Consider the following 72089-nt stretch of genomic DNA (forward strand, 5'->3'; position numbering starts at 1 on the left):
GTTATCCTTCCTGGATTGGCGTTTTCCTTCTAGTGTTTTCCGTAGGGCTAGATTTGTGGATAGATACTGTTCAAATTTAGATTTGTCTCAAAATATCTTGTTTTTTCTGTCTATAGTGAGATGTGAGAGTTTTGCTGGGTATAGTAGTCTAGGTTGGCACTTATGGTTTTTTAAAGGTTTCAAGATATCTGTCCAGGCTCTTCAAGCTTGTATGGTTTCTGATGAGAAGTCAGGTGTAATTCTGATAGGATTGCCTTTGTATGTTACCTGGCCCTTTTCTCTTGCTACTTTTAATAGTCTTTCTTTCTTCTGTAGATTTTGTGTTTTGATTATTATGTGACAGGGGAATTTTCTTTTCTGGTCCAGTCTAATTGGTGTTCTATCAGATTCTTGAATGTTTATGGGCATCTCTTTCTTTACACTGGAAAATTTTTCTTCAATGATTTTGTCAAGAATGTTTTCTAGGGCTTGGAGCTAGGACTCTTCACATTCTTCTATACCTATTATTCTTAGGTTAGGTCTTTTCATGGAATCCCAGATTTCCTGGATGTTTTATGTCAGGGATTTTTAGATTTAAATTTTTCTTTGACTGATGTATTAATTTCTTCTATTATATGTTCTACACCTGAGATTCTCTCTTCTATCTCTGGTATTCTGTTGGTGATGCTTGCATCTGTTAGTCCTGTTCTTTTCTCTAGGTTTTCTATCTCCAGAACTTCCTAAGGTTTATGTTTTCTTTATTGCTTCTATTTCTACTTCCAGGTCTTGCACGGTTTTATTTATTTACTTCATCTGTTTAATTTTAATTTCCTATATGTCTTTCCTATTCACTTTAAAGATAGATATCTATCTGTTTCATTGTATTTTCCTATATTTCTTTATGGCATTTATTCATTTCCTCAGTAATTTCCTCTATCATCTTTATAAGACTTGATTTAAGGTTATTTTCTTGTGTTTTGGTTATGTTAGGATTCCAGGGCTTGCTATAGTGGGGTAGCTGTTATTTGGAGGTGTCTTATTGCCCTAACTTTTGATGATTATGTCCTTTCAAGGGCCTTTAGCAATCTGGATGGTTTTGGTCTCTGGATGTTTTTGTTGTAGCAGGTATTGGGCGGGGCTGAATCTTGAAGGTCCTGGTGTGGCAGGCCTTTGATGGGTATCCTTAGGCTGTATGTTTTCAGATCTTCAGGTCTGTATGATTTAGGAGCCTTCAGTCTGATGAAGGTGGGTGGAGAGGTGAAGGAGAATGGAGGGCCCCCTAGGATAACAGGCTGCTCATGGTAGCTTGGCTTGGCCCACAGAGCTCAAAGAGCATGGAAGATAGGTGGGGGAAGGGAAGCTTACCTACCGATTCAGTATTATGATGAAGGTGAAAGAAAGGTGGTAGGAGAATGGAGGTCCTACTGGAATAGCAGGCTGCTCAGGACACCTTGGATTGGCCCAGATGGTTTGGAGAGCAGGGTAGATGGGTCAGTGAAGGGAAGCTTGGCTGTATGGTTCAGGATCTGCAGGTTTGATGGAGGTAGGTAGAGAGGTGACAGAATTTATTTTTTTAAACATTTTTTTCTTTTTAAGTGTGTATATGAGGGCTGGAGAGATGGCTCAGTGACTAAGAGCACCAGTTGTTCTTGCAGAGAACCCAGGTTCAACGAACAATGGCTAAGGTTCATCCTCAACTCTAGTTCCAGAAGATCCAGCACCCTCTTCTGGTGCACATACACACATGTACATAAAATTCTCATACACATGAAATAAAATAAATATTTAAGAGATTTTAAAAATGTTAATGTGTGTGAGTATGCACGAGTTACCTGAGTTACAGGGGGTTGTGAGCTCCCCTTTGAGCTGGGGACTGAATTCCACAACTTCTGCAAAGCAGAAAACACTCTTGACTTCTGAGCCATCTTTCCAGGCCTAATCCTATTTGTAACCTTTTGATAATTTAGGATAAGGAAGAGAGTTGGCATTATTTTATACTTTACTCATTCAGGAATCTTTTTTCCAATGAAGCTAGTGTGTAAGTTGTTGGGAGTATATCCTATCTGTTAATGGGTCATATTTGTTTTGTGATGAGAAAAATCTGAGAAAAGTCATGTAAATTGCTCCAACCAGCAGGCAGTGGGAGTTGGCCTTAAAGTCTTATATTTCCACAATACAGTGAAGTAATGTTGTCCAGGTATTTTTCTTTTGGATTCACAGTGCACTGAAGAGCTGTGTCCACATATTCTATCTCTGTGTTGACATAAATTACTTCTTCAGGGAAGTGTATGCATATCCTAATTTGAAACAAATAGGATTCATGCACTATTCATGCACTTGGAGATATAAGTATCTGCAAACTAAATTGCCAAAAGAGAAAAGATGAGGCACGAGAGACCAAAGTGAACACTGGGGCATAGTCATCTGCCTGATGGCATGGATTGTGTATGCCTTGTCAAACCCTACATGTTTCCTGATAAACTCATTTTATAGATATCTTTTAACCATTTAGAAAACTACCTAGCTACCCTAAAATGGTATCTTTTAAATTATACTCCTGAGAAGTCTACCACTTCAGAAGGTCAAATAGTTTGCCCCTCAGAACACACATTATCTGCTAGGTGCCAGCACACTAAAAAAATATTCATCACAAGTAAAAAGCATGGCTCTAGGATGGAGCTGCCTGTTTTTGGATCTCAAAGGCGCTTGTTAGCTGTTTAGTTTCAGTAAATTAACCAACATTTTCTAAAATGTGGGAACGATAAAGACAAAAAAGTAAACAAAACCAAAAAACAATGCCTACTTCATAGTATTTTGTGAAGTTAATAAAGTAATCCACATAAAGCATTTAGTGAGTGAATTATAAGCTGCTTTTCTGGTTAGTTCTGTGCTAACTTGACCAAAGCTAGAGTCATTTGGGAAGAATGATTCTCAATTGAGAAAACACCCCTACCAGAATGGCCCGTGGGAAAGCCTGTGGCGTTTCCGTGATTGATGTGGGAGGGTCTAGCACTGTGGTCAGTGCTTCCTCTGGGTTGGTGGTCCCAGACTCTACAAGAAAGCAGGCTGAGCAATTATAAGCAGCAAACCAGTAAACAATATTCCTCCATGGCCTCTGCATCAGGTCCTGCCTCCAGGTTCCCACTCAGTTTGAGTTCCTGCCTTTGTTTCCTTCAATGAACAAACCCTTTCCTACCCAACTCTCTTTCAGTCATGGTATTTTACCACAGCAAAAACAAAAAAAAAACAAAAAACAAAAAACAAAAAAAAAACAAAACAAAAAAAAAAAAAACCTTAACTAAGACGGCTACTCTTTTGGAAGCTTTGTGAAGACATGCAAACGTTATCTATGTACCAGAATTCAACTATAATCTACCTTATTCCTTCCCAGCCTCTGGGATTTCCTCTCCTCTAGGATCTTCCAGATTCTTAGCCCAGGTACCACTGGCTACTGATCTCATACTCACAAATCCTCTCATGGTGTCATTCCACACACCCTAGGAATTTCTAGAACTTTGCTTCAGGCATTCCTACTTTTGGTTCTGGTCTTGTTTTTCAACTGAGTTATTGGGGTATAATTTTAATTCCATAAAATTTACCCATTTTAAGACTTCAATAATTTCCTTAGTAAATTTGTTAGGTTACAAAACTATGATCTCTGCCTAACTTTAGAACATTTTTTATGACTTTGTTGTGGCCCATTGTACTCATTTGTATTTAGTTGATGTTCTGAAATGACAGGAAAATACCAATTCATTTTTTGTCTCTGTCTTCCTGGATAGTTACAAAATTACAACCAAATGATAATATATAGCCTTTGGTTTCTAGTTTCTCTTAGGCAGTCTGTTTTCAAATTTAATCCTTGCTGTAGTATATACTTTACCCTCTTTTCTGCATAATAGTCTAGTGTTTGAACATCACACATTTTGTTTATTAATTTATCAGTTAAAGGGTCTTTGGCTATTTTAACTTTTGTCTATTATGAATATAACAAAATAATGCTTATACATCCATTGATCGTTGTATAAATTTATATGTTCAATTATATAGTTGAATTTCTGTGTCTTGGTAGTTCTTTAACCTATTAGGCATCACTGACTTATCTTACGAACTAGTTGTACAATTTCATAGTCTTGCTAGCCATATATACATATTCCAATTATTCCTCCACTTTGTCACCTACAATGTGTATCATTTTTTAGAAACCACAACAGTAAAGCCCATAACTATTTTACTTGGTCTGATGCAGCATCTTCCTCAAGTTCTGTTTTGTGGCTATCTACCAGCTAATAATGTCAGACACCTTGCTATGTGCTGGTGACCACTTTTATTCTGCTATTTGAAGAAATGGGTGAATCCTTGCCATGTTAAACAAATTACGGCTTGTCTTTTTATCGTTGATTTGTAAAGGTCTTTATATATTTGCAACACAGAATTTGTATTAGATGTAACACTTGTAAAATGCCCCCTGTTCTGTTGGCTATCCACTCACAGTGTTCTTTAAAGGGTAAGTGTTCATTTTTACAAAGAATAATTTACTGTTCTATGACATTGGGGGATCACATCTAAGAAACCATTGTCCAATTTAGGGTTAAAAAATCTGTATATATTTCTCTTCTGGGAGTCATACAGTCTTAGCTACAACATGCAGGCATTTGATGCACATTCTAGTCTGTTTTATTGGTTGTATAGAGCAAGGGTCCAATTTTATTCCTTTGCAGGTGGATTCACAATTATCTCATCCCAAGTGATTAAATGTATATTTAATCTTTTACATTTTCTTGGCACCTTTATCTAAACCTGGTTTTCTTTAAATTTACATATTTCTGTTTGAATCAAATCTATTTAAAATTAGTGCCCATCATTTTGCAGGTGGCTCTCCAAATGTCCTAGTATCATTTGTTGAAAACCAATCTACTCCTTCCCACCTGATTGCTTTAGGACTTCTGGCAGCAAGCAACTATTCCTATTGACTGATAAGAGCTCAGACTGCAGATCTCCCACTTCAGCCAAACCCTAGTCTCTCTTCTTGTAAGCCAGTTGTGTGCTTAAATCTGCTTCCTGGAGACGAAGCACCTTCTTCTCACATTGGTAACTCCTGTCACATATGTTTTTAAATTCAATTTAAATAGACATAAAGTTAAGCTAATGCTAGACTATTGGCAGACAGCCCCTGAGAAGAATAAGAGATGAATATGAATTTATTTTTAGCATATCACAAGATAAGGTGACTTCACAGTTGACAACTCTACAGTTTCACTAAAGGCAGGAAGAGGGCTGATGAGACAACGCATGGCAAAACGGAAGGTTCGAGGCAGTACTGGGAGAAGTACTCACACCAAACTCACAGGCTACATCAAAAAGTTGATTTCCTGCCACACAGTAAACCTCCTTATCATTCCCTAGGCACTGGGCTAACTTAAAGGCCGAGGAAAAGGAAATCATTGTTGACAGAGTTCTGCACACATCCAATAGTAGGCAGGTCCTGGGAAAGGGGACTCAGCATTTTACCCTTTCTGATGGGACATACACTGCCCTCAGGAGGCAAGGTAGAGGTCTAGCTGCTGGCAGTAGCTGGTCTAGCTGCTTGAACCACTGATGGCTGTCCCTATGGACCTCTGCCCGAGTTTATGTGAGAGGCCTGAGGAAGGTCAGGGAGCTGTGGCCAGCTTCTCCAAAATGGAGACAACTGGGAGAAACAGCCAGATGGGAGATGGACTAGGCCTGTTGGTCTTACCTGTCTGCATTTCTTGTCATTTTATCTAATTGTGTGGGACATATACTAAACGCTATAAGGTTAGAAGTGGAAATATGTCAGTTCATTAATAACAATCAGAAAGTAAACAAGGTAAATAAACAAGTGGTTCACTGTATGTTCTAAGGACAAGATCATGGCTGGCTAAGTGACTAAGAGAACACAGTAGAGCAGAACACCTGGGTGTGGGTCACCAAGTGCTTGCTGATCAGCTCTGTCAGCTTGTTAAGACTGAACCAGTAGAGCCTCCGTAGTTCATATAAGGTTAATAGATACAGGTCTTAATTGGGGTTGCTGTGAAGAGACACTATGACCAGAACAACTCTTCTAAAGGAAAACATTAATCTGGGCTGGTTTACAGGTTCAGAAATTCAGTCATTTTCATCCTGTACAGGCAGACATGGTGCTGGAAAAGGAACAGAGAGTTCTGCATCCAGGTAACCAGGAAGCAGGAAGACAGTGAAATGTTGGGCCTCGCATGAGCATTTGAAACCTTGAAGCCCAACACTAGTGACACACTTCCTCCAAGAAGGTTATACCTACTCTATCAAGACCACACCTCCTCATAGTGCCAGTCTCTGTGGGCCTATGGGTACCATTTTTATTCAAACCATCACAATTCACCTCAAAGAATTGTAGCGGATCTGGTGTGTAAAGTACTTAGGGGTAACTATAGCTTGCTAGGTACTGTAAGCATTCACTCTTTATTATATATAATACTTTGTTTTGCGATGTATTTCAATTCTAACTAAAACACTAGGAAGTGTTTTATACCTTAAAACTGACCATTCTTCTCACTTTCTGAGAAGTATGTGTGAATTAATGTTATTCAATAACAGCCACTAAGAACTCTAATCTGATATTTGATGGTTGCATATTAAACACGCTAATTATGTGATATTTTGACTCACAGGAAAGCTAGTACTTCTGAAAAGATAAATAAAAGGAAACAAAACCCTCCAAAATTAAAACTAAACGACATATTATTTTAGTAATATAGGTATATTGGACTGAATGGGAGACCAGTATCCCCCAACTCCCCGCTTCCATGCATGTATTTAAATGCTTAGCCACTAGGGAGTAAGACTCTTTGGGGAGCATTAAGAATCCATTGTTGGAATGGATATAATGCTGTTGGAGTAAGTATGGACTTAGTAGAGGAGGCAAGTCACTATGAGATAGCCTTGAAGTTTCAAATGCCCATCCAGGTCTAGTCTGCCTCTCCGTCTCTGTCTCTGTCTCTGTCTCTGTCTCTCTGTCTCTCTCTCCCTCTCTCTCTCTCTCTGTCTGGGGATGGATGTAGTTCTCACCTACTTCTTCAGCATCATGCCCACCTGATGTCAGGCTTCCTGCCACGAAGGTAATAGACTAATCCTCTAAAACTGTTAAGCAAGTTCTCAATGAAATGCTTTCTTTTCTAAGAGTTTTCACAATTGGTCATGTTGTCTCTTTAGCCAAGACAATGGCTGATTTGGTGATATAGGGAATACACAATCAATACAATTTATTTTTGAGATTTTTCTATATAAATAACTTTGTTTTTTAATGAAAAACATTTATAGTAAGAAAAATAGAACAAAGCCACATTGATATTATTTTCATAATAGTAAGCTACTAAAGAACTAAGTACAAGAAGTGTGAAATCTTTTAAACATGATTGATGACTGTCATAAAGAGAGATTTTATAATGTGATAATTAAACCTGTGAGTTTAATTCGTATATGTGTATAAGAAATATTTGTATAAATGGTGGTCAACTTCCCCCCTAGATTTTTAATCTAGATGTTTTTATACTTTTATATTCTAGATGCACCAGAATCTACCAACAATCAAGGACTCCATAGCTCTTATCTTTGTGTTTATTAAGACTTTTGGACAAACTGAAATGCAAAGAAATAAACAGATACCTTCCCATGATGTGCCCAAGGTTGAGGTCAAGATAATGCAAAAGATCGTATAATGTGGAGTTTGTAGTTCAAAAAACTCTAGATGTTTACCTTTGTGGTTCATGAGAGGATCTTGTTATACCTAAGTATCATAGCTGAAAATGAGGCCTTCAACTCTCTTTCTTGACTTGCAGCATAATCTTCTAGTTTTGCATTTATACTTATGTCTTGTTTTTCATCCTTATTTTTCTTTTGAAATTTTAATTTTTAATTTTATTTTGTGTTAGGAGTTGATCTGGTGCTCTGTATACAAATGCTAAATCCTGTACTCCAAGATCTGGTTTCTCCCAAGTAAAATACTTCTCATGTATACTAGCCTTTGTTGTGTAAACCTTGCCCCCCAACTTAAACTTATTTGGTTAATAAAAGCTAGAGCCTGTGATTGGACAGTATCTTAACAAGAGAAAGGCAGGACTTGAGGATTGAGTGAAGGGTGGCAGGAGAGACAGAGAGGAGACAAAGAGTGGAGGAGGCCACCATGAGGCCAGATGGATCATGAGCATGTGGCTAGAAGTGGACCCTGAGGACAGGATGGTGAAACAGGAATAACCCAGATGAGACTCAAACAGCAAGTTACAACGGGAGGTACAATGGAATAGCTCACAACCTTCCCATTCTAGGTTTACCTCTTGTAGATAAAATACCAGAATTTTGTGTTGTTTTTCTTTTAATGTGGGGTAGCTAGAATAATTAATTCATTTACAGTTTTGTGTGTATGGGGGTCTTGTCTTTCTGTTTGTTTGGGTACCATGTATGTGCCCGGTGCCTGAGGAGACCAGAAAAGATTATCGGATCTCCTGGAACTGGAGTTACAGATGATCGTAAGCTGCCATGTGGGTGCTAGGAATCAAACTCAGGCCTCTGGAAGAGCAGCAAATGCTCTAGACTACTAAGCCATCTCTCCAGCCCTTACCTTTACTTCTTATCCTGTTTAAATATCCAAAATTGTGTCTTTGATGATGCTTCCTAAGACAATTTTGTGCTTGCTTCCTTCTCCGTGCCTCACCATCTCCTTGTTTATTTCTATGGGATCAGCTTCTGTTCACCACGATCCACAAGCTGGCTCTACAAGTCTTCCTCCAGGTGTCCTGTCAGTTTTATGACTTGTTTGTACCTAATGTATGGGATGCTACACCATTCATCACGGTTGCCAAGCAATGGCATGACATGAACCCATACAGGAGCTCCTTGGTTCCTAAACACGCTCATTCAGGAACGCTATCCTCTGCACTTCTATCTTCCTTGCTGGCCTGAAGCAGATCAGCAGCATGCTTAGATAGCTGCTGACTGCCACAAGAGCTCCTGTCCTTCAGGTTGATAGGCTTGTCAGCTGGGTCTGTTTGTGACATTGTGATTCTGCTTGAATAGCTCCTGTGTCCCACAGAGCACGCTCCCAGGCATGCAGTCACTTGAAATCAGATAGACAATCTAGGAAGTACTTCACTCCATATCATCTAGGTGTCAACAAGGCCCACAGGGGTCTTGACATCCTTCTAACAGCTCTCCACAGTCAAGTTCCCAGGAAATAAAAGCTAGAAGCTGTTCTTGGCGTGCAGCTTCATTCTCATCAGTCAGTGCTTTGGGCAAATAGGTGTATTGAGCTCCACGTTATCCTCCCCATACACATGCATGCACATGCACATGCGCAGGCACATGGACAGACATGTACACACATGCACATGCACGGGCACATGGACGGGCATGTACACACATGCACACACACATATAGGCATGCATACACATACACACATGCACACACACATGCATTCACATACATACAGACACACACACGTACATGTACATGTACAGACATACACACACACATGCACAGGTGGGCACACACACAACTGCACACACACACATGCTCACACACTTTCCCTTGTGTCTCCTTTTGCTCACAATATACTTCTTCTATAGCGAGCCTCCTCCTCTTCCCTCAACTGTTCTTTTTTCCTTCAGTATGGTAAGTCTTCAAAACTGAGCTTGTCTCTCCACCTTCTGTGGACCTTGTCTCTAACTGACCAAGCCCTGTGGGATTTATCTTTCTCTGCCCTGTTAGCACTTTATTTCCCCTACTAATTTGACCACGGTCACTTTCCTTCCCAAGAATTCCAACATTCTGCACTTAGAAAGGACCTTAGATAGTCTGGTTTTCTGTTCTTCCCTATTAGTAATTAATCAAGGCCCCCCAGACACTTGAGCTCTTCCTGAGGACTAACATACCTTCTTTCCCTTCCTGTAAATCCTGGGAGGATTGGAACTTTGCTCTTCTTACCATTGAAGATTATGATGCTGGCCTGCAGCTATTTAGTGCAGGGAAATGGAAATTTTAATTCAAATCTTATTGAAATAAAAAGATATTTCATTGCCAAGGGCTAGATCACCAATAGCTACCAAAAGGGATTTCCACTTTGTATAAAGTCATACTAGAGTGGCTAAGGTAAGAGCTGAGTCAGAAATATCATCCGTGCTCCTGATAGCCAAGATGTTATACACAGTAGGAAAAGACTCAAATTATACTTTGAAGAGGACACTAGGAAGTACATACAAGTTCATATGTAAGGTTAAAGATGTGGAGGCGTACGCGTGTACATGTGTGCGTGTGTATGTGTGTGTAGAGCTATGTGTTTACAAACATGTACACATACATAATCTTCAAATATGTATTACCATATGAATATCAATGTATATATATGTATCTACATGTATGTGACTGTCCTTGTACTCTGTGATGAGTCGCTTGAAGGTCATGGTTGTAACACATTGCAGTAAGAATTTCGAGCTGTGCCTTATTCACGGTATGCGCACAGTAAAAGTTCATGTGGCTCTCAGGACCTTTCCTCCAGGAACTTTGCTGGCACGCAGCACAGAAGTAGAGTGGTTGTTTAGCATTTGTGATGCTCTGGGTCTCACCCCAGCACTGCAAAAGTAAATAAACAAATGCAAGAATGAAGGGGTGAGCTAGCTGCAGACTCTGCTGGTTCCCAGGGACTCTTCTTGCTCTCTCAGTGGTTGAGCTGCTGTTGTCACACCCCTTCCTCTCCGCCCCTGCTATTTGGATGCCACACTCAAGCATCAGATGGTCCAGGATCTCTGACCCCATAGCAGTGACATGCCATGATTCCTTAGTGTTCCCAAGGCGATTGAGTCCCTTGGCTCGCACATCAAGGTCTCATTGCAGCCTTGGTGGACCTCCGGGTGTGCGGTCTGGGGGGCCAGAGAACAGAGCTTTTCCACTTAGCTGGCTCTCTGGGAAGGCCTGCACTGGATTTAAAACTATTACAGGAGACAAGTTATCTGCAGCTTAACATTTTTAAGGGCCAATTTCAATTGCTAGGACAGAGTTATCCAGAAAGAACAGTGCAGATGTCAGCATAGCCTGAAATCATCAATACCTCCCCTCTCTCTCCCTCCACACCACCCCTGTTCCCCCAAGATCTTTCACTGTTTCCTCCATCTCCTCAGTCTTCACTGCTTGTCCCAAGCATACAGTCCTGGAGGCCTAAGCCAAGCTGGCTGAGAAGCATGTCCCTGCTTTGATTCGAACCTCCATTTTCCCCCTAGGCTAACTCCTGAGTCAGATATAAAGCAAGCTCCTGCTACTCTGGGTACAGTAGAAAGGCCAGCTGTCTTGAGACCCTCAGGAGAATGGGAAAGTGAAAGATTATCACTGATACCTCTTGGAATGGATGCAGATGTGCAAGGAGACCTTCCTGGGCTGAAATACCAAAGTGGGTACAGGTGGCTCCTTAACGGAAGTCTGATAGGCACAAGAAAGCACTTGAATGATTACTTCGACTGCAATGTGCTGGGCTATTTTCAGATCCCAGAAAGTGAAGTAACTCTGGCACCATGTTGACTGGCCACAGGCACAGAGGTGAGGGAAAATGCCGAATGGGAGGCTGTTGGGAATTCCCAATCCTTGGTTTTTGTTAGCTGGGGCCATGACATCTTTTAAAACTCCTCCATTTTGGCTTAACTCTGACAATTCCTCTAAATACAGTAATTTGGAATCCAGAAGTAAAATAGCTTGTTTTTCTCATTTCTTGCCTTCTCTGCCCTATATAATAGCTTCCAGGAAAGATGTTCTTGGATCATCTGGTATTCCTAACTGACCATGCACAGGTTACTCCTAGCAATAACCAACTGCAAACCAAACGTGAAACTTTTCAACCCCTGGCCCTTTCTGCCCCATAACTGTGCCGACTGCAAGCTCTAATTTTTATGATAACCCCCATCGTGGTGTGTTCTCTCCCAAAGAAAGGTCTGACCTGTATTAAGTGACTCATTTCCTTTTCTGTCCTTCATATTTGTAAGCCATTCAGTTTCTATGAGACCTTCACACTCCCTCCCTTCTCCAACCTTAGGGCTAGGTAAGCTAAAAGAAGATTACATTTTTTTTCAGGCCACGTTCTGTTTGGAGTACAAATGAAGGTGGGCTAGACAATGAGCCATAGTACCTATCTTTTTTGTCCTGTCACCACAGAGCTGGGGCTACATATATTGTTTTCCTACCAGATGGTTCTGGAGAGGAAGCGTAGGTCCTGTGCTTGCATGAGAGGCTCTTTATTCTCTGAGCCACCTCACCAGCTCCAGAAGGATCCATTTCCATACATTAAGACTTAAAGAAAAAGGTTGACCAGAAGGGATTGTGTCTGAGCTAAAACCTATGGACAAATGGTATGTGAATGTATTATTATGCTGTGTCTTTGCCTTGGGGTGGGCTGGTTTTGAGCCCGTTTCAATGAATAAAAATGCTCAAAATGTAATCAACAATCTTTCTTTTGCACACATGTTAGATTTCCCGTCCTCAGTCATTGCCACGGCTGAGGGTCCTCAGAGATTACCAATCCTATGCATCTCCTCCCAAACCTCTTAATTGTAGACACTTTCCACAAGTAAAAATAAACTTAGTGTTCAAGTTAAGGTTTTTTTGTTTCCCTAACAGAGTCCACTTTCTTGGTTTATAGAAATGCTGGCTTTGTGGGGGACCAAATGGTGTTACATTAGTCATGCCATCGTTTTTTTAACTGCTAAAAACAAAACAAAAACTCCCTCCACCTGTAAAAATAGAATGAATATTTTCTGTATATTTTAATATCATGTCTTAGGAAAAGGAATCCAGCAACCAAAGGGATGGACACCCCTTCGTCCTTTGGTTGAAAATGACGCTATGACTCCCCTCTGGAAGAGCCCGGGATGTAGTAAGACAGATGGAGATCTACAAGGAAACTTTGAAGAAATTTGCTTCCTATGCTCCCCATAAAGAGCAGTGAACCCCAAGGAGAAATTCAGCAGAGATTCAAAACTCTTTTCAGTCTCAGGTTTTAAATGTCCCAGGAAGGATCCTGCAGGATGAAGTAGCTAGGACTTGTTCACACCACTGTTCTTTCATGTATTATGGGATGGACTCCTTGTTTTCTATCTCGCCCATTACAATGAAGAAGTTGTACTCATGTCCAAAGTACTGACAAGACTTTTTTTGACAAGACATGACATTTTACTTTGCTGGGTGTTAATTCTTTATGTGCCGAGCAGATGCATCTATGGTAATGATAAGGGTAACAATAATGCTTCTCTGTTTATGTTGTTTCATTTATTATGATATGGTAAGAGGAAATTGAGAGTTGACTTTTCTCAAGAGTGGCATTCTTCCCTGGTTTTAAGCTCTGAGAGACAAGTAAAATCCACACACCAGTTAGATGCTAATGAGGCCCCAGTAATCTCTCTTTAGAAAAGTATCTGGTTGTGGCAAACATAATTTTGGCAAATTGTGGAAAGTGCTGAGGCAGAGGTTCATAGTGTCGACAGATCGTAACTCTTCCTATGATGCCGAGTATGCAGAAAAGCCACTGGCATTCATTCCGAAGCATGATGTAGCTCAGCAGAAGCAGCCATGCAGCCTGGGTTCACTCTTGGGAAAACTCATGGCCCAGCCAGGAGAACCACACCAAGTTCAAACAAAACTTCAAGGCCGATTCCTTTTGGAAACATGCATAAGTTTTTCATGTTGACATTGTAGTTCAAATAATCAAACAAGAATAAGACGTGTTCTTAGTTTTAAGAAATTACCATTATTTAGCACTTAAGAAGCTGCATCAGGAGGATTCTAAGTTTGAGGCCAGCTTGGGCTACTTAGACTGAGACCCATTACCAAAACAAACAAACAAACAAACAAACAAACAAATGCCACATTATTTCATAGTTTGTGTATAGTAACGTATGAGAAGTGTAATAATTTTTTTTATCACTGTAGTGAGAGAGTCAAGTTTTCCTAGGGGTAATCTATGGTATATACTGTTGAAAAATGGCAGTTTCTTTCCTCAAGGGATGGTTCTTCCTGATTAAAGTGACAGCTCCACATTCATGAGCTAAGGTGGACTCGGAACATGGGAGAGAGTGTGTGCAACTGTCATTGCAGTTGTGGTTTACCAGATCCAGAATCTGCCTTGTAATATACATTAAACTTGTTTTAGGTGGTGCCTTAATTAGGGTACTATTGCAGTGATTAAACACCATGACAAAAAGGAACTCAGGGAAGAAATAACTTATAATATGGCGTCCACCATGCAGAGAAGGCAGGACAGGATCTCAAGGTAGGAACCTGGAGCCAGGAACTGGCACAGAGACCAAGACAGAGTGCTACTTTCTGAGTTGCTCCCCCTAGCTTGCTCAGTTTGCTTCCTTATCCCACCCAGGACCACCTGCCTATGGGTGAACTGGCCACCATAGGCCAAGCCATGTCATATCAACCATTGACTGAGAAAATGCCTCATGGACTTGCCTGCAAGCTAATTCCATAGCAGCATTTTCTTGATTAAGATTCCTTTTTCCCAAAGTCAAAATATCACTATTTGCAAATGATAGGATAGTATATTTAAGTGATCCCAAAAGTTTCACCAGAGAACTACTAAGCCTGATAAACACCTTCAGCAAAGTGGCTGGGTATAAAATTAACTCAAATAAATCAGTAGCCTTCCTCTACACAAAAGAGAAACAAGTTGAGAAAGAAATTAGGGAAACCACACCCTTCATAATAGTCCCAAATAATATAAAACACCTCGGTGTGACTTTAACCAAGCAAGTGAAAGATCAGTATGATAAGAGCTTCAAGCCTCTGAAGAAAGAAATTGAAGAAGACCTCAGAAGATGGAAAGATCTTCCATGCTCATGGATTGGCAGGATTAACATAGTAAAAATGGCCATTTTACCAAAAGCTATCTACAGATTCAACGCAATCCCCATCAAAATTCCAATCCAATTCTTCAGAGAATTAGACAGAACAATTTGCAAATTCATCTGGAATAACAAAAAACCCAGGATAGCTAAAACTATCCTCAACAATAAAAAGACTTCCGGGGGAATCACTATCCCTGAACTCAAGCAGTATTACAGAGCAATAGTGATATAAGTGTATGGTATTGGTACAGAGACAGACAGATAGACCAGTGGAATAGAATTGAAGACCCAGAAATGAAACCACACACGTATGGTCACTTGATTTTTGACAAAGGAGTCAAAACCATCCAATGGAAAAAGGATAGCATTTTCAGCAAATGGCGCTGGTTCAACTGGAGGTCAGCATGTAGAAGAATGCAGATTGATCCATTCTTATCACCTTGTCCAAGTGGATCAGGGACCTCCACATCAAACCAGATACACTCAAACTAATAGAAGAAAAAGTTGGGAAGAATCTTGAACACATGGGCACTGGAGAAAATTTCCTGAACAAAACACCAATGGCTTATGCTCTAAGATCAAGAATCAACAAATGGGATCTCAAAGAATGCAAAGCTTCTGTAAGGCAAAGGACACTGTCGTTAGGACAAAATGGCAACCAACAGATTGGGAAAAGATCTTTACTAATTCTACAACTGATAGAGGGCTTATATCCAAAATATAAAAAGAATTCACAAAGTTAGACTGCAGGAAGACAAATAACCCTATTAAAAATGGGGTTCAGAACTAAACAAAGAATTCACAGCTGAGGAATGCCGAATGGCTGAGAAGCACCTAAAGAAATGTTCATCTTTAGTCATAAGGGAAATGCAAATCAAAACAACCCTGAGATTCCACCTCACACCAGTCAGAATGGCTAACATCAAAAACTCCGGTGACAGCTGATGCTGGTGAGGATGTGGAGAAAGAGGAACACTCCTCCATTGTTGGTGGGATTACAGACTGGTACAACCATTCTGGAAATCAGTCTGGAGGTTCCTCAGAAAATTGAACATTGAACTACCTGAGGACCCAGCTATACCTTTCTTGGGCATATACCCAAAAGATGCCCCCACATAAAACAAAGGTACATGCTCCACTATGTTCATAGCAGCCTTATTTATAATATACAGAAGCTGGAAAGAACCCAGATGCCCTTCAACAGAGGAATGGATACAGAAAATGTGGTACATCTACACAATGGAATATTACTCAGCTATCAAAAATAATGACTTTATGAAATTCATAGGCAAATGGTTGGAACTGGAAAATATCATCCTGAGTGAGGTAACCAAATCACAGAAAAACACACATGGTATGCACTCGTTGATAAGTGGATATTAGCCCAAATGCTCGAATTACCTAAGATGCACAGAACACATGAAACTCAAGAAGGATGACGAAAATGCAGATGCTTCACTCCTTTAAAAGGGGAACAAGAATACCTTTAGGAGGAGATAGGGAGGCAAAGTTTAGCACAGAGACTGAAGGAACGCCCATTCAGAGCCTGCCCCACATGTGGCCCATACATATACAGCCACCAAACTAGATAAGATGGATGAAGCAAAGAGGTGCAGGCTGACAGGAACTGGATGTATATCTCTCCTGAGAGACACAGCCATAATATGGCAAATACATAGGCGAATGCCAGCAGCAAACCACTGAACTGAGAATGGGACCCCCGTTGAAGGAATCAGAGAAAGGACTGAAAGAGCTGAAGGGGCTCAAGACCCCATATGAACAACAATGCCAACCAACTAGAGCTTCCAGGGACTAAGCCACTACCCAAAGACTATACATGGACTGACCCTGGACTCTGACCTCATAGGTAGCATTGAATATCCTAGTAAGATCACCAGTGGAAGGGGAAGCCCTTGGCCCTGCCAAGGTTGGACCCCAGTGAATGGGATTGTTGATGGGAGGGTAGCAATGGGGGGAGGATGGGGAGGGGAACACCCAATAGAAGGGGAGGGGAAGGGCTTAGGGGGACGTTGGCCTGGAAACAGGGAAAGGGAATAACCAAATGTAAATAAGAAATATCCAATTTAATAAAGACGGAGGGGAAAAAAGACAAAAAAAAAAAAAAAGATTCCTTCTTCCCAGATGACCCTACCTTTTACTTGCCCTAAAAACTAGAGGACAGATAGCTGAACACTTGCATTATTCCTTGGAAGACTGACAAGCTTTCTCTGAAGATTTATTGGATCAAAATAGTTTGATTATACTCTGTCCTTCATTTTCTAATTACAAATAGACTTGATTTATTTTAGTTTTTAAGACTTTTGCCACCTGGTAACCTTGAATTGAAGCTAGGATATTCATTCATCTTGACAGAGGCATTCCACAGACAATGTGTTTGGAAGAGCTATGATTTCAACTGATGTTATAATTATGTTATCTATACAAAAACTTTTCAGTTAATCTTCCAGCAACATTGATCATAGTGCTACAAAAATTAAGACTGCTTTGAAGGGGGAAGAAGTTTCAGTGATTTTTTTTTTTTGCAGCCTTCATCTGATGATGGCTGAGAGTCCAAGGCTTTTTAATTCTTTTTATAAACACTTTTCTGTACCCAGAATAATCTACCTTATAACAAAGATTTTATAGTCATCATGACTGATAATGAGTTAGCAATCATTTCTCCCTTGAATGATAACTTTAATAGGAACATTGTTACAACTCACCACAGATGGATGGAGTTAAGTCATGGGTGCTACTTGCACTGAATCTTGTTTCACACGGTAGGAAGTTCTTTATTTCAATCAAGTTCAGAACCACAGCCTGCTGTTGAGGTCCTCCAAGGTTACTGTCCGTGCCCACCTCTCACAGTCAGCATTATACTGGCCATGATCCAACTGAAAACAGAAACCACAACAAGGATTTAAACAAAGAAAATCCCTGTCTTAGCCTCTCTTCCTGTACTGTGATTAGACATTCTAAGGGAGAAAGAGCTTATTCTCTGAGTTCAAAGTGCAGTCCATAATGGCAGGGGATCAAGGCAGTAGGAGCTTGAAGCAGTTAGTCACATCATGTCTGTAGTCAGAAGAACAGAGAAGTGGATGCATGTTTCCTAGTGTTTGGCTTCATCTCTCCACTTTGTTCAGAGATCTTTGTCCACGAAATGCTGTTACCTACCACTGAGATGTGTCTTCTCGCTTTGATGGATATTCCCCTGCAGGTATGCTCAGAAACCTTTCTTTCAGGTAGTTCTAAAGTCCTTCAAGTTGACAATCAACTCTAAGCATCACAATCTTATGTAAATCACGTATCAGTAGGTATAAGAATTCCCTGGGCAGGTGATCCTACACTGTGTGTGAAAGCCAGCTGAGTATGAGCTCAATGAGCCAGAGGCAATGCTTCCTGTGGTTTCTGCCTTGAGGTGCTCTGTGAGGTTCTGTCTGACTTCCCTAAATGATGCGCTGTAACCTAGAAGCTGAAACAAAGCCTTTTCTCCCTAAGTTGCTTTTGGTCACAGCATTTTATCACAATAAAAAGACACCTGGGGAAAGGCTGCGATGTGTTGATTCCAGTGGCAAAGGAAGATCTCTGGTCTGTTCAGGATGCTATGACACAAGGCCACAGACTAAGCTGCTTATAAACAACACACGGTTATTTCTCATAGCTCTAGAGGTTGGAAGTCCAAGATGAAGGCATCTGCACAGTCAGTATCTGGTGGAAGTCTGTTTCCTGTTACATAAATCATGTTTTCCTACAGTGACCTCACACAGAAAGGGGACAAGGCAGTTCCTAAGGTGGTTTCTTTTATAAATACATTAACTTCATCCTGAAGGCTCTGCTCTTGTGACCTGCTCATCCCCAAAGTTCCCATCGAGAAAAACTATCCTAGTCATAACTTGGATTTGATGTGTTGTTTTAATTCCATTTCTGATGCTATGATATAGAGTCCAACAGAAAGCGACTTAGACGAGAAAGGGATTTATTTTAGTTTACAGTCTCAGATAATAGTTTATCATTGTGGAGAAACCAAGGCAAGAAATTCAAACAGATTACATCTACAATAAAAAGCAGAGAAAAATGAATGTGTACAAATTCACTCACTCATGTGCTTGAGTCAACTCCATTTCTCCATTCCTGAATAGTTTATGATTTCCCTGCTCAGGGAATGGTGCCACCCACAGTGAACTCTGTCTCCCAACATCAATTAACCTAATTAATCCTTACCTCCAAGACATGCCCAAAGGCCAAGCCAACGTAGACAACTCCTCATTGAGACTCTCTTTCCAGTGATTCTACATTAAGTCATGTCAGCAATTTAAGCTAACCATCACACGTGTATTACAGGAAGACACAAATGTTCAGACTATAGCAGAAATTATTTGTAAAGAGTTAAAGAAAACAGTTTTGTAGATGTTTAATGTTACAACTAAGAACCAATATTTTTTCTCTTTAATTGATTGAATTTTTATCAAACCTACATAAAAATATCCTTCTCAGAGGTGTAGAGATGAATGTATTCTACGTTGAGTTAAAAAGTTCAACATTGAACTTACTATTACTAGGTTTTGTGGTGTTGATATGGACACATTTGGTAGAGTAGAACACATCATAGGTAAAATTATGATTGTATTCATTCAAGAAATACAGAGAAAATTATTCTTGCAATTGGGTGGCATACACATATAAACATACTATATTGAGTGAACTGTCACAGCTTGAAACAACAGCTGCAGCCAGCATCAGAATTTAGAAACATTTTAATTAACACAGCTGACTATGAATGCCTATTGATTAAACTTACATTGAACACAGAAACAAAACTAAATAAGTCCAAGACAACGCACATTTTGCAAGGTGGTGTGTACTTCTTTTGTTCTTTTTTAACTGGATTTTAGAAGTGTTTCAGCATTCAGGAGAATTGCATCGTAAATCAGCCCGCTAGTCCCTTGTTGGCACTGAAAGATTCTTCAATTAAAAAATGATTAGTTGAAAATCTTCTATCAAGACACTCATGTGTTGGAAGCCAGAAGATTTCAGGTTTTGCAATAAGTACAAAGGCAAGATGATTCCAACCAAGTCAGGGAGATGAGAGAATTAAGTGACGAAGACCTCAGACAGCTCAAAGTCCAGTTTTGAAATCCTGCAAATTACTTGTAGGAACAATCTTTTGATCAAGCTCCGTTTTTGTAATTGGATTATATCATGTACTGGAATGGAATGAAAGTCCTATGACTTCGTACATCTATTTGGCAACACAATAGAATTATGAGCCCAGAGTTTATTTTTATGAGTTTTTGCCTTGTAAAATATTTGGTGGCAAAGAGAATCTCGAAATTGAGGTAAAAAGCCATTATCTGTCCAGTGCCTGACCTCGTATGTGAACACACTTCCTAAGGGCTAGAACTGATTGTCTCAATCACTTCAGACATTTCTTTTGGGTTGATTCGATTCATAAGCACCCAGTGTCAATGTATTTTCTCAAATATAATGTTATACATTACAGGACAGAGGAAACACACATCCATTTCTAACATTATTAGAAACATTAATTTGAAGATTATTTGAAGATTAAAGAGATAACATCAAAAAAAGTAAGACTTTCCTTGAAAATATATATTATGTATGTAACAGATCATTTTCAGCAAACATGGGATGTTGCATATTATTTTTGGTGTTAAGATATTAAGATATTATAATTTTTATATTTTTCTTTAACCTATAAAACTATGATTTATTTTATAGATGAAGTGATTTTTGCAAAGAATTTCTGCTAAGAAATATTTATAAGTCAACCAGTTTAAAGCACATGCCAATTTGTTGAAGGTTTCTTTTCCTTTTATATTTTTCCCTTTTTGTCAGTTAAGACTGGCCTTGAACCCAGGTACAAGTCACAGACATTTTATTTCTATTGAATCGTTTGAATCCATTTTATAAAGTCATACAGGAAGTCAGTCTAAAAGGTAGAATGTCACCAAGGCTGCTCTTGAAATTCTGACTTCCTTTCTTCCTCCTTCCAGGTGCTGAAATTGAAGGAGCAGTTTAATGACTTCTTGAGATATATAATTTTAATCAATCTTAATATCCTCCTTTGCTCTCAAAACTGTCCTGACTTGGAATCTTAGAGTGCTAGGTTGTAGTTATAAAATTCTACCATATACTAGGCTGTTATACTAGATTCTAATTTTCTCCCTGCTCTGGAAAAGGTAAAAGTCCAGCATTGGAGCAACCCCGGTCTGCTTCTCATGCCGACTCCACTCCTGGCTTCCTCCTATCACCAATGCTTTGGCAGGCCACCCCAAGTCTTGAGATGGCAGAGACAGAGTCCAACATTCCTGGTGTGGCTGATTGAGGCATGAATGCCACTTCTACAGGTTCATCCCCATGATCCAGTGTCATCCATACCATCTCTGATAGGCCTCAACAAATACCATCAATAGGGTCACCACTTCAAAAGACAAAACTCAGTTCATTAAACTTTTACTTAAACCTGTAGCCCTATATCTAGGAGTCATATCGTAGAATAAGAAGTAACAATGGTGTTTCATACACACAGTCCTTATGTGTCCGTAACCACCCAACAGCCAGGTTCTCAGACACAGGTGAACGTGCACCTTTCCTATAATGTCTGTGGTCTAAAACAAGCCTCTTCATGCCCTTCTCCTTGTCTTTGAAAGCCTCTCAGTTAGCTGAGCACTCTCTCAGCTGCTCACTTTTAAAGACACAACTCCTGCTTTGCATCTTGCTAGGGTGCATGGGCTTCTGTAAGGCTGCTCTGAAGGCCTTTTGCAGGGTCCCCTCACTTTACCATTGTTAGGAACTCTCACACTTAAGTGGCTCAGAACTGCTGGTTACAAGAGGCTAGGGATGCCACCCAATGGCTTTCTATGGTCTGAAATTAACCTGAAAATAATTTGAGGCTTCTCTGTTCCTTCCCAGTCCTCCCTGCCCTTGCCTAGTAAAATGAGCAGTGGACGCCTTTCCGTGGGTTCATCACCATCTAAGGACCAGTCTCCCCCTCTCTTGATCCTGCCTCCCAGAGTAACGTCCTCCTTTTGGTGAAGAGCTAGCTCTAAGCACTGCCACGTTATTTACACGGACACAGTTTAAAATGTGCTTCTCATTTTTGACAACATGTTTTTGGACCCCTCTACCAAACAACTCACACTTACACTCAGATGCCTTGGGTTTCCAGATTCTTGTGGCTAATACAAGTTTTAAGATAATAATTCGGATGACTTCACTGCTTACTGCATCTACTCTCATCTAAATAACAGAGCCAGGGTCTCCATGAAGCAAGGCAAGGACGAGAGCCTAGGGAGGGGACAAACCTTAGTTATTACCTCAAAATGTCCTGCCAAAAATGCAGGAATTTGAAGGATTAAAAAAAGTTTTAAAATTATTTATTAGATCCCCTGTTTTATAGACGCTTGTGAGACCCAACTAGAGCAAATGCTTGCTTTTAGGATGACCTGCAGCACTGGGGCCACATTGACATTCACCTCCTTCAAGCCAGAATGCTTTCCAGTGATTGACAGCTGCCAACTCCATCAGTTTTCCCGAATTACCCTCAAAATGCATCTTTAGGAATTGGAGACAGTGTTCTGCATAGAGTAGAATATTCTGCATGACACGATTCTCCCATGAAATTTTGTGCATTCGTGAGTGTGTGTATGTGTTGTATAAAGGGTAGCTTCAAGTTTTCTTCAAGTACCATTCACTCCTCCCCCTCCTCCTCCTCCCCCTCCTCCTCCTCCCCCTCCTCCTCCTCCCCCTCTTCCTCTTCCCCCTCTTCCTCCTCCCCTCTTCCTCCTCCCCCTCTTCCTCCTCCTCCTTCTCCTCTTCCTCCTCCTCTTCTTCTTCAGATAGAGTCTCCCACCTCCCCCAGAATTTGCCAAGTAAGGTGAGCTGGGTGGCCACTGAGCCACAACATACATTCAGTGCCTGACTTTCCCCAGTTGTTTCTGAGAACTGAACATGGGTTCTACTGCTTGTGTGGCAAGCACTTTCTAAACCAAGCCTTTCTCTAGACCTTTGCACTAAAAGTTTGCCTACTCTGCCCTCCTGTGGGTATGGGTGTGGATGTGGGTGTGGGTTTGGGTGTGGGTGTGGGTGTGGGTATGGGTGTGGACTTGTGGATGTGAGTGTGGCCTTACCCCCCAAGCACGGGCGATTATCCTGGGCTTTCTGACCATCCAGGGCATTTCTTCTGAATTGTGTATTTTGTTTGTGAACGTGTATCCAATCTCCAGAGCCTTGGAGTGTCATAGGATGGAGTTGATTTAATAATTCATACAGTGGACAGGAAGGAAAGTGACTTATGCTTTAAAAAGTGAAAGTCTGAGTCAGTCTTCTCCTTTGGAGCAAGATATAGAACTCTTAGCTCCTCCAGCACCATGCCTGCCTGGATGCGGCTATGCTCCTGCCATGATGATAATGGACTAAACCTCTGAACCTGTAAGCCAGCCCCAATTAAATGTTGTCCTTTATAAGAGTTTTTAAAAAAAAGTGAAAGTCTTTCTAATTTGCGTATAATCTAAACCTTAACTGCTTATTAAAAACATTTTTTTCTCACAGAGCTGGATCAAGTTTCAACCCCAAGATTTTCCATTGTAAGCAACTTTTAATAAAGATGCAAATGACTTTGGAACCACATCTCTTCTAGCACTAACACACCAGGATGCTAACCTGCTCTGTGCTTCCCTTTGTGTTTTGGCAGAGCTACAGGCAATCACATTAGAGCTTTGGGTAAAGTTGTCCTAGAACTACCTTATGGTGTCAATGCTGAACCTGTCAAAAACCAAGTTTAGTGGGTTTTTTTCAGACATGAATTTTTTTCTCTGTGACATTTTCAGGTAATCAGCTCCTGCCTTAATTAGGCCCATGGTCACTGAACACCATTAATTTCTTCCTTCTTTGTTCTTCCTCTCTGAGAGAAGTGGAAGACACACCTGCAGCAGTATTTCACTTCAGGAACCCCAGGCAGCCTAACTGAGTCCAGTCTAATCATATGCTTTTATTTCCCTGGGCTCAGTATTCATTGAATCCCCCCTCAAACATCAGATCTTGATTCACAGAAACTTCACACCAGCAGCTTCAAGCCAAGTCTCCCATTTCCAAAACCTTTTACTCTAGCAGGGCAAAACAAATAAACAAATCTATTAAGGATGCCATTGTAAATCCAGGGCCCAAGTTATTTACACATGGGAACACAAAATAAGGAATAATAGAAAAAGTGATGCAAAACCATGATGATTTATATAATTATTTCCTGCCACGCTTCATCTCAGCAATGCAGGATTTATGGTGGTGCTTTGCTTTACAAAACAAGAATACATTGTATATAAACCAGAGTGCAAGCACACCAGCTCTGTTTAGCAACCAGCCAAGGGCTGGTAAACTGCCTCCGAGTCCTTAGCCCACCCACCAACAGTGGGGGAAGGGCATGGAGCTTTTACCCCTGTGTCAAAGGGAATTTCATTTTCTAAACAGACCTCGCCAAGTGGGGTCTTCAAGTATTCAATACCAGAGTTTATTCTGTAGGTATCTATTTTGAGAAGTCATTACTTCTCTTTGTCTCTGTCTCTGTGTCTCTCCCTATCTTTCTCCCTTCCTCTCTTCCTCTCTCTCCTTCCTCAAATTTTAACACAATGAAGTAAACTAGAAACATAGTAAAAACAACCACCCTTTACTTGCACAGTCCTTTCTCTAACGTTTACAAATTCATTTTTCACTGGATGCTAGTTATAGCCCTCAGGGAAAGAGAAGTCTTCTGAAGACACCTGGGTCTTTCAGTGTAAATTTAACTAGAACAGGCCCACAATGCTCGTGGTTGACTGAGCTGAAATAATTCTGATGGCATTCTAATTCCCAGATCTTCTTCTGCCTTCCCACTAAAGGGCAATAGTTATATGTTCTTGGGGTGTTATCCTTGTGGTAGAACTATGGGATTAAATCAATTATAAGAGGTTTACCCATTGTCTCAAGGGGACAGCATGCTAATAAGACTGCTCTGAATGTTCTTAGATTTGGCAAGTTTAAAATGAAATCATCCTCGCCTTGCAAGAAACCTCTTTCCTGGGTCTCACTCAAAACAACCTTTCTTGCCAAGTCGGCCTATAGCCAGTAGTGAGCTCCAAGGGGAAGCCCCAGTATGGACCAGCAAAATGACTCCCCTAGTAAACTGTTCCACCAATGACATAGAAGCAAGGCCACCTTGCCTTCGTGGTGGCCTAAGTCTTTGACTTGCATCTTAGCCCTTCTATGCCTCCTTTCTCCTTCTGAACTCCTGCATGTAGATCCCTGCCTGCCCAATCCTTCCTTCCATCAAAACACTAATTTTATTCCAGAAACCTCAAGCTTAGTCTGGATCCAGGAACACTGCTTGGCAGATCCTTCCAATGCAACAGCCTCTTCTATTGGCTTTGAGAAAGCTAGGCTGATTCAATGACAGGCTTCAAATTGGCGGTTTAAATCTCTGACTCCAAGAATTGGGCAATTCCAGGCAAGTCCAGGCCTCAGAAGCTGCCCCACTATTTAGCTTGAGGCAGGAACAATGAATTGGGTCAGCAGCAGTTTCCAAACTTCCTCAGCTACTTCCTCGACAAGTTTCTAGACTTCTCCAGCAAGTTTCCAGCCCTCACACCCCGGTAATGGAATGTCCATAGAGATAGACTCAATAGATCGGCATAGAAGCCACCTACCCTGGAGTTCACTAAGGTGCTTTAAATCAGGCCAGCAAGCTCACTTGGTTGTCTCTCTGTTTTGGTAATGGGTGACCCCAGCGTGCTGGACTTTTGCAGAATAAAGCACTCTTTGTGTTTACACACTATTTGAGTCCAGGGTATCATTCTTTGGCAAATCATAGACCCCTACAGCTTATGAATAAAAGACGAGGAGTTACATAGACTTCCTGGTAGGCAGACAGAAAAGGAGAGGGGCCATCACTAGGTAATAAAGGTGACAAACTTCCAAGATAGCGAGGTTTTTTTCCTCAACCCTCCTGACCTGAGACAAAGGCCTGGCTGCTAAAATATAAAAAAGGCCCTGTGGGCTTTTGTCTCTGGTGGACTGGCTCAGCAAGTTCAAGGTTGAGTCGGGACTCAGTACGTAAGAGTTGTGGGCCAGTTAGCCATCATATTTCTCTCTCTGCAAAGGGATCAACCCTAAGGTGAAGGAGAAAAACTCTTTAGAACCTTGAAAAGAGACTGGATTTTGGACTTTTTGCTTCTTGGGCTTCTCGCTTCTGTGTCTCCTGAGTGTGTGCTTCCTCACCCCCAATGAAACCTTTCCTTTAACTGATTTTGCCTTTTGCTGCCTGCAGGGTTTGAGCTTTCTCTACTATCTGTTGTGCTAAAATTTGTCCTGCCTTTTAATTCTTTAACTTGTGGAGCAAATTAATGCAATAAAAACCTCCAGACTATTTCAGAGGATTACAGCAAACAGGGCTCCATTCTCTTCCATATCCAATCAGTTCACTCACGTGGTTCATCCCACCATCCCGCCATCCCACCATCCTCCCACCAGCATCTTCTTCCAAGAATCTTCTAAGGCACAAATGTAAGCAGTCTGTTTTCATTTCATGTCATAAGAAAAAGTGCAGATATGGGTGATTCTCAAGAGTAATATGATCATTTTAATAGATAATTATGTATACCTCTGTGCTTATATGAAACAAGACACTTTTCTGTATTCATCACATTGGGTCTTTCGCCAATTCAGACCAAGCCCACTTCAAGTGGACAGAAAGAATTCCCACTTGCCTGTCATCTCTGCTTTCTTTCCCACCCCAAAGATGGCACCTTGGCATTCTGAGTATTTTACGATGAGGGAAAAGAAGACCACAAAGGCAAGAGTATATGTTGACTCTCTCCTGCCATTCTCTCTGGGTGTCTCATGGGAAGGAAATTTCTGCCACCATTTCATTACTAAAATAGACCATAAAATCTAAAAGATTCTTCTTGGAACTAACCCATTTCTTCTATATTTCAGGCACTCAAGTGACAGGTGTCCTACCCTGTAGAGGTGTCTATAGAAAGGCTACGAAGAACTGCAGTGACTGGGTCTTCCTATGCTGCGTTTCCCAGGTTGCCATAATTAGACCACATTCTTTTTCAAAGCACCTACTTCTGCCTATCTATAAACATGCTCAGATTTCCCCAGGTCACTGAGGTCTCACTCTGAAGGTTCCTACACCACATAAAATGTTTATTACACCAATGAATATTTTCTCTTGTTAATCTTTGTTTTGTTTTAGGGATGTCATCTAGTATCTCTGTGGTGTTCCCCCCCCCCCGCAATTGAATAACTAGGGGCTTGTAGTTATTCTTTTGCTACTTCTTTCTTCCTTCCTTCCTTCACCACCCTTTCACTCCCTTAATCCTAGAGAGAAAAAAGGAGAGAGAGGAAAGTGGAGATGTTATCATTAGACTGCTTCCCACTGATTAGAAGCATCAGGTTCCATGGAGTAAGTTTGATCTTTGCCTGTCAGGATATCTAATTTCTTATTCTTGTTCTTTGTGCATGACTACTTAACAAGCCATGACCAACAAGAACCAATGACAGCCAATAACCCACCTTGTCTCCAGGGCCCTAGCATTTTATGTACCTTTAAAAACTTCCCACAATTTCAAGCATCACACAACCTGTGAAAGTATTTACGACTGGCAAAATCACACCCCTGCTAGAGCATGAGGCAAATCATAGTCAGCTGCTGTGGACAGTCTGAAACAGCCCCATAGTTCACACCTGGGATTAAAACAAAAACAGAGCATTATAATATTTCTGTGTTTTCTTTAAAGAAATAAAAATTCCAAAATTTTCACTACAGGGGTTTAGCTAACATGATTCTTCAGAAAAATCATCAAAATTGTCAAATAATATATCAATTAATGAAGAGAAAGGTCAAGGAAAAAGAGCAAGGAGGGTTTGGAGAGAGGAAAGGGAAGAGGGAAATGATGTCATTATATTATAACTTCAAAAAAGTAAAAACCAATATTTTAACAATTTGTCTCTACTGACTATCTTTCCCCCATTCCTCAGCCCCCTTCACAAGTCACCATCTCTAACAGTTGAAAAGGTAACACAGACAGACTTTCATGTCATCCCTCATCTCTGACTATTCTTAGTTCCATGGTTTCTGTAAAGCTAGGCTCATTGCTGTCCCTCACATAGAATAGACACTGCTTCCTATCAGCTTAGGCTGTAGATATGGGTTTGCATTCCCTAAATAGCTAATTTGCCTCCTTGGGGGTAGTTGATCCTGTCTTAATGATACCTCCCTTTATAGAAGAGGTCTGGGAAAAAAAAGATCAGTAGGAGTTAAGTTCTTGACTGGGATAGTGGGACCTCAGTGTCTACTACTTCCTTCCCATGTAGCAGAAAGTGATCAGTGTCTCCACACTCTTGTACTTAAGTGCGTATTGCCAACTAATGAGAATCTACTTCCTCTGGGTTAACTTATCTTAAATAGAATAGTTGTGAAGATTCCCTTGACATCAGGTCTATTACTATCTGTCTTAGGGTTAAATCAGTGGTGATTAAGAAGAGACCAGCATCACTGAAGTGAAATCTTCTAGGAAATGTTTTCTGAGAGCCCAAAGAAGCTGGACTTGTTCATGTATAAGAATCACTCATGTGGTACTGGTTTTGAAGACATGAAGGGATTGTGGAGAGTACCTAAGGCTTGGTATTGTGAGAGGCCAAGAAAGGTCATTGGTGAAGGAGCAGCCTCAGTTGTAATTGATGGCCCAGGACTGAAGGAGTCATGCAAAGAGGTTGAGTCTTGGCATCATGAAGGGAGCCTTTGAGAGGCTATTTGTAAAGCCTAGTTGCAGCGGGAGACCCCATCATATTGCAGATGTCACTACTATGGGATGACCACCAAGAACAGCAGCAGAAGTAGAGAGAAGTCAACCAGAGCCTAGAGTGTGGCAGAGGGCAGAGCTGGAACATCCCAGAAGATCATATGTGGATCCTGGGCACTGAAACAAGAAGCTATGAAGTTGAAGTTGACTTGGAAACCCTAGGAGGTTAGAGATGTCAGAGCTGCGGGATAAGTTGCTAACAGGGAATGGAAATAGCCAAAGAGAAAGAATTGTATTGCAGTCAACAAAGCTGAAAGGAGTTGGACATCAGACATGAAGATGCAGAGTTTGGAGTTTTCCCAGCTGGTTTTGGTATCGCTTTGGTCCAGTATTGCCTCACTATGATGTTTTGGAATGGTATATCTTGTGCTCTGATATATTTGAAATATATGATCTGCTTTTGGTTTTTTATTTTATATGGGATTACAGCTAAGCGATTGCGTGAATCTTAGAAGAGATATTGAATTTCAGACTTTTAATATTGAGACTGTTATAGACTATGGAAAGTTTTGAGATTGGACTAAACATATTTTACATTATGCTATAACTGGGTATGGCACCCATAGACTCATGTGTTTGAACAAGCCTATGGATTTAGAGGGTGAAATGTGGTAATTTGAATATGCTTGGCCCTTGGGAAGTGGCACTGTTAAGAGGTGTGACTTTGTTAAAAATGGGTGTGACCTTGTTGGAGGAAGTATGACACTTGTACTTTGAGGATACCCAATGCTCAAGCTATGCCTAGTGTGGAAAGAGAGCCTCCTCCTAGCTTCCAGAAAGAGAGTCACTTCCTGGATGCCTTTGGATCAAGGTGTAGGACTCTTAGCACCTCTAGTACCATGTCTGTCTACCTGCTGCCATGCTCCCTGACATGACAGTAATGGACTGAATCTCTGAAACTGTAAGCCAGACCCTTTGTAAGAGTTGCTGTGGTCATGGTGTCTCTTCCCAGCAATGGGAACCCTAACCAAGGCACTATTACCTCTTAGAATGGGTGGAAGGGCCCCATAGACTCACAAAACCTCCTCCTCTTCCTGAAGTTACTTAAGAGATAAACAGTTCCTGGGAATTAAAGGGAGACTGGTGGTCTAGTGTCCCATAGGTTGGCCAGTAGGACCCATCAGAGGTGTAGTTTTTGTGAATATATCTAGCTATGGGTGGAATGCTTTATTGTAAAATATGGCCTATTTATAAGTTGCCGAAGGGATTTCTCAGTGGTTTTACTGCCTGTATTCCTCTAAATAAAGCCAAAAAATGTATTGCTTTACCAAGCTAGTCCTGGATTGAAATTTTTCTTTGGGCAACTGCTGCCTTCTCTGTCTTTGGTGAATAGATTTCTCCTTTTACCTCCCCAGGATTAAAGTCCATGACATACCACAGGCTCAGAGCAATGGAATCAAGACATCATAGCCTAAAAATCTCTGATACTCTAAGCAAAAACAAATCTTTCCTCCTTGTAAGTGAATTTCCATAGATGGTTTGTGGCAGGAACAGAAAGTAACATCATACACCCATCACCACCACCACTATGGGAGGGGTGAGGGGAACGAGAGGAAGAGGTTCTGTGCACCATGGGCATTATGGTGGGAGCAACCTGATAATGTTACTACCGTGCACTATATGCATCTTACCTGCTAGAGTATAAGAGGGATAGTGGAGGGCTGGAGAGATGGCTCAGCCGTTAAAGGCTAGGCTCACAACCAAAAATATAAGAGGGATAGTGGAGGTCTGGGAATAGCAGTGGACAGGAGAGATAAGAGTACCAGGTAAGGATCCTGAAAGTCTCAAGCAGCGAAGACCTTTCTTCCTAGAAACTAGAGAAGAAACCTGAGCCGGTATCCAGTAGAAGAGATGAGATGGTATTTCCCGGAAGCCCTTTGAACTTCTATCCCGCTGTTTACAGCCTCCAGCCCAACCTGCTGTGTTCCTGTGCTAGTAGTTTTGTCTTAAATATTAGCTGTGAGAAGGGGCCTAGGCACTAACCTAGTATTATTGTTAAGATTTAAAGGGTGATCAAAGCAAGGAGGCTTTGAGACAGAGTTGGGACGTGGAGTGCAGCGTAAACACTAAATAGGGTCAAGCAATGGGTGACCTGTGTGAACGCCCACGTGAGAACTGCTCTCTGCACACAGTTCATGTCTTTCTGTAGCATAGACTAAGTGTGCGAGGATGGGAGTTGAAGGGATGGAGTGTCTAGGTGAGATGACTTCAGTGGGAAAAATCTTTTCCTTTCAGGTTCAGTGGGGTCTGAACTCGTGACCCTCCTGATGCAGATTCCAGCAGTAGTAGGAGGCCAAGGAACTGCCTCCCGTCTCCTCTCTAGTGAAGGCTGACTGGGTATCAGTGTATCCTTTTTGCTTGACTCATCAATGAGCACCTCTTTGCCATCTACAGGTAGAATCAAATTCCCTGTCTCTTCTGCCAAATTCCGCCAGAGGGACTGTTCCCTTTTGGTTCCTGGCTGAAAGCGTGGCTAATGTGGCTGACTGGTAATGACCACCGTTAACTCTGTGGTAACTGAGCAGAGGAGAAAGCTGTGAGAGGAGGCAAGCTGACTAATGAAGAGCAGATCACTGCTATCCTACAAGGAAACTTTAAGGATGTTGAGCACCAGAGAGGAAGAAGCCCAGGGCGGAAATAACAAAGTTCAGGAAACAGGAGGCCTTCCTTATTGTCCCAGATAAGTCAAAACAGCTTGTAACAGTACAGAACATCACTTCAAATTCTCATCAAAACAAGGAGACCATCTTCTTAGGCTGAACCTTGCAAGTACCATTGGCCAGTGGGGCTTCCCAGCCATGGCTTCCACTAAAACCCAGAGATGATTTTACAGCTGTTCTCACAAGAACGGTTTCAACACTAGGGGACTGGAAAAGCTAGAGCTGAAAAATAGAATATATAGTCTCTTTAGAATAAAAGGAAATGACTGGAAGCCTGGTAATGAATGCCACAGCTTACTAGAAAGACAGATTTAAAGAATAAGGAGACACACGTTAAGAGCTAAAATTGAAAACAGGTGCTACAGCCATCTCAGGGAGCCATAGAAAGTCAGAACTGGAGGATACCCAAGGGTACAGCATCTAATTCCCACACTTGATGGTTCAGGAAACCCAGGACACCAGAAGTGAAGTGACTTTTCAATGCTACCCACTGTTAGTGTCAGATTAATCTCCTAATTCAAAAGTTAGTCCTCTCTGACCCGAATTCTTCTGGGCAAGGTTAACATAAGTCTCTGCTCCCTTTTACAAGAGCGTTCATACAATTGAAGTAGAAATACACACACTCTTCCATTCTTTCTACTGTCTCACTCACTAACACCTGATTTGAGCTGTTTCAGAAGCACTTGATGGACTTAGTATCTCATAGGCTCTAAACCCTGGAGACCTTCTTGCTCTTTTTTCTTCATTTTGCCTTTTCCTCCTATAGCCACATATGCATTCAGCTTGGATAGTAACATTCCTTTTAGAGCATCAATTGTCTCCTACCTACTCCATTTGCTTCTTGTGCTTTCTTGATTAGGGACTTTAAATGTTAAGAAGTATCATTATTTACTGATTCCAAAACTGCTAATATGTTTCCAAACCCCCCAAAAGCAAATATAATCTCTTTGACCAACAGATCAAACATGTTTTCATGAAGCATGGCCATTACTGATTAATATGAGTGAACAGTGCTCCCCACATCCTTACTGTTTCAGAAGTAAAACACACATGCACATGCATATACACACACACACACAGTCACACACACACACTCATACATACATACACACACATACACACACACTCATAATATATACTCACACATACACACTCACACATGCACACACATATGCACTCGCACACACATGATCTCTCACACACAATCACACACACATACACACACTCACACATATATATACACACATACACACTCACACACATACATGCACACACACTCACACTCTCATACACACACTCTCTCACACACATGCACACACACATACATTCACACTCATACTCACACACACATACACACAGGATTCTTTGTTCCCTTTGTTCCCATAAAAGCTTTCCCACTTTCCCCTCTACATCCAGATCTGTCTGTTTTACAAAGTTCAGCAAAAACAAGGCAGAGGACCTGGTCATTTCACTTCAAGAGGATTGCCCAGTTCTCTGAGTTCCTGAGTACATGGCGTTTCACTCTGTGAGGTCTTGAACTCTGCATATGGCTATGTATTCCGAGGAACGATGCAGTACCTCTTCAGCTTCCAACTGAATTGACACATTCCTTTCCTGTCCTTCTCGGAGTTGACGACACAACATACCCAGTACCATCCTTCCCTAAATGAATGGTACGAGGGCGGAGAAGCATATCGGGGAAACGGAGGCAAGACAGTCTGCAGTGGTGCAGGCACAGGCTACAGGACTAATGTCCCCAGGCTCATGGCCATCCACTGAATCTGTCACCATAAAATCAGTTGGTCATTTAACCAGCAAACATGATGGGAGCATCTCCAGTGTCCTGGGTATTTTCTGGGGATAGCTGTGGCGTCAATTTGCCAGGAAAGCTCTTTCTGCCTCTGCTCATCTCTTCTAATTCATAACATTTCATTGAACAGCTACAGGTTAGAAATGGACTGTTTCCCTTTCCGGCTTGAAGATTGGCTGGCTTCTTTGGCTCCCTGGCTCCGTGAAGACCTAAAGCAAACTTTAATCCCCACATTGCCTTCTTGACTGGAGCCTATCCAAGTGGCCCTGATACTTGCTGTGGCCCACAGAAATTGTTTGACTTATTTTTCACCCAATGCTGGGCTATACACCTTACTCAAGTTTTCCTGATTTGAGTCACCAAAATTACTAGCCTAGTTTGTGGGGTCTCTACCTTCTGGTTTTCCTCCTGGTTTTCCCAGAAACTCTTTGCTCTTAGGGAGTTATTCTGGGCATTTCACACTTTAGGGCTGGAAAGATGGCTCAGCAGTTAAAAGTCCTTGGTGCTCTTCCCAAAGACCAGAGTTTGGCACATAGCATTCATGTTGGGCAGTATACTATCGCCTGGAGCTGGTAGTCCAGTACCCACTTCTGGCTTCTGTGGACACCTGCACACACGTGACATGCACCCACACCAATACACATAAGCATAAGCAAAATTAATAGAAACCTCTTAAGCAAACATCCCTTCTCTAGACTATCATTTCGTTTCCTGTTACTGATGATAATATTAGTAATGCCTGGTGTTAATTCAGTAGTGACTAAATGCTATACCTGGTTGAGTGTTCTGTGGGCTGCATCAACTCAGTCCTTGCAAGGACCCTGTGAAGTAGATGCTGCTATCATTGTCATTTTGTAATTGAAGCGTTTTGCTGAGTATCAATTCGTTTAAACACCCTCCAGTGGCTTCTCAAACTTCAAACCAAATGCCATCTCTCCCTACTCACTACTACCACATAATCCTCTCTTTCAGCATGGTACACACATAGCTTCATGTCAAAGACATATCTTTGAGGGTTGGTGGATGTCTTAGTGGTAAAGGTATGGGCTATGCAAGCCCAGTGACCTGAGTTTAATCTCCAGAACCCACTTAAAGGCTGAAGGTGAGGACCTGTTGTACAAAGTTGTTTCCTGACTTCTCCATGTATTCGTGAGAACCCCCAAAACACTGCATGTATTTATGTGCACATGCACTCATCATGAAACAACAGTATCTGTTTTCCTTGGAAATAACATTATTGGTGTTTCTTCTTAATTTTTCTTCATTTTGTATGAATGGGTACTTTGCCTGAATATATGTCTGTCTACCATGTCTACCATGTGCATGCTCGGTGCTTTTAGAGGTAGAAGTTATCAGGACCTCTGAATCTCCAGGTCTAGCGGTAGTGAACTGCCCTGTGGAGACTGGGAGCTGAACCTCGTCCTCTGTAAGCCACCAAGTGCTTTAATCACTGAGACATCCCTCCAGTCCCCATTACTGTCTTTCCTTTAAATTTAATAATCTATACATCAAAGACATACTCATTGGTACCACACTTGGATAACATGCATGGGGGCCAGCAGAACAAGAAAATAATTAAATGTAATAAACTTGTGCTCACACCCATCATGAAAAATTGACTTCAACTATGCTTGCATTCCGAAATATTTAGATTATGGTTACCGTTTGAAATCTAGTTAATAGAATGGAATGTAAAAATCATGTTTCTAACCTTGAAACTACACTAGAACTCTAGCTTAAACCATAATATGGAACTATTGTTTCTGTTTCTATTTTATGAGATTATGAGTTTATCAATTTCCTATAAATCCTGAAACCATGAAAGAATCACCAGGGACTGTCAGCCAAGCTGGGAAGAAGTCAGGGTCATCTATCTGCATGCCACATGGGGTCCCTAGGGACTGATAACCCAGTCCCTGTGATACTGAGTGAGGAGGAAGAGTTGATACATTTAGGGGCTGGAGAAACATCTCAGCAGTTAAGAGGAATTGAGACTCTCAAAGAGAGATTGGGTTCAGTTCATAGCATCTGATTGGTGGCTTGCAACTGTTTCTAACTACAGTTTCAGGGCATCTGATGCTCTCTTCTGGTCGCCTCAGGAACCAGGCACACTCATGGTGCACACACACACCTACGTGCAAAGGCCCCAGACAATCAAAGTAAATGAGTCTTAAAAAAAATGACATCTTGAGGATTCATTGAGAAATAGAATTAGAGAAGAAACCAATTATTATTTATCTGATTTCGTCTAATGTTCTCTGGACTTCTAGCTGTCCCCTACTGTGAGACCAGTGTACTAACTCAGTCTCTAAAGTGACTCCTGCACACAGGGACACCAACAAGAGCTGGAAAGACCCAAACAGAAAGCATTCTGTAAGCTCGGGGACTCTTGTTCCTTTCAACTTTGTGTTAAGAGGAGGACAGGAGAGCAAGCACGGGATCCTCCCAGACCACTATACAGGAGATAAAGCTTCTAAGCTCCTCCCGGCGACGAATGAGAAGGAATGAATCAATGTTGTGATGAGGTGTGCTTTCCCTGGGCGTCCTCCTGCATCTTGCATAAGAAACTCCACATACAGGTACGATTTGAGTCAGGATCTGCCTGTCTCTCCATGTGCCAGGATGGGGCCAAAAGTGCTCCAGAAACAGCACAGTGAGTGACACCTGCCAGATACTCACCATTTGGACTCTTGCTTCTCCAGGCCCTGAAAAGAGACGATATGGCTGCTGCGATTTCTGATGCTGACAGGCTGCACGTTCGGTTTGCTGTGGTATTCCACGGCGAACTTCCTTTTAAAGTATAGTGCAGAAGCCAATCAAAGGTACATACTCTCATGGATGAGGTCTCATCCTTCTGTAACTGGCATACACCAGTATTCCTCAAAGTTTCCTATTTAAAATTGCTGAGCATGGGTATGTCCTTTTCCTTGCCCCTTTTCACACTTAACGCTGAAAGCTTAACCAACTCCATTCAGAACTAAAGAAAGGAACAATGTGGTTTTGTTCTTCGTAACAGCAACTGCTCTGTTTATAAGGAACAGCTTTTTCTTGGGGATTCAGGCGAAAGTATCCATCCCCATCACCCATCTCCTCTTCACTAGCTCTCACAAGACTTATCCTCTTCCTGTGTATTTCCATGTCACCAAGAGATGAGAAAACTTGGGTCTCAGTGAAAGGGGAAAAAGAGCTCGTTTCTGGAGAAAGGGCGAAGAAGAACTAGGCGCCCGTGAAATAATGTATCCAGGCACATTGCCCAGCCCCTTCACGCTGTTCACAAAGGAACTCAGGAGTGAAAAAGGAAACTTCCAGTCCCAGATACTCTGAGTGATGGCTGCAAAGAGTCACAAAGGTGGTGAGTAAATCCTGGCTTTCCACCCAGCATTAACTAGGCCCAACTCCCAGCTCCTGGCCCTTTGCAAGAGCCTGGCTAATTCAGAACCTTGAAAGGCCCAACATGGGGTTCATACTTTTGTTTGCCACTCACAGCCAGCCCTGAAACAGCCTTAGTCCACCTGGACTGAGGAAATTGGGGAAATCTTTGTCCTGTGGTAGAGGTTTTCATTGCACACAGACTGGGGGGGAGGAAGAGAGGGAAGGGAAATGTCACCATAGTCAATCACTAAACTGAAATGTTCTGCCTCATTAGCTAGTTAATAAGACTCCAGTCCACTAGAAGTTTAGCATCTACATTGAGTAGCTGCTGGCCATGTGATCCATTCATTGATTCCCAGTCATTGTCCAACTACTAAAACATATCAAATTAATATTTTAACAATCTTAAGACACTGGAAATTGAACCCAAAGTCTTGTGCATGTTAGGCAGGTACACCCCCACTGAGATACACCCCTGGATCCTACATCGCCCTTTATTAACTATCAGTTGACAGGAGGGGAAACCTTTTAGTACATCGGGTCTTAAGAATGAGGCCAAGAAAATGGGAATGGGAATGTGAGGCGTCATTGCATTGAGTTATGTGCTTTAGAAGATGCTTTTTTTTTTTAAAAAAAAGCAGGATTGCACTGAGGGTGGAGTGATTGAACAGGAAATTACACATAAATTTTACTGAAGATCAAAACCACCTTAGAACTGTAAGTGACACAGTTGTGCATCTGTTTTAGTTTATAGCTGAGGAATCTCTCTCACTTGATTCCCTAGTGGGTGGTGCTATTCCATAGATCACTGCAGGCATACCTTTGAGGGCTACAATCTACCTCTACTTCCAGTCCTGCATCCTGAATAGCCTCGGTGTGAAGAGTGGATTCCACCTCAGGATCCTGTTAGCATTGATGGAGCTGGGCAACGTTTCTGTAGCCACACATTCCCCACCATATCAGACCTGAAACCTCCAAAGCCATGAGCCTGAGTAAATCTTCCCAGCCTTCAGTCAGGCATCATGTCACAGAGAGTTATCACTTTGCCACTATAACATCTCTGCTATTATTAAACAATTTGAGCTAGTCATATAGAAATTCAAAGGTATCATTGCTTTTGAACTTACGTAGTCCACCTTCCCTCTGAATCGTTTTCACAGGCATTCCACTATAGAGTACAACCGTCATCAATAACACACTACATGAAGCCAGTGTGGGCGGAGCCTCGGAGTAAAAGTCCCCAGCTTCCTTCTGAGGATACACAAGCGGCAGAGACAGCCGAGAGCACTGAATGACTTCACTCCTTCCTAATAGTGAAGGTTCCATTTTTTTTTGGTTTCCTTTCGTGACACACAAACATTTCACTAATATTTAAAGGTCCCACAAGAAGTTAGTCACCAAGTCCAAGGCATTCTTACAAGCTTTACAACTGTCAAAGGAGCCAACATTACTAATTTTTTAAACTTGCCCTAAGGATTAAACTCGAGTGCTCAGTTGAGTGGGTAGAGCATAGAAAGCACAATGATTTCTTGTTCATTTTATAAGTCATGTGATCCCCCAGTCTTCCAAATGTCAACTCAGGTTAGCAAACAAGGAAAAGATTCCTAAGATAAAATATAGACAAGCAAAGAAGCCTGAACGACTTCTGTTGCTTATTAGATGTTTTCAAGTAAGAAAAATTTGCAGCCCACCTCTAGGGCTCTTTACAGATGCCTTGGTTAAAACAGCAAAAGCAGAAACATGGAATCATGGGAGAACCTAGATAACAAAGGAAGAGGCACAGAGGAATATGATGCAAAGTCAGAAGCACATGAGAGACATGGTTGTCACATGTCACTATGATGGGTACTAACCAAGAAGAGAGGAGGAGTCTAAGGAAAGAACAAACCCTTCAGCCAGGACATGAGAAAGCCCATGAGACAAGAAATAAAGACACAATGGTAAAGGACTCAGAGTAACACAGTATGGGGAAGATTATTTCAGAGGCCTACATACTTACTTAGCAGCTTAGTCTTAAGCATTTCTAAAGAACTTGAGTGTCACATAATAATAGTGGCACAGCGTAAGCTGTCAAGAATGCTAGCATCCTTTTCAATATATGGAGAACTCTCATCTATGCAAATTTACCATTAGATTTTCTGTCAGTTACTACACGCTAAGTCAGTAGTGACATTTGTACTCTGGTTATTAAAAGCAGAGAAATAAAATCTTTGTAAAAACAAAATAAAAGTTACAAAAAAATTAGAAATTATCCAGTCAAGAACAATCGAATGCCCCAAATAATTTTTTTTTTCTAAAATAGCAGCAGTTGAAACTAGAAAATCATCTACACTGGTCGCATACTCATTAATTTGAAAAGTGTGGGAGATTGGGCAAACTGTTTAGTGTCTTACCCTCCTGTTTTGATCATGTTCTAGATATATATGAAAAGTGAAATGCTGTCAGGTAGTTGGGAAATCAATGATAGGCTCCTAGGTAAGTGGGACTCCTGCCCACTGGGTACTGAGCTGAAGTGAAAAGGTGAAGTGGAAACTAAAATGTTCTTTGGAAAGTTAGTTGTGTTGGATGATGTTTTGCTGGGACAAACACATGAAAGAGTGTTTTCCTAAAGTGGACACAGGTAAAAGGCTAAGGAAGACACAAATGAAAGGACATCCTGCTAAAGCAAGCACATAAAAGAACACATGGTAAAGGATTCTTTGCTAACTACATGTTTGTCTACCTTACATTGCATAGATGAGCTCCTTTTGTCAAGAGAGAAACGCTCCCAAAACCTTTTGGTGGCTTTCCATGGTTTCTTGCAACTTCCGTGGACTCAGACTGATTGCCAGAGTGATGTCAGCTGAGACAGATACATGTGCTGAGGCAAGACCTGTGGAGGACACATGATGTTTGGAGGGAGTCTAAATATACTTGATGGAAAATAAAGGAGGCAGAGCCTGGCTTGCTTATTGAGCTAGCTGTGCAATGCTTGTTGGTCTCAGTCTTCACTGATCTTTGTTTTGCTGTGAGAGGCACAACAGAGAACTTCTCCCGTGTTCCTATTGACCCTGATCCCTCCTGCTGATTCATGCTGAGGCTGAGGCCTGGCTGACTCTGCTACATAGTGCCACTGCTGCTGATTTGTTTTTGTGATCTTGACTTACTGGACTGGACTGCTGGTATAATATCCATGAAGTGTTTTCGAGTGTATGAAGCTACCACTACTGACCTGTGAACTGAACTGCTGCTTTCCAGATAACACAGATGGGAGTTGCTCCAAAGAACCATTTCTAAACAGGTCCACTTTCCTGTGTTCTTTCTTTTCTACTACCTCTGGTGGGCAGTGGGCTAAAAGAGAGGTTAAAGAGAGCATTTAAGAACCATCATTAAAAGCTGACTGTGAAAAAAAATTAAGTTACAAAGAGGTAACCTGGAATCTTGTACTCAAGATTCTTAATTTCTGTTGTTAGAACCAGTTACTAACTGTAAGAAGGTTGAAAGGGTCACTTTACCCTTCAAGGCCAAGACTTCCTGAGATGTTAAGCCACAAGATCAAACTACATGACTTTTTTAGGTTTCTTCCCTCCAATTAGTCTGTGGTATCAGATGATCTTTTTCTTTCCTGTGTTATTTTTTTTGTAAATCTTTTATTACTTTATTCATTTTCTGTAGAAGAAAGAAAACTATAGGGGCTGAAAAAAATCCATAGGATATGGTTACTGGAGTTGTTAGGGCTCCTGTAAACAAACTAGGCTCAGGCACTCAACTACTATAAGCCAAACAAAGAGGCAAATGGCAGTGAAGAGCAGAAAAAGAATTGTGCAGTGTTGCTGAATTGTGAAGAGGAACAAATGAACAGGTAGGAAACCCTGAGTCCACCTTTCAGAGTCCTAGCATGAGATTAGTTTAATAGAGTGCCAGAGGTGTGCATCAGTATGTAGTCCTGATCCATCGCTGAGTTACCATTGGCTCAGGTCTAACCTGTCCTGCAAGGTGATCTGCTAAACTGTAGGGACTGTATAGAATCTCGTCCTGGGAGCTAAGTCCTTCCTCTGGCTGGTACCACAATTCAGTTTTATTCTTTTAATGGCATGAAATCCTTGGGGGGAATTACCCATTTCTTGAGAACAATTGTTTAAATAGTTTTCAAATAAAAGTTGCAGCCTGTTTCTAGAGTCCTGGTAGCCAAGGACAGAAATACAAATGCATTGCTTTAGAAAATTTCCCTTCCTGCCAAGCTGATGACTATCTTCTTTAGTATGAATACCTCCATGCTCCTCCCCATTCACATGTTGAAACCTAGTCCCCAAAGTGATCGTACTCAGAGATGGGGCTAGACGTTGTGAGGGTAGACTCTTGCATGGGATTAATGACCTTATGAGCTGAGCCTCCATTGTCTGTGTTTCTCTAAGCGTTCTCATTTTTCTAAGATCCCCCTCCAATGGCCCATTAATGTATCACTTAAGGGCTTTTTTTTTATCCCAAAGAAGAATTCTTCACTGTTCCCTCCTCAAATTAGTTCAAAAGTTCTAAGAACCACATGGTTGGGTTTATCATGGCAGCCGTACATCTCCTGACTCCAATTTTTTATGTTTCAGTTACTTTTCCTATTGATGTGACGGAATAGCCTGAAAAAGAAACTTAAACAAGGATGGGTTTGCTTGAGCATATAATTTGAGAATATAGTACATCATGGTTGAAAAATCAAGGTTACAAGGGCTTGATGCAGCTGATCCCTCCTGCAGTCAGGAAGAAGAGAGTGATGGTCAGTGACGCTCGGCTACCTTTCTCTTTCATGCAGTCAAGAACTCAAGTCTAGGGAAGTGTGCTACCTGCACTGAGGGTGGGTTTTCTCTTGTAAAGGCATGTTCAGAGGCTAACCTAGTCATGAAGTTCCTCATAAATGTGCCCAGAAGCTGAACTCCTAGGTTACTCTGCATCTTGTCAGATTACCAGTCAGTGGTAAGCACTGCACTCCCTTCCCTTGTGCCCACTCTTTTCCTCTTTGACTTCTTCATGGGATTACAAACAGTAACCGACCCAGTTGCTTAAAAAGATAACAACATGTCTCTGCATGATCATGATGGCAAACATGTGTAAAGTTGTTGAAATCCCTCAGTTTTCATGTTTCGAATGTCACGTGGGCATCGCTGGCTCCTAGCGAAAGTTCCTGTGTAGTACAAGAGCCTCATGTCTTCAGTCGATCGCCCTCATGACTGTGGCTAATGCTATCTCATCTTCTCAACTGTGTCTTGGTTGAAGTAGTTTATGGAATCACTTTAATAATTGCTTCTTACTGTTCAATGGGATAGAGGTGCTGTATTTAAATCATGACTCCAAGTCACAAATGAATTACTAAGGTGTATGCCTTACCCTTCATTCTATATACTACTTGAGATCCATCTTTTTCTCTAGACTCCTTTTTGTTTTCTCAATCACACCTTTCAGTTTTCTTCTTTGGGCCACATTTTCTTTCTTTTCTTTTGAAGCAAGGCCTTTTGTAACCCAGGCTACCCTGAAACTCACTGTATACCTGGGGATAACTATCAATTCCTGAGCCTCCCTGCCACCTCTCAAGTACAGGGAATATGGGCATGAGCTCCCATGTCCAGCCTTCTGCATCAATGTTCCGTATAAAAAAGATCGTCTATGTGTGGAAGTTAATCTATACTCGAACTGGAAAATAGTCATCAGTCTGTGCTGCTGAGCCAATGCCTGGTTTTTGTTTACTCAGGTACTTATTTGACCTACAGCAGCAAGTCTCGCAGACTGAGCAGTTCCCAGCTTGTTCTGCCTTTGCCGTCTTTTGACCATTTCCCCTAAAACACATAGCCAGGCTGAGCATCATTTCCTGCATCTCTTTAACTCATCCCCCACACCAATCTTATAAGGCACATGCTTTTATGACTCTATTTTTACAAATGAAGGAACAAACTTTAAAAGACGTAATAATAAATGGCTCAAGATCACTTTTCCCTGACAGCAGAGTAAATTCTTGAGTGTATTTTTTTTATTTTTAAACTCTGAAGTCTCTCTGAAATGCATCATTTATCAAAACTAAAGATGACTTACCTGTTAGGGACCTCATGGTAAGTCAGTTTAATATTGTTGATAGCGTGAAATCATATTCACAAGTGAAGAAATGCACAGGTCAATGTTTCTCAAGCTGCAGATGATGTCATAGGGGTTGACCAGTGTGGAGAGAGACCTGATGGCAATAATTCATGGGGAAAAGTGCTATATACCATCTGAAGGATATTTGTCTTTTAAATAAATCCAGAAAAGGTTTTTACCTTGATAGTAGATGATGTATTAGTTGAACTTCTCTGTTGATCTCAAATACCAAAACAATGTTGAGGAATTTGCCTGCACTTTGGAGGTGTTCGTTTTGAGCATCACGGAGATCATTCCATTGAAAAGCTGCTTCTTCTCTGGCCTCTGAGCACTTGTTCAATGGTCAGTGCCTCCCACTGTGGCTTTGCATACAGTAGCTACAGTGTCCTGCCACCCAGACCTCAGCGGAGAATGAAAACACTCGGCATTAAGGCAAGTTTCTAATTTTGCTGCCAGGTGGTACAATTTGTTTTACTTAGGAAAAAATCCTTTCCTTTGAGGAAAAGGATAAAAGTTTTTAAAAAGTATCAGGTTAAATTTTGTAGAGTACAAAAAAAGCAGTTCAATTTTAACACACTTTTCCTCCACCATTTATTGCTGGGTGGGTTAAAGCATCTCCAGGTCTCCACTAACCTAGCATTTGAGTCCTATTAACAGGTGGATAAGACATTTATTTTTCTTAATAGAGTTAAATGCCTGGGGTTTATTTGGTGGTTTTTGAGGGAGACTAGAAAACAGGATTGCAAAGAAGGTGGAAAAGTGAGCCAGGGAAACCAAGATAATTTCTAGTTGAATTATGACCTCAAATGCTTTCCGGAAAATGGAATTTCCATAACTCACAACCTTATTATTGGCTATTTCCGGAGTCTTTGGTGCTGAGGGCAACAATATCCTCTGTAGGATCCCAGGTCTCTTTCCTGTTCCGTTTGTCTTCGCTTTCTGTTCTCTGTGTCATTAATTAACTGTATTTTATATGCTAGCTTCCTGGAAGGTATTGAGATGGCTTGTTCTAAACACCAAATGCAGACTTTACTGACTCAAGGAGGTACAAAACAAATTCCGTCATCGAGGAAAGAAATAGTCATTCTTCCTAAGACAGAGGAATACGGAGGTGAGCTTGACATTATTTTCTGTCACCAAAAGGGTGTTTACCCGTCCTCCAGCAAAAACTAGAGTGTAGAGTTCAAACGAAATATGGAATGGCTATTGTAAAAAAAACTGGTCCCACCCTAGGAAGTCCTACAAACACAAGGGGAGAACCTGGTCATACACAGGGGCCATTCTAAACTACCGGAGCAGAAGGATTCAAATAAGACAGAGAACTAAAGTGGAAAAGCATCTTCCCTATGAGAAACTCCCCCTTAAGGTTTCTAAATGCAATATTCATTTCAAAAAGGGACAAGAAATAGCCAAATGTCTCCCAAATAATCTGAAAGTTAAAGTAACCTCCTCATATATGATACTTGGGGTTGAGGAGATGGCTCAGAGGTTAAAACATTAGCCACAGAGTTAAGAAGAGTTCAGATCCTGAGAACTCATGTAAGTGGGTGCAGTGGTCCACCTGTCATTACAACTTCGGGAGGCAGAGACAAAGAACCTCAGAACAAGCGAACTACGGAGGACAAGTGCATCAGTGAGCTCTAGTTTCGGCTGAGACTGCCTCCCTCAATAGACTTGGTAGACAAGCAACGGAGGAAGATTCCAGACTTCAGCCTTGGGGCATGCAAGCATGTGCACAGCATGTGGATGTACATTACACATGTGTGAGCATGAGTACATACACACATGCCACGCACGTACTTGTGAAGACAAATGTTTAAAAAGGAAAGGAAAGAAAACCACTTAGGACTAGTTGTGTAGCTCACAGGTAGAGTTCTTGCCTAAGATGTTAGAGGCCCAGGGTTCCACTTGCAACAATTTCCTGCGAGGGTATGTCCAGAAGTTTACAGAGCAAAGGAAGGAAGTAGATATCGAAGCTCAACTGCCTAGGCCAGAGAGAGCCAAAGCCGACTCCAGAAAGAAAGAGCAGGGCAGCCACTCTCCATGTTTGCTGCCAGTTGACACAGTGGCTCTTGGTGCACTGTTGGCCCATTTCGAGCTGCTCGACATTGACTTTGGTGGGTGAGATTCTTGTGTTTGTCAGACTCTGTCAGGCACTATCAGGCCCTGGGCTTCCTGGGGCAGCTTATCAGTGAGGCCTGCAGGCTCCACGGAGGGAGCTTTTAACTGCCTACTCTCCTGGCTTTCAGGTCCTTACACTGCATTTGCAGCATCACTCATTGCGTGGTTGAAGATGTGCAGGCAGGGTGACATGTTCCAACACAGGTCTGCGGTCCTAGAGCTGTCCTAGCGACATGCCATTTTCCTCACAATGAGAACACATGGGTCTTTGTGCGATGTGCGTCTGGGAAACGTCCCAGCTCATGCATCTGCCCTCTGATTTACACCTTGCAGAATAAGGCTGACCCGCAGGAAAGCAAGGAATCTATAAGCAGTGGGTGGGCCGTGTGCTCCCTCCCCCCATCCCTTGCCTCCTTCTTATTCTGAGAAACAATCGTGGGTGTTCCCACCTCCCCAAAACTCCCTCCCTCGGAAAAGAAAGGGGGAAAGCTGTTTCCTGGCTAAATAAAGCTGAAACACCTGCGTGCCAGAAACACACAGATGTCAGACAGGCACAGAACCACTGCGGGTCCGTCTGCCCAGCACACTGCGCTCACACTGGTTTGGGTTGGTGACCAATTAGGGCGGGAAACCCACAGCAGAGGGAAAGATTCCTCTGGCCCCATTTCTCAATTGCTTGCACTTCTCCTCCTCATGTTTCTCTCTCACTGGAGCCCTACCCAAGCACCACCACACACTGCCAAAAACAATGCTGTGCTCCAAAGGAAGCCCCTTGTGTTAGAGCTGTCTTCCCTCACCCTTACTCATCCTGTCTTCCTGACTGGAGGGCCCAGAAGGACCAACGGAAAGAAAAGTAATGCATGCTGAACTGTTGTCATAAAAATGTCTGCCCGTTATGCTCTGGCATAGGAACTTCTGCTGGGGGAAAGGTGTGTCTGTCTTCACATTCCTGACCTGTTTCCTGAGCACTAATGCACCTGGTTTTGTGCTATGCACAGTGGCACCAGCTGACAAAGCCAGGACAATCAAAAGTACTCATCAACTAATGAAAGTGCCCATTTTTGTGTTTTGAAAACGACGTGATGTTCACTTACAGCTGGCCTTGGTATTCTGTTGCTTTTTATCTATAACCCGAGGGTTTTCTCCTTTTGTACGGAGCAGTGTCCATAAAGAACATAGGAGGGCCCTAAATGGATCAGCACAGTTCTGACTTGTGATTGTTTCAGAGGATAGCAAGATGCTCAAAGGTGAATCAGGTTTTGGTAAGTCATTAAGTTCTGGGTATTACACAGATGAACTTTTCAGAGTGCTTTGGGACATGATCTGGAATATAGGGGTGGATGAATATTAGGAGGAGATGAAAATTATCAGTCAGAACCTCAAAGAAAGCAGAATATATATATATATATATATATATATATAGACACACAGATATATATTACACATGCATGTGTATGTTTGTATATGTATACATACACACATATAATATGTTATATATGTATATATACATACCACACACGTGATGTATGTGTGTGTGTGTGTGTGTGTGTGTGTGTGTGTGTGTATATATATATATATATATATATATATATATATATATATATATATATATCTCCTCCTGTGGAGTTAAACATATGACCACAGAAAAGTCCAAACTTTCCATGCACCCCCTTCCTTCTGGTGAGTTCTAAAAGTCCTAACTCTTGTAACTAGTTATGCTACCTTGATCCAAACTAAAAAAAATGACACTAGGATCATTCTGGGAACTAAATGCTAAATGACAAAGGCCTACTCAGATTCCCTAGGGTCCGTCCTAAGGTCTTTTCTGGATCCAGGATATTATAACAAGCTGTATTGAGCCTTGTCTTAGTTTAAGTGACTCGGTTGATGACCTACTGATACATCACCACTTTTGGAAAGAAGTCCTCCTCTTTGGGTTCTGTAATATGCAGAGAAGGGTGTAGGACAGCAGGAGGAGTGGGAAGAAGGGAGTATCCCTCTCACCATTTTTTTTTTATCTACCTGCAGAATGAGTCAGAAAAGTGGTTTTCCTGACCTGCCTATCTTCTCGGGCCTGAGGGGGGAAAGGTCAAGTGCTCTCTCTCTCTCTTGATAATTTTGTTAATCTCTAGAGACTCAATAGCTATTCACCCCCGGATCAGTCCTGGGTTACTATTTACATCTTAGTTGGGGAAAATGAAGGCCTGTCTTGCAGAATAACTGCTTAAGAGCCCAAAGGCGAATTTCACACATAGGACCAAAATGAAGGCTTAAAGGAGGCAGATGCAACCCAGCCTTGAAGCCCAGCTCAGTGATGAGCCCTCCTCTAAGGAAGGCTATTGGTTTGCCAAAACGGAAGGAAAATAGTATGTGTGTGTGTGTGTATGTACAAGTTCCACATGTGTGTGTAGGTATGTGTTTACAGAGGACACAGGTCTTTATGAAAGGCCTTCCTCAGTCTATCTCCTTTTGTGATACAGGTCTCACAAGGTCTCTCACTGCACTCAGAACTCCTGCATTGTCTAGACTGGCTGGGCAGGAAATCCCAGTGATGCTGTCTCTCTCCTGGGTGCTGGTACTGCAGGTGTGAGCCTCCACGTCCACTCTCTCAGCACGGATACTGGGCTCCAGAGCTGACATGCATGACAAGTACTTTACTGACGGAACCATCTCCCTATTCCCCTCTAGCCTAGGAAAATGTTTCTGCAAAGTAATATTTAGAACAAAAACCGAACATGAAGTCTCTCAGTGTGTTTGGGAAGACAGGAAGGACTCCATACTCCTACAACATCAAAATCTTCTAGCACAAGGATCTCTTCTGGCGATTTTCAGTTGATTTAAGCGGCAAATGCTGGACCACTGAGTAATGTAGCTGTTTGCTTGTTTGTTTGTTTGTTTGTTTTAATGCATATGAAATTTACAAGTCAGTGCCTTGCTGGGTGCCCTCTCTGGATCTTCAAGTGTAAACTGTCTGGGAGGAACATTCAGGGATAGTTAACTGTGGTTTGGACCCAGGATCCTGAGCTACAGACATCAAAGTGATTGGCTTCTTGGTTCCACACCAGCAGGCTTGCTGGAGGTTGGGCGGCAGGTAATACAGTGAGGTAATGATCATTCATCTCAGTCACAATTGCAAATAGCTTCCCTTGCCTCCCTCATGCCCCCGCCATTCAACTCCTTCCCTCACAGTCCACATGAAGTGAAATGTGCTCATTCCTTTGCCCAGTAATGCTGTAATGGTGCTGTTGGGGGCAGGGCGGGGTTCCTTGGATCAAAGAAGCCTCTCTAGCAGGACCCTGTGTGGGAAATGAGGCTCACATCCCAGCCTGTCTCTCCTCCTCACACACACTTTCTCTCTCTCCACACCAGGCATCCTTTTATCGTTTCAAATTAACATTAAAGAACAATAACAGAGTGATTCAGGACTCTGACTGACAAACAAACAAACCGAAACCTGAGATCCTCCCACAACAAAACTCCACAGAAAGTAAGAAACTGGCACGTTTTAAAATGACTCTTTATTAACAGAGGAAAAGAAAAAAAAATCCTATGAGGTAAATCCTTCACCAAGCAACTCACCAGGGAGCCTGGTAAAAATAAATTGCACAGCCTTAATTTTTCTAGCAGCTTCCAAGCTAATTCTTTGAAACTGAGTACCAAGCCCTTGGCCTAATCCCAAGAGCCGAGCTATAGTAAATAGTACACATTTAATGCCGAGGTTCCTTTTAGCACCATTCAGACAGTGACTTCAGCTGCACAGCTTAGTCATAGCAGACATTTTTGTGGCGAAAGCATTAAACCCACATGCAGCTCTCTTTCTGTGGCCACTGGGGGTCATGCTCCTTTCCCATTAGCTGAATAAATCATAAAGTCGGCTCGGACCACCCAAGGAGCCTGGTCAGCACGCCACAGGCAATGCCTACAGCCTGCTATTTCTTTTCAGAATCTACAGGGGGGGAAAAAAAGGAGCAGAAAAAGAAAAACAAGGTGGAAAACACACACACACACACACACACACACACACATACACACACACACACAGCCAAATAGACTGGCTGTAGGAAAACATTTGTTTTATAAAAATTGCAATATATTTGCAAATAATTTTTTCCTGTATAGTTTTTTTTTAAAAACTATGTTGTTAAAAACAAAAGAAGCTTAAGAAGAAAGCTAGTTGAAAAACTAAAGCCACATGCATGCCTTCTGTCTTAAACTGCAGTTGGAGGGGTTTTATTGTTGTTGTTTTCTGTTGATTTAAATTAAGGAAGCCCACCCTGTGTGGCCGGACTCTGATAAGACACATAGCAGATGCAACGGGGGAGCTGAGCAGCCGGCGAACTGACAAGGCCAAAGGGATTTAACAAGGAAGCCACCGTGTTGTCTAATGTCCCCCGTGTCAAGTGATTCACTCCTCCGGGGGTGGGGGCGGTGAAATGGGAGGAAGGTCTTCCAGGCCCCGTTCCCATCCATCAGTAAATAAGATAAGGAACAGGAATTTTAAACACTACTATTAGCAGACCACTGCTATCACACTTCAGCAAACCGCAGCCCCTTAGGCTGAACAGTTTCTTCAAGGGGAGAAGAGGGGGCGCGGAGGAAGACATCGCTGCTTCTCTTGAGCGCAAGCATTTTAAAAAGTGCTCTGATTCAGAAGTCTGACCAGTACCCACATCTGTAACTCTTCCTTTAGCCTCCCGGCTATCATTCCTCCCACGGCCCCCACCCCACCCCTACCCGCTCATCCCCATCCCTGCCACCAAGGAAAATTTGACAAGAAGGTGAGCTTACAGTTTTTCAGAGGGTCTTAGTCCCTCAGCCTTTTGAGTGCCGAAGGAATCTGGTACCACGTGGCCAAATGTCTTGTCTTCCTGAGCAGGCCTTCCCGAGCTCTCTCGGGAGCTTGAAAAGAAAGTTCCCAATGTGTCTGTAAGGTTGTGACTGATTATTTAGGAAAATGATGGTTAACGAATACATTATCTACCCTTTGCTGCGAGTCAAGATAATCCATGTGATTTCTCCCTAGTGTTCATGGGTGTTCAAAGTGAGCCCTCATCACCTCTGGAAAAGATAGTCACCTGTCCTCCATAGTCCACATCACTGGGAGATTTGTGACCGTTGCCCACATTGAGGAAAGTAAGTTAACGCCTCTCAGTCGTGTGCGGAACTTTTATGATCAGTTGTAAGGTCACCCTTAATCAAAGTCATCCTGAATGGACACAGTTTCAGTGGTCAGCAGTTCTTCAATCCTGAAACTGCAGGAAGAAGGCAGGTGAGTTTTCCTGTTGATAACCCTGGCCTGCTGTGAATGGGCTAATTAAAGATTGCATTTGTGGGGCTGGAGGGATGGCTCAGTGGTTAAGAGCACTGACTGCTCTTCCTGAGTTCAACTCCCAGCAACCACATGGTGGCTCACAACCATCTGTAATGAGCTCTGATACCTTCTTCTGGTGTATCTGAAGACAGCTATGGTGTACTTATACATAAAATAAATAAATTAATATTTTTAAAAAAGATTGCATTTGCTAGGTCAGTCCACAGAGATTTCACTAGGAAATTAAAAAGTTGCTTTTATGTATTTATTTATGTATGTATGTACTTATTTATTTTTCCACAGTGAGCCCAGGACATTGTAGACCAAGCCCCCACAAGCTTCCACTCACCCTGAACCTTTCTTTTCCTTCTTTTTATACACACAGTTTCCACATATTTGAACACATAAAAATCCCGAAACAGATGCTCTGAGCCACCCTTCCTGAATCAGAGTGCTTGGAGCAGCTAGGAAGACGACCGCTCCATCTTGTCTAGCTGCTTATCGGTGACCTCGTGGACTGCCCTGGGAAACAGAACTGTGTCTGCCTAATCAAAATGAACGCCACATGGACAGAATGGCACGCCTCTGCATCTGTGGCGTCTCCGTGCTGCCGCAGAGGCAAACAGCCCCAAAGAAAATAGTCCACACACAATAGAAACTCCACTGAAAACAGAGGAGACTAAGAAATAAATTTGGAAACAACCGCTTTCGTCATTAGTAAGCATCAGTCAGTGGACTGTATGCTTAGCTCTTGAAAACTTTGCAATTCTCTCAGTCAGCCTCTGAGAGAATCGACATGAGTGCTCAAGCATGGTGTGCTAAGGAATGTGTGTGTGTGTGTGTGTGTGTGTGTGTGTGTGTATGTGTGTGTGTGTATTATATGTGAATATAATATATAATATGGAACACAGAAGCCATGAGAATTTCGCCTCATGATTTGTAAAAATAAAGTTAATACTTTTGTGGACATGAGGATAATGTTATTGCAAGGGACCGCTCTATTTCAGCAGCAGTCACATCAGAATGAGTGACCTCCCCTTACTGCCATCTGTCTGTATTTCCCAGGATAGAATCTCATCCGACTCAGCTTTTGGTTTCCCCATTCTGCCGTCTGGAGAAGTTCCTGCCTAGGTGGGCCCCTTCTGATCTCCTTTTGCTCTTTTTCCAAAGTCAATCTGTCTCTCCCCTACGGGGCTGAACCTCTATCACGAGATAGAAACCAGTATAGCAGTCGTTAGAGATAAGGTGAAAAAATTCAACCCACCACAAACTCAAAATCTTCCTTAAACTAATGAGGGAAAAACACTTTCACTAACTTGAATTAGCACCCCCTCCCTGAAGCATTTATCAAACAACCATTTTGCTCTAGGTATGATTTACCGTGGTATCTAGAAGCTTCCACAAGGTGCCTGGTACTGTCAGAGGTGGCAGGCTGGTACTAAAAAAAGAAATTGCTAGAGCTTTGGATCTCACTTATGTACTTACCAACTGAGAATGTTTGGGCAAGATTTCTAACCACTTCATGATTCGGTTGTCTTATCTATGAATAAAGAATCCCAGCACCCCTATAGACATTTATACTACTCTGTGCTGGAGATGGGGGGGCGGGGCATGTGAGACAGACTCTGCTTCTTCCAGGCTTCTTAGTGAGCAAATTAGCATACAGAGATACACTATGCATATGACATTAGGAATTCTCCCAACTGTTGCCATAGATCATATGGTGGCTTTGGATGAATGCCGCATGATTTGGTAACGGGATAGCAGTCCCTGTGAAAGCTAAAGCACTGCTGGACATTTTGTTGTCCTCCAGGCTCTGGACACAGACAAAGAACTGCCACTGCTCACAACCTGCTCATGGGACTCAGGGCTTACACTGTCCTTTCCTGTGAGCACTTCCTGTCACTGGCTAGTGGACCCCTCACACTCATCCTTCCTCCTCAGCACTCGAGAGCTGTCACCTCTTATTGTCCTTAGACTAAGTTACTGCCTCTCATCTCCAATCTGGTCTCATATGCTCAACAATTCTGAATCGAAGGAGGAGGGAGCCAAGCTCTGTACAGAGCATCCTAGGGGTCTCTGGTCTCTCCATCGTTTCCTCTGCCTGTGTTCTTCATCCCATCCTGCGTGGAGAGGTAGCACACCCCGCCATGTCCTGAGATGCTCATCACCATCTCATCCAAAGCAGCTCTCCCTGCTGAATCTCTTCTCACTTGATTAGCACATCACCTTAAAGATGTACACGGTCAAAGCCTTGTGGTATGGTCTAGAGAGGCATGGAAGCCATGTTCTGAAGGAGAGATAACACCCTCTGACAGTGAAGAAGATGAAGTGCATCGGCCAGCCTCTGAGGAGCATACACTGGGCAAAGCAGCCATGGAGAGCTTATTCCTGATAACATGATGCAGACTGCAAAGCAAGTACAAGGACCATCGAGAGACAAATCAGAGGTGATAGGAGGTTAAAGACTCAGACAAGCAAAAGACTAAGAGGTTGGGAAACTGTGAGAATGTGGAGAGATGGATGGTGAGGAGGAGGAAAACTACTCTCAACCGCGCCTCCAAGGGAGGAAAGGAAAGAGGGTTAGAAGGGAGAGCATCTGGATAGAAGCAGGTGGTGCCAAGTTCCTGCTCAGTGCCCTTGTTTTTGTAGGAAGCAAAACCTGATGGTGATTAGGGTTGGGCAGGGCGGAAGGCGGTAGGGGGAGGTGATAAACAGGAAATTGAAGATGACGAAGGAGCGATGCTATTTACAATATTCAGTGAGAAGAATAAGAAACTGGGCCACAGGCAAAGAGATATAGCAATTCAAAACTCTGAATGAGATGGAAAGGAGAGAGAGAGTGTCGTAATTCAGTTGCCTTCAGTAGGACCACATTACCAAGGACAAGGGAGAGCAGAGGCAGATTTTCATTTGTTCAAGGTTTTTCATTCCAAGACGGCACAGATACTGTAGAAGAAAATCACATGTGGTTGAAAGGGAGGCCTAGCCTGGGCAGACACTCTGTGGCTGTTAGGATGAAGTTCAAAGTCCTTTACACTAACCCAGTATCCCAGATAGAAAGCCCCCTCCTTTGTGTCTGTCTGTCTTTCTCCTTCGGCACTCCTTGGGTATCTTCAGTCTCTTAGCACTCCTTGAAAAGTACAAATATCTCAAGAGTTCTTGGGCTCCCTGGCTGGGAGATTCCCCGTTCCCTGCACACTCAGTTGTCTAAGGTTTGTCACACTTGTAAGTGCTTCCCCACTAACTTTCTTCTCCATTGAACACATTTTCCCTACTCTATCCTGGATGTCAACAGGGCTTTGCTTACAGTAGACACTCAAAATAAGTTTTAGGACATGGCAAGATGAGTCAATGACACCAAAAGGGAAAGATAGGTGTCAGGACATGAGAGACTGAGTCCAGGCAGAGGAGGTAATATTTCAGAGATTTATTCCAGGGTCAGAGGGGTTTCCTCCACGATGCTACTCAGTATGTGCTAAGGAAAATTGTTCAGGCTGAGTGGTGATCTTCGTATTGTGGAGACCCCAGACCTGGGAGACTGGCAGTTTGATGATTTCTTTCTTGTCAAGTAGCGATTGAAAACTCTCAAAAAATTAATGCTAGTGGGATCAGAAAGGGGTCTAAAGATCCGAGGCCAAGATCTTTGGTTAAAAATGGAGAATGAGAGACAAGCCAGTGACTGAGTAATTTACCCCCAGAGTAGTGTGTGGTGACGGTCCATTGCTTGAAGTTCCAGAGGGAGGAGCCTCACTCTTTAGGGGGTGTCTGGCCTCCAGATTTGTAGCTCATGGGAGCAAGGCCAGGCTGCATAGAGGGGTTAGCATGGCATTGCTGTGTTGGAATAGAACATTTGTTGAAAGTGCAGTGCATACACTATAGAATGTTTTTCAATACAAGATCTTAAACAAATTGGCATTTTCTGATTAAGGAAAAGTTAATGAAACCATTAATCAGAAACCTGTATTTCCCAAACATTCTCATCTTTTTTTCATTTAGCACTTAATAGTATTTATTTATCACACTATTTTTTTTTTAATTTTTACGTTAGCATTTGTCCAAGAAAGAGAAATGTGAATGTGTCACATTCACTGTTATATCCATCAGATTAAACAGGGCTTGCAGTAGAGTCGAATACTCAATTTCTTCCTTAAAACTCAAACCCAGTTTTTTTAAATCAGTATGAGTCATTAAGTACTTAGATTTCCTATGTGGTTTTTGTTTTTAAAGATTGATTACATATTTTGATTTAGGACAACAATGAATTTTTATTTATGAGTTGAATCCTACCCATTACCCAATCTAATTGTCCACAGAACTCCTTCTCTTTAACCTGACGTATTTTAAATAATAATTAAAATACTGCACTTGAAACTACACTTTACAGAAGTACCCCCAAGATTACAGCTATCCATCCGTCCCTGTCTATCTTCCACAGGGAATAATAAGTTGGCCATTTGCAAGATGATCAAAATGGCAAACAAGCTCCTACCACCACTCTAGGATGTTTCCCCCTGACACAGAATCTCCAGGAGAATGAAGTACTTCTGGGGGCATGAGTTATGTCAAATATAGTCTTCCCTGTGATCGTGGTAAAAAAAAAAAACACTGGGCATTATAGATCTAAAATAATGCCCTGAGTGTATGTATTCACATTAAGCAGCTAAATTAGATCCTTTTTTGTAAGTGTGCCTAAAATATTTCACAGATCAACAGATCACACCTGTAATTAAGCAACAGTTTCTTTATCTGAAGTACAGATTTAAGTGGGTGTTACTTTCTCCAGAGTCCTAAGCACCTTATTGCTTTTCCTGTTCTAGCTTGAGGAGGCCCCCAAGATTGCATAGTGAGCCCCCATGGGAGACTTGAATGAACTTCATAGCTAGTTCTTGCTTTTGATTCAATCAACTAAATGGAGGTCAAAGGGAGGCTTTGACAGCAAGGACAGACAAAACTTTCACAGATGTTCTGGGGAATGGCATGGTGCAGCATGCGGGGACTAGTAAGCCAGTTCCAAGGGAGCCAGCTGCCCCTCTCCTCTGCCTACTGGCTCCTTGTGCCTGTGTATTAAGAGAAGTGGGGCGAGATGGGAGAGACGCAACTTGTAAGCATATCTCTGACAGTTTACTTTTAATAACAATGTTTGTCTTGTGAAATTGAGTAGGAAAGGCAGATCGATGGCAGCTTTAATGCTGTTAAACACCACCAGACAGCTAAACTGGGCAAGAAGCTTCACTTTGGAAGTTCCTCGACTCAGAGTTCCTCTTGTAAACCTGGAAGAAAGAGACTGAAAATGAGAAGAACTTGAACCAGGGAATGGCTGAGGCTCAACAACTGTGTAAGGTAATTTATATAACGATGTTATCTTTGTGAAGGCTTCCTTTGGAGGCTCACAGAAAAATCTAAGAGCAGAAAACATAGAAATATATAGACGATTCGCGTATTTTTATATAAAATTCCAAGTTTTATTCTGAGAATGCAAATGGAGGTTTACATCCAATCTTGCCTCTAGTGCTTACATAGATAGCCTCGGAGAAAGCATTTCCTACCCTCACATTCTCACCTGTAAGATGACCTACCACAGCATTTGGCCATTCTCAGAGAGTGCCTATCAGGCCACTTGTAATAATCAAGTCAAATGCTTCAAGAAACATCCTACAAAAGCATTGAGATCCATGCCTGCTTGCTGACATTCATGGAATGCTAACAGGTGATTTGGATGAATTACTCCATACCCTGAAATCAACTTTTATAGTAGGTCAAGTGTTAGATCAGGAAAATATAATCTGACCAAAATACCATGGTTTTTGGTTTTGAGAGTAAAGAAGACTGAGCATATCTGCACCTCAGGGACTCTGTAAAGGGCCAAGGGCCTGTCCTCATGACAGTTGTAATCCATTTGGAAGGGAGAAAAAGACACAATTGCCACTGCAGAAACATGTGATTCAGTGCCCATCAGTGGCAACGAGAGTAGGTTTCTTTTAGAGATCACAATAGAGCATGAGCCACATGGGAAAATAATTTCACAGAACTGATCTTCAGGAAGGAAAGAAGGGGCCGAAGGAAGAAGGCAGGGCCATCGAAACGGGGACATGATAATGGAAAAGTCTTCACTATGGTATGCAATGTCACTGAAGACAGCAATGAGATTAGCATGGCAAGAAGAAGATCTTGTGGGATGATGTCACAGGTGAGGCAGATACAAGATAGAAGGAGGCCTCTCACTGGACGAGAAGGAAGGATGGATGGGAGAAAAGTTTGAAAGAAGAGGAGGAGACTGGAACAGAAAGAGGGAGAGACAGAAGGGACAAGAGTAACCAGTAGACAATATGGCAGGTGATGTTAAGATTCTGCTCTCTGTATTTACAGGTTGTTATTAATGTTCTTAAGGGATGGATGGTACTGGGCTTTGTATGTTTAGATGGGCAATTATATCTTATCAATTGGGTCAAAGGTTATTGTGTTGTGTGTTCTTTCATGTGTAGATTTAAGTGTAATGGAGCACGGGGCAGCTGGTCTGGGCCACCACAGAGTTGGGATGTGTGTTTCTGGCATGAAAACCTGCCTTGGGAACTAGATAGGTAGAGAGATTGCTGATGGCTCAGAGAGAGGCCTTTGGCAGTGTGATATGGGATTGGAGAGGCTTTGCTGACTGAAAATTAAGATATTCAGCAGATATCTTGGGGCATCGCAGTGCAGGACCTAGTGGGGAATAAAAGACAACCTTCCTTTTTTATTTTTTATATTTCTACAACAAGATTTCATTGAGAATGACACACAGTAAAAACATGTTAAGCAAAACTGTAGCAGGGGGATTCTTTCAAGATTAGGGCAACTATGCAGCACTGAGCAATAGTGTTTGGAATTCTGAAAGCTGCACGAATATTTAGAAACATACTACATGCTATGCATTTACATGCAAACATGCATACACTTATGCATATCTCATTGTATACATTCTCTATAGAGTTAGAATACTGACAATGCTCAGTCTATCCACACTCTTTGCATTAATCACAAATAGTGTGTCTTCTGAAGGTGGAGAAGCTGTCATGTGCTCAGAATAAAATTTTAAAAGAGAGCCCCTAGCCCTGTGTTTGAAACCATGACCATGAACACCAGGGGCCTAATAGCGCATGTTGCTTTTGTCTAGTTCTGTATGGACCATAACTTCTGCAGTTACGTTTTTCCTCGTTGCGATAGTCCCAGTTACTGTTTTAGCTGCTGCTCTCCTCTGAAATTCTGTTGCAGAATAGCTTCTAAGTCTCATCAGTGTGATTTGCCATGCGGAGAATGGCCACTGCGGTTTCTGCTGTCATCCCTTCTCCACATATGTCTTATCCAGGGAACAATCTCCATTTCAACACTGGGAGATGGGTTGCATTACAAACCTTTGCTAATTCCCTTCTGCTGTGGACTAATGGCAGACGTGATTTTGATGAATTGCTAGTGGCCCTGCACCTCTCTGTTCCTGCAGCAAGTCCAGGTCTTGGAACGGCAAAAAGAGATTGGCATGAAAACCGGGGTAGAAACAACTGGGTCTGGAAAGTGGTGCCTGACCGAATGGTGTCTTGTTCTACCCACCAGGCTCCTGAAAGAGCCTGCCCTTATGGATTCAATTTCCTGCAACATGGTCAATCAGCACACTGTAGATACAGTGCTGCCAAGGAAAGAAAAAAAAATCCAGTGATGATTTTTCCCCATGTTGTCAATGAAAATCTTACACTGGCCAAGTCTGGATTGCTTTGTTGAGTCTTTGAACACAGCTTTGGAATATGGATTTAATAAAAAGTGACCTATGAAACAATTTTGTGTTAGTCCATTTGTAACTAGGAATGGATTGGCTACAATGATGTCAGTGGTGACATCACTGACTAAGCCTTCACGGAGTAGCTTGAGGATCTTCATGGACACCCGTTGAGAAGCCAGACTTTTTTAGCGGTTGCCAAGGCCCACACTCTCAAAGTCTTCATCAGCACTCCAACTACATTGGCACTTTCTGCACTTCTATGACAGTCAACTGTATTACTAAAACCACACCTACCCTGCGGGATTCTGTTGTGCCTTGGTTTCTTGTCAGAAGGCCACTGGGAAAGAATCCAGAGGATGGCATCAGTAACCCTGAGCCCCTGTCCATGCTTCATGTAAATGCTCCTTTGGACATCTAAGAAATCTACCAATAACTCAGTGGATATGAGCTCCTTTGTGTGAGTGAGCATGGTGTGTTACAGGAGCGTTGCTGCTGGGCTCTCAATTGTTTTTATGCTTTACTGTGGACTCCTTCAGCATGTATCCAGTCTTGGGTTGAGGAACGTTATCACTTTTCTGGAGATCTGGCCTAGGAGATTTTCGTTAAATTATTTTTAAGATGGGTACGTGTCAATTTCTTTAAGTCCTGAAATATTTATCTTCAAATTTATTATATGTTTAAGAGGTTTCTTAAATGTTGATTGAATGGACAGACCTCGGTTTCCCTTCATAACCCGGCATTACTACACCTAACCTCAGATACTAGACATAGATGGGAATGTCGGGTAGTCTTGACCTTGTGCTGTCTGTGTTCTACTGTGCTTTCATCTCAATTTCATGTGGTATTGCGGGCCTTTGGAGTGTTTATTTTTGATGATAACCTTAAGTCTCTGAGTTTGTTAACCTTTTCTTCTCTGTTACTTGATAGAATTTCCCTCAATTCCTAAAGCAGCAGTAGATACTCTAGTAGATGTTTAGTAGGTAATATTATGATATCGCTATTAAAGTTTAATAGATAAATGCATATTTTCTTTCTTTTTCTTTTTCATTTTCTTTTTCCCTTTTTACTTCCTTCACAGACAGAGAAGAACAAGGATCTGTATAAGGAAGCTAACAAGCTTCTAGACTTCTAAACCTCCCTGCCCCCAATAGTTGAAACAGCTTTTTTTCTTCTCTCTCTATTTTGTAGAATGTGGATGTGAGGATGTGATGACTAGAGCTCTGGGCATCATGCAGTAGAGGATGCTCTTGTGGTTGGTGACTGACAGACAAACTGAAGACAAACCATGGCTAGAGCTATGGTCATCATACAAACAGAGGATGCTTTTGTGGTTGGTGACTGACAGACAAACTGAAGACAAGCCAGGGACGCTGTAGGCCCCTAGAGCACCAAGGATGCTGCAGAGAGGCTAGGCAATGCCTGAGCTCTTCCAGCAGAGGAAACAGGAAAGTGACTCTGTTTTATGTTAGCTGCACTTGTTTTCTAAGCCAATTATTAAGGAGTCTATGAGTTTCTCTGAAGGATTCCAAAACGATTCATACCCAGAGTCTTTTTGCCTATTTCAAAGTCATCATTTCTTTTAAAAGTTTCTAACCTTACTTAGGAACATAAACTCCTTAAAATGAAGAAATTTTATGTGTAGATATTGAGTTCATATCAATGTTGTATTCCTTTAAGTTTTAAAAGAACCTTGCACAGAAAATGTTCTACAACTTTAGAACATTTGAGAAGACGTTTGCTGGTGTTATTGTAACGTCAAAGCAGAGATTTGGGCCTGCACGATGGTCAAAGAGATATGACGTTAGTAGGAAAGCCTTAGTTTTGGCAAGTAGAGACTAAGCTCTCTCCCTCCTGTGCAGGACTCTCTCTATTTTATAATCTATCAGTTTTAACATGGGCAAAGAGGAGGGTTTTGCTTGACAGTTCTGTTGATTTCAGGTTTCTTATTAATTGCAGAGATAATTATGCTTCTTCAATCATCTCCAATGATTTTTTTATCAAGTAACTGCTGAAGATAAATAAATGTAAAACATTTTCCGAGAGAGTGAGAATCCTTTCTAAAGAAACAGGAGGCACATTCACCGAGAACCTGACTCAACAAGAAGGGATCCACATTCTCTGAAACACCAGCCACACAGGGAAACTAAAACTGACGTCACTGGTGTTCTAGGACCAGAAGAAAACACAAGCCAAAGTCATTTCCTGGACTCAAATCAGTTTGGTAGGTCAGGACTGTTCCCTGTGACTGCCTCCCTGGGGGCATCATGCTAGCCAGGACATAGTGGCAGGGACACCAGACAAAGTTGACCACACTGGTTTAGAGAGATTTTAATACCAGGCTCAAAGTTAGAAAGTGTTTTTTTTTAAGTCCAGTTGTACAAATTTAATACTCAATTACCTACAGTATTTATCAAACCAGTAGGAAGAATATTAGTGATTATTTTTCAACATATTGGCCTACTCCATTGAATTGACCATATTTATGCTAACTGTATTTGAGGAAGCTTTTCTTAAAAACCCATCAAAATATATATTAAAAAGCAAAGTAGAACAAAAAACAAAAAAACCCTTAAATAAGCCATCAAGAGGATCATAGCTCTATTATTACCTTGTGGATTAAGTCTACCTAACCCTATGCTTTCGACAGTTCTGTTAACTGATTCCAGAGATTGCTTGGTAATAGATGGGTTTTGATCTTATCTGAGTGGCTTTTCCTTGGCTACATTTCTCCATTTAAAGTCACTTTCCTCAGAGTGATGTACATTTGGGGCATCTGAGTATATTTGTAGAACTAGTAGTTATGGTAACAAGACTAAGTTTACATGTCCGTCCACATCAGCACCATGTACTCAAGATGGATTTCAGCTGCCAAAAAGGTCACTCCAAACTGCTTGCACAAACCTGTCTTTATGCCCTGTTTATTATGCAACTGTGTAGTAGATGTCTTAGGCACTGAAATGCAGGGCCATATATCAACAGCTCTCTGGTGGTTCCGAATGTTGTAAACAAGAGCAAGGGTGCACTGAACCTCCCATGTAAACTTTATACAACAGTTTCAGCAGAACTGTAATTATTTACAAAATGATGGCATGAGAAATCTCTGGATTTATATCTCACGTTAAAGTAACTTAGATGGTGTCCACATAATTCTTGTACTCGTGGGTAGGTTTGTAATTTATTTTTTGCTTTATTTGGGTTGCAATTGATACAACTCTAAGGCTATTTTCATTGAAGTTTCAGAAGGAAAACAACAAAGATTTTTGAACAGGTTTTTGAAAATACATGACAGTTAACTCTGATATATCTGGGAGCCACTCTCCCCCCTCCCCCCTCCCCCCTCCCCCCCAGAAACTTGATTTACTTTTGCATGGACATAAAATATTGTGCGTTGGTAATATAATACGAAATCCATATTTTCCTTGAGTTTTTTTTTTTTTGCTTTTATGACAAACTAATGCAAGAAAAAATAGGTCATTTTAGAAAAATATCTGTAGATACTAAGCCAACTAAATCAGGTGGAATTTGGAACTTCATGTCCCTTTTAAAATTTTGTTCCATGTCCAAACCAGCAAACGTAAGCACAAAGCTCCCTTTGAGGCCAAGGGGACTCCCTGTTTGTCCTGGCATCTCAAGGTGGGCATGAAAAAAAGGGTTGAAGTCTCATAGAATGTGGAAAAATCCCACTTCTGCGAAGATGGCCATCTTAAAGTAACATAAGTAACATACATGATATGTAGTTAACGTCGGCGATACTCTGATGGGTAAACTACATCACTTAGTAGCTCCCAAAATCATATTTTGTCACTTACACAATATGCAGATCTTCTGTCAAGTCCTCCCCCCATCCCAGTACAGACCTTATGGCACTGAGTTCTTTAATAAAAGTAACACAAAATCTCTCTTGTGGCTTATCTTAAAAGCCAATTCTATTAAATTTTCTTTTTGTTTTACTCTTGTGAAGCTGATTTTTTTTCCCTCCCAGAACCCTCGGTTCGCATATCAAAATCACCTTGGGTGTATTCCCCCAAGACATGCCAGTGGGTCTTCCGCCATGGATAATGTCTTATAACTGCTATTACTATCCGGTCTTTATTTCCCCAGCATCATTGTGAAAAAGAAGAAGATTGTTTATTATGTCTTCTTTCTGAGACAGGAAAATTGAAAAGAGAGCAGTCAGCTAGGTGTTTTGTACTGAAGGTACAAAAAGTTCGAGGGCTTGCAAAGACTGGTGGCTCTAAGAGGATACAATGTTTTGAGAACGTCCTGGCTTTGGGAGTGACTGATGACGTAGGAGTAAGGAGAACCTAAACAAGGGCTCCTGTTCTCTGCACATCCTCAGTGGTGGTAACTTAGGTTGGCTCTCACAGGTTATTCGTCTCCTCAGCTGCTGTCATTGTCACTGATGGAGAGTGTTTAGTTTTAGCCAACACCAGGAGACATTTTTGTAATAGCAGAAGTTTGTCAAACCCGGTGTAGCATATTAAACCTACAATACACTTGGGGCTGAAGAAGTGTTTTCATGGTTAAGAGCACCTGCTGACCTTGCAGAGAACCCAGGCTTAGTTCCCAGCACCAGAAGGGTATTATGCCCAGGGATACCCCCGGTTCTAAAAGATCTGACTCCTCCTAGCCACCAGAGTCACCAGAAGGGATGTGGTGCACTACAACTCATGCAGGCACACACACATCCACATAAATAAAAATAAGTAAACCTCTAAAAAATCAAATATAAATCCTGGAAACTAACAGAACTTACTATAATTTTAAAAACAGATTCAATTAAAAAATATTTTTCTTCTGTGGAAAATAAACTGTCCGTCTGAAGAAATATGATTTGCTATACAAAGCCAGGAGCAACAGGTGATGGCCGTGAGGTGTTAGAGTTGGGAGCCCTGACATTTGTAGAACCAAAAGTGAGGGCATTTTAAAAGAGCTTTAGAATTTCCATGGAGGTTCTTTGCCTCATTTAAAAAATATGAAATGGGACAAGTGTAAGCTTGTGCTTAATTGGAAAAACTAGGAGGAAGGTAAGGGTCATTTATATCCTTCAGACCAATTAAGCGAAACATCTTGGGAGATTGTCACTTTGTGTTCATTTTTGTGGTTGATTTTACACAAACTACTCTGCCTCATAAAACATTGCTTGTATAAATTTATTTTGAAGATTAGAGTTGTGTACAAAGGTAAGCACCCTTCCTTGTCTCTTTCAAGTGGAGGCAATGCTTTAGAGGACAATTTTATGGTATGTCTTACAATTATTAAAGTTTCCCCCACATGTAATCAAAACAGGTGTAGACAAGAGGGATAGTCTTCACAGGTTGGCATACATTTTATTTAAATCATTATAGAACTAAAGTTAATAACGATGAGGGTCAAGAATCACTTCCTTGACTTTACAAAGATGATAGAGAACAGGATGATCGGAACTAAGCCCTCGGACAGAAGACTATTGGTAATGTGTCTGCTGGAAGTGATAATTCAGATAGAAGGCATCCATTGAGATACACTGGAAATCTCAAAATCTTCTAGACAATTAAAAATCTTGAAGGGAACAATGTCAAATTTTCTAAAGCCAGATTTTGGGAAAGAAGACCTTTCATTTGCCCAAGGAACTGTCTTTATTCAGTGTAAGGATACACTAACCGTAGAGGACATGCTGAAGAGAAGAGGACAGTGTCTATCATCTATCTGTCATCTATCTGTCTGCCTGTCTGTCTGTCCATCATCTATCTACCTATCATCTGTCTATCTATCATCTATCTACCTATCTGTCTGTCTGTCTGTCTATCTATCTATCCATTATCTGTCATCAATATGTCTGTCTGCCTATTTATCAATCTCTCTCTAGCTACATATATTTACATATATATGTTATCTCTCATCTTTCTATCTATATCTATCATCTTTCTATCATCTATCTGTCTGTGTATGTATCTGTCTATCTACCTCTATATGTATCTATCATCTGTCATCTATCTATTATTATCAGATCATCTATTCACCATCTATTATCTATCATCTATTTATCATCTATCTATCTATCTATCTATCTATCTATCTATCTATCTATCTATCTATCTATCGATCTATCTATCTACCTGCATGTCTCTTTCTCTTACTCTGTATGTATATATATGGATGTATACTGCAATGTTTGTGTAAGAGGTGTACATACACATGTGTGTTAAGATGCATGCACCTGTCTGAACTAAAGGAAGTCATCAATGTTCTGTGCTACCACAGTCTGCACTAGGTTTTGAGGTTAGCAGCCAACATTTCCCAGCCATCGTCCTGTCTTCACTTTTCATCTCACCAGAATCATAAATGCTCTAGACTACTCTTGACTCTGTAACGTGGGTGCTGAGATTTAAATTTGTGCCTTCATGCTCATGCAACAAATACCTTTACACAGAGTCATATTACCAGCCCGGGACACAATCTTTTAAAGGAAAAAAACCTCCTTACCCTTCCTGGAATAAAAGGATTCTCTGTCAAAACTTTCCATATTTCATCAACTCGGTCTAGACAGCTGTGGACTAAAGCCCGTTATAATAGGGATGAATGGGGAAGAGAGAAAAGGTGGCTGAATCTCCCTCCTAAAGCTTAGCCCACCCAGGCTACAGTGGCCACTGCTGAGGAATGGGAAACACCAAGATAGGGACCATTCCCCCAGGCTAAGATTTTGTTTGGTCTGCTTCTCTAAGTAGGGAAATCAAGCTGGGAAAGAGATATAGAAGGGTTTTCCAAACTGCCTTCTGGATTCTTAGTAGCCTATCATGGGGGCTCAGTGAAAGACTGAGTAGATAGGACCTCCCAACTTGTTAGCAGAGGGCACTCATGGAGCCTACATTGGAACTAAGTCATCTCCCCTCACCGTGTTAGAGCATAGAAACATCCAGTAGCTCTAGTGAGGATCTTTCTACCCCACCAGGCAGCACCAAGAAACTCTAGTTGTTGTTGTTGTTGTTGTGTTTACTTTTTCTGATGAATGCTGTCAAGGTATTCAAAAGTTCACATGGGGACTGTATGATCTAACAAACCAGGAAAGCTCTATATCTCTCTGTGAGACACAGTCAACAGACTACAGCATCTCCCACATGGTTGAGGTGGTGGTTAAAGCCACAGCTATGTTCTTGGATGGTTTCGAAGATACTGGATTCAGTTTTTTTAACTTACATGTAAGGATATGGTTGATGTTCAAACGCAACCAGTCGTGGTGAATTCTCTAAGCAGGGATGCCTCTGCAAAGGCAGGCAGGAAGCGGAGTGGCTCTCATCTGTCACTTGGTGTTTCCTTCTGACTTTAGACATAAATGAATGAAAGCCATTCATTTTCTCACAGCTTTCATGTAAGATGGGACGGTTATGATTTCCACTGGCAGAATGTCCACAATACCACTTGCCATAGAAGTAAGTACAATCATACCAACAGCCAAGGGACATTCATAGAGCATCATTTAAATGCTTTTCATGCACAAGGGACTCAGTGCCATAATCCAAATTTGGAACAGGGCTGTACCTTGGAGGGAAGGACAGAGTCTGTGATCCTGTAAGACCAGACGAACACGCCTGTAACTATTTTATAAGTCGACATTGGTGATACTGTTTTCTAAGAGTTGCTGGATTTTGTCGTTGTTTTAAAACAGTCTCACTGTAAAGACCAGGATGCCTGGAACTCTTAATCTTCCTGCTTCAGTGCCCAGAGCACTGGGATAACCAGTGAGCATCATTTTGCCCAGCATCTAACTTGTTTATTCAATCCTGTGTGCACACCAGTTAATCTGAGCCAATTCCCCCACCTGACTGTACCCTCCAAAATAATTAAGTTATTTTTCTGCTGTAGGTTGTTCTGATTAGTTAAAACCTTTGGTCTAGAATGAACACACCAATGAACATGTTTCAGTTTAAGTAAACTTCCTCAGGACCATCACCACTCCCTGTATCCCACTCCCCTTAACTGTTTCCAGCATCCGGATTCACACTGCTATGACATTGATGTTCTGTCCTAACCTATGCTGGGGTGCTCAAAAGCGCATGTGGAGGCACTTTTACTATGGTGACCACCACAGAACTCCACTCTACAGAATATAAAGATTTTTCTTTAAAAAAAAAAAGACTAAGCCAAATGATTATAATTTTGGCTGTGGTGTCACCGGAGTTTCCCGTGCTATTAACCAGTCCTGCTAGTGCACACATTTCTTTGCAAGCACTTGCTGAGATATTGTAAATTACTTAACTACAGCAGCAGCATACTTTCTCTCCCTTAATCTTGATCTGATCCCCGAGGGGCTATTTATTACAGATATATACAACTTGTCATTGGAAGTGAAGTTAATGTAATATGACTCAAGTAGCTCGCATTGTTTAATGTGTTCCAGAAAGTTAGCAAATTTACTTCGGTGGGTACGTACATGGTCTTCTGCCTGAAAGGCAGCAAGGAAGGAGTAAGGCTAGGGGTGGGGGCAGATATTAAACACTGCTCACTGTAGGTGGCCAATTAATACACTGTGTCCAAGCTGGAACAAATCTTTCCTCTGTATACATAAAGCATATAATCTCTTATCTGCTTAGGCATTATCAAATATTTTAGCAAATCCTAGTAACTTCAAACACAGGTTTAATGGAATGCAGAACATAATCTGGTTGAGAAGGTTTCAAGAGAACTACTTTGCAGTGCCATTATAATCTTACCCCATGCGGAAAGATGTCTGACTTGGCAAAACACGACATGCGTGAAAACGACGCACGGATCTTGCCTTTCCAAACGCAGAGCCACAAATCGGGGGGGGGGGGGGGAATCACCGTGATTCTTCCAAAGCTGAGGGTATGGTTACGGGTCTGGTTCTCAACATTTGGTTACCAGATCATATTCATTTGAGGGGAAATTCTGATAGATGACCGCATCGTATTAACAGCACAATCCTGCTGGGATTTGAGCCAGGATTAATTCAACATTGTGGTTTATATCTCATCATCAAGTTAAAAGCAATACAATTAATTAGACCACGAGCATGGAAAAAATTGAAACCAACATAACCAATAATAGAGCCCTGACCAGATTCCAGTTTTCACACATACATCGACTCTAAAAATGGATCCATGTCTTCCCTGGTGAGGCTATCTTTTAAAACACTCCCCCAATGTCTGGGATATATTTTAAGCATATTTTCCTTCTTTATATGGGATTCCACCCAGGCACTTGGGTTGGTTTAGATGTAAGATCATCAAGGAGGTAAAGTGAGAGAACTCTCCTTTTCAGAACAAGGCAGAGAGAGGGCACAGGGAAGCAGCTAGGGAGAGGCAAGAGAAAGTACACCGCGGGAACAGCTCTTCCCCTAAGGGAATAAAAGCTCTAGATGAACCTGACTTCCAAGTGTGTTGTCTCACACACCTTATGTAACCCAGAATGCACAGCCAAAGGGCGGGGTTACCTGACAGGGTTGCGTTTTCAGGAGAGTGATGCGCACCGGGGTTTGCTTAGCTTAGGATGTCCAGCACCGGAGCGGTGTGGAACAACACTTGCTTCTAATTTTATGTGGTAGGCAAAGATTTAGAATATTTATAGAACTACCTTGGTAAGATCATCACTGGATTGTAGGAGCATGCTCAGACTAGAAGACTCATCTTTTTATTTTGAAAATGTGCCCAGTGTCCTCTGGCCATATATGGCTATAGGGAAGGTATGTCTTTGACCTCCTGAGGCCAGCAAGCATGAGAGCTCTCAAGTCAGTAAAACCTGCTGATGGGTTTTCTTTCTTAGTTGTTGTCACAGTGACTGACGTCTTACCTGACCAGTATTTTAATCACTGGCAAGACACTGTTGCAGAAATCTTGGTGCTGTTCTGACTGACAGTCTACTGGTGCAGAGACTATCTTCAGGATGAACCTATTTTACCATCATTTGCAGCCCAACCTGTATGCAGATACTGCTGGCTGGCTCTATAATCATGGGTAGACACAGAAAGGAGGCCTGTGTGTTATATTCTAGACAGCGCACAGTCAGGCTGCTGTAAGTTCCTTTTTCTGATTTATGGTCAAGTCTTGAAGCAGTCAGTGTTGCTTCTTATTAAAATTGATATAGGAATAGCCCAAGCTTTCAGTCAGGAGGCATTTCTTTCCTTTTTATTCTATACAATGTAAGTGTAATAAATTATAGTACTCCACTATTCATATTCTCCACATATACTGTCGCAGAAGTTTCCAGTCATTCTGCGTTAATTAATAGATGCTATGAGGTCTGATCTTGAAGCTTCGTGGTCCTTGTAAAATTTCCCTGCTACTCAGGCATTCAGTCCCTATACCTCCTATTAGTAATTTTTCTCTGTGGGAGCCAGGGCACATTGTAGAGGTAACACTAACTCCTTGATGGAAACACATACTCTGGTGGATACCACCCTAAAATGGGCAAGGAATGAGACATTTTGGCTTCTCCCAAAGCATCTATGAGAAAAATCTCATTTTCTTCTATTGGCTTCTGAAAGGTTCTTACCTTCAGGTTCTTGCCTGTGTTACCTTCCAATCCACTGTTTGACTTTCCACCCTCTCTCAGGAGGGACTCATCACCAATTGGTCTCACTTGGCTGAGGAGAGGGACAAGCAAGAAAGGAGATGTTATCAAGAAGGAACTCCATCACTCCACCAAGCCGCATTCTTCTTACTCCTGACGTCTGCCTTCAAAATCCACACAAACCCCGCAGAAGTGCACAAGCCCTCCTGCCGAGTGTTTAAGCTGCATTTCAAATATCAGCTGGTGTCTGACCTGCTGCAAAGCTTTCCAGGTACAATTCTCTTCCTCAGAAATATTTGCAGAGAGCCTGCAAAATGTAAATAAAACCAAGAATCATAAGAATATTCACATTTTTAAGCTTAAGGAATTCTTTTTTGACTGTATGATTAAGGTTTCTAAATTTAAAAAAAAAACCCTCATAGAATAAGTGATGGTTTATTCAAAGTCAATGGTTTTCGAGTAACAACCCTGAGGTCCTCAACAGGAGGCCAGCCTAGATGGGGAGGGTACAGAGAGAATTGATCCGATTCTGAAATTATGGCTTTTGCATTCCCATCATAAGACATCACATGACAAAAATTCTACTACTTAAGAAATTACAGAGTATACATTCCAGAATAATGTGCTACTCGAAGAGAGGGAAATCCAAAATCACTGTTTACAGTAGTAGACTTACTTTATTTCCAAATTAGACTTAAGAAGACTAATAAAAATGTTCTTGGCATTTATCCTGAGAAGATCAATTTGTAAGTAGCCTAGAGAAAAGGACAATAAATTTGTGATGATTTCATATTCCACTGGACATAAACATAATAAGTACGTTCTCACTGGGGAAGAACATAAATGATAGAGAAATGGTTTTAAACAACCTGTAGATCTATGAGTCACTTTTTTTCTGTAGGCATGTAGAAGTAAGACCTACTCAGTGCATGTGAGGTGTGCTTGTGTGTGTGTATGTGCACAGAGGACAATCTTAGACGTTGTTCTTCCGGCACTGTCCACTATTTGTTGAGACAGCTTCTCTCATTGGCCAGGAACTCAGTAAGTAGATGGGCTTCCTGATCTGTCTCTCTGCCTCTCCAGCGCTGGGATTACATGTGCAAAGCACCACACACAGCCTTTTAAAGTGGGTCTTGAGCTTCAATCAGCAGATAGCTCAGCGTGTAAAATCATTTGTGCTGCTAATCCACAGCCTCAAATTGATCCCTGAAACCCTCTACAGAAGGGAGAAACAACTGACCTCTGACCTTCACATGTATCCCAAGGCACATGGGTATGTTGCATGCACACACACACACACACACACACACACACACACACACACACCAACAACACAAAAATCTTTACTCAAGAAGGAAATGAAAGAGAAGGCAATACTTTATTGGTCTAAAATTTGAAGAGGGGTGTCGTGGTCGGGACCTTTACATGTCTGCCCCCTTTCTGTTTCCGTTTTACATGGGGACAATATTTGTTTCAAAGAGTAACTATTTCTCGGGCATGAAGACACCAATAGTTCAAAGTCCCTGGAAATTGGATCTACATTGAGAATGTTATTCACACTGGTCTACCTTTCACTTTCCTAATGTCTTTTCCACTATCTCTCAAAGAAAATAGTTATAAAATGAATAAAAAGCAATTTCTCCTGTGAGAAGAAAGCCAGCTAATCAGTTAGGAAAGAATTGTCTTAATGAACTGCCAAGCCTCGGCTGGACTTCCCAATGTAAACTAAAAGAAAATGCCCACAGCTTCCGCTGAATTAATTCCTATTGCACATGCCGAGCCAAAGGTTATCTAGTCTGTCTGCCGTCTTTAAAAAGCCATGGTTACCCAATCAGAGGCTACAGGAAATGGGCTTGGGGGATGGGATGCGTAAATGAACACAACCTTAAGTGTCAAGGTTGACTAGGATTTTCTCCAAATGTATTTCAGATTAAGTTTGTGTAGTTACTGGATCTATGTAGAGCTCACAGCTACTGGGGCATTCAAAACCAATGGGATAGAAATTTGTCCATTATACAATGAAGGAATTAAAAGCAGCAGCTCAATGGTAGAGATGCAGTCTCTCCTCTTCTCCTAACCAGGAATGGGCATGACAGTGAACTGGTACTTACTGGGCTAGTTTTGAATCCATTGTCTTCCTTCATTTCTTCTTCTCAGGGCTGCATGCTTGTTCTCCTACCTACCCCCAAAGCATGTTTCAAATCATCTATAACATGGAGAAATTATCCATAGCATGGCCTCTTTGTGTGTTTCTTCCTTACCACTGGGACTACAGAAGGGAACCTTTTCTCTGTGCATGCAGTGAAGTCATAGTTAAAGGGTAGATACACAACTCTGGTTATTGATTGAGTTAGCAGACAGAATAAATAAATAGGAAGGGAATAAAAAGTTACCCCTATGGGTGTTCTCAGTACAGTGACAGACAACATGACTGACTGGTCTACCTATTCTTTGTGTGTCTGCTTTGTAGGACTCAAGTGACCAGAAGTCCTTACTTAGCTATAGCAATTAAAACACCTGCTATGGACACCCCTCTCAACCTTGGTGTATTATTTAAGAGAATTATGGCCCAGAGCCTAAAACATTCCTTTTAGGTAAAGGATCATTAAGGGTTAACGACCCCATGCCTTCCTGGAGGCCAAGACTTATTTCTCATCAGCCATCAGCCTCCCCCTCGGAGTCCTGAAACTCATGATTACTGTTTAATTTAAACACAATCTACCATGCTTACAGAATGTTCTTATCTCTGTCCTTAAGACATAATGAGCACATTTCAGTGAATGTAATCAGCTGTTTACGTATCAGCTGCTTCTCGGAAATAACAGGAACTGGGTCTCTCATTTCATAGAATTTGCAAACCGGCTCCTACGAGGTCGGCGCCCACTGGTTCTTTCCTCCATGGGTTGACACATGTGCGTGTGTGTTTAGGGTTGCTTAGTTTAAAATTATCAACCAAGGGAAAGTTTCAGCTCAGGGTCCCCTCTCCTGCTACATCGTTCTCTGCAGAGACTGAAAGAGGGAAAGCTACTGTCTAGACTGCAGATGACAGCCTGGCTTACACTTCTTCCAGCTATTTGATAATGATTTCAGAAATACCTTGGAATTTTAAAAATCAATGACATTAGGTGTATCGTGGGTTTTTCGAAATTTTCACTATGCAAATATTTACTGCTGAACAAAACTTGGTTGCATTTCTTCAGTCTACTTGCTAATCCCCTGATTAGACAGCTCTTATTTGGAGGAGCCAAGGGAAAAAAAAATCACTGTGCCCGCCAAAGGTAAATAGACTGTGGATGTCTTTCAAAATTCCAGGGTTTTTTTTTCTTCAATAGCTTTTATTTTTGTTTTCTGATAAAAATAAATGATGTAGACTAACAAGCCACTCATTGATCTTTGACCTCCTTGGCAACATCAAAAGCATTTTAAAAGCCAATTAGTGGAAATACAGAGAAAAGGTCATTTTATTATGGCACTCGACATTACAACCATTACATCGTACATAGATTCAATTACCCCACGGCTTTCATTAGAAAAACAAAAAGGAAAATGCTTCCATCACAAAGCAGATAGACATTTGCACGCACAGACATCCCTCTCACCCTCAGACTTAATACAATGGCTTCCTGAGCACCACGGGGACATGGAGCCATTGTGGTTAACTGTCTTCATCCTCATATGAGCCAGAGACAGCGCTGATAAATGATGGGGACTGATAATCCCCAGGCTAATTTTAGCCATTGGCTTT

At 41.6% G+C, this 72089-nt stretch overlaps 3 long non-coding RNA genes across 3 annotated transcripts; 1 reads left to right on the forward strand and 2 right to left on the reverse strand.

Moving 5' to 3' along the window:
- Positions 1–13157: 13157 nt before the first annotated feature.
- On the reverse strand, positions 13158–22158 carry LOC134483633 (uncharacterized). The gene is made up of 2 exons (XR_010060458.1): positions 17583–22158; positions 13158–13661 (listed from the first exon to the last, which is right to left on the reverse strand). It is a non-coding gene; the product is annotated as an uncharacterized LOC134483633 (long non-coding RNA).
- Positions 22159–26411: 4253 nt separating this feature from the next.
- Positions 26412–49829, reverse strand: LOC103694973 (uncharacterized). The gene is made up of 5 exons (XR_010060460.1): positions 49566–49829; positions 42836–43056; positions 42615–42750; positions 39772–39890; positions 26412–39432 (listed from the first exon to the last, which is right to left on the reverse strand). It is a non-coding gene; the product is annotated as an uncharacterized LOC103694973 (long non-coding RNA).
- A 79-nt stretch (positions 49830–49908) lies between these two features.
- Positions 49909–50791, forward strand: LOC134483634 (uncharacterized). Its single transcript, XR_010060459.1, has 2 exons — positions 49909–50046; positions 50474–50791. It is a non-coding gene; the product is annotated as an uncharacterized LOC134483634 (long non-coding RNA).
- Positions 50792–72089: the final 21298 nt, after the last annotated feature.

This window comes from Rattus norvegicus, chromosome 19 (genome assembly GCF_036323735.1).
Source record: "Rattus norvegicus strain BN/NHsdMcwi chromosome 19, GRCr8, whole genome shotgun sequence".
Lineage (NCBI taxonomy): Eukaryota > Metazoa > Chordata > Mammalia > Rodentia > Muridae > Rattus > Rattus norvegicus.